The following is a 71054-nucleotide window of genomic DNA, read 5'->3' as shown; positions in this document are numbered from 1 at the left end:
TGAACAAGTTCGTGGGAAGTTATCAAGCCGGCTTCGTTGACGGCCGCTTGACAACGGACCAGATCTTTACTGTACGGCAAATCCTTCAAAAATGCCGTGAATACCAGGTCCCAACGCACCATCTGTTCGTTGATTTCAAGGCGGCATACGACAGTATAGACCGCGTAGAGCTATGGAAAATTATGGACGAGAACAGCTTCCCTGGGAAGCTTACCAGACTGATCAGAGCAACGGTGGATGGTGTGCAAAACTGTGTGAAGATTTCGGGCGAACACTCCAGTTCGTTCGAATCGCGCCGGGGACTTAGACAAGGTGATGGACTTTCGTGCCTGTTGTTCAACATTGCGCTAGAAGGTGTCATACGGAGAGCCGGGTGTAACAGCCGGGGTACGATTTTAAACAGATCCAGTCATTTTTGTTTTTCGCGGATGACATGGACATTGTCGGCCGAACATTTGCAAAGGTGGCAGAACTGTACACCCGCCTGAAACGTGAAGCAACAAAAGTTGGACTGGTGGTGAATGTGTCAAAGACAAAGTACATGCTTGTGGGCGGAACCGAGCGCGACAGGGCCCGCCTTGGAAGCAGTGGTACGATAGACGGGGATACCTTCGAGGTGGTCGAGGAATTCGTCTACCTCGGATCCTTGCTAACGGCTGACAACAACGTTTGTCATAAAATACGAAGGCGCGTCATCTGTGGAAGTCGGGCCTACTACGGGCTCCAGAAGAAATTGCGGTCAAAAAAGATTCGCCACCGCACCAAATGTGTTATGTACAAGACGCTAATAAGACCGGTTGTTCTCTACGGGTATGATGTGTCATCATGAATGTGGCGTCATTCAAATGAAGTAATTGGTCGCTTACCAAGGCGATTTCCAATATATTTCCTTCCAAACTAACAAGCTATTCCTTTTCAGTGCGCTCATGGAGATGCAGAGGATTCCTCGGTCTCTTGTAGCAATGAGTGTCGAACTAATTTTCCTCCCCTTATCCTAATTGACTGTGAGGACGTGGCCGGCATCGTTATTGGTCTCCGAAGCATGTACAATTGTACAGTGAGAATTGCTTTCTAGTTCCGAGAAAACTATTTAATTGGTGAGCTGTGCATTATTTGTTGTTTCTCGGCCAATCACGACTAGCAACTACGATGGGTACAGTCAATCATGCTAAATTAAGCTAAGCAGATCGCTCACTGCAGGTAAACTATCAGAATTCGAAATCCGATAGATTACCTGTAAGAGCAGATGTTCCTCAAATCCGCATACTGGGCCCATATTGTATAACATTTTTACTTCTGACTTACCTGATTTACCACCACTCACCAGGGTGGCAAAAATCTTTGATGCAGATGAACGGGCCTTTCCGCCAAAAGGCGAAACTTTCGTGTCATTTGTAGTAGATTGATTCTGAAGTTGCCTCCCTGGTACAGTACAAATGAACTGCATAGAATTTGTAATATTGAGACATTGCAACAAATGTCCAATAAAATAATTTACAATTTTAGACAAAACTCGTTAAACTATTGTAACTATTAGTTCCCTGTACCCTTAGTTTTAGTTTGTTTAAATTTAGATTGAGTTCAAAACTTTGTAATTCCTTCTTCTTCTTATTGGCATTATATCCCCACACTGGGACAGAGCCGCCTCGCAGCTTAGTGTTCATTAAGCACTTCCACAGTTATTAACTGCGAGATTTCTAAGCCAGGTTTACCATTTTTGCATTTGTATATCATGAGGCTAGCACGATGATACCTTTATGTCCAGGGAAGTCGAGACAATTTCCAATCCGAAAATTGCAAAAAGAAGCAACAAGATTGGTGCTATATTTTTCTGCGATGAGATGAATATATGTTCAGTGAGATGGAAAACGGAATAGTTCCCCAGTTTGGTAATTAGCAAAAAAAAATTAGTAAAAAAAACTTGATAAGATAACCTTCCTTAATTTCTAGGCTACTAGACCATCTTTTGGCAATAACAAACCCATCACAATTTTAATTTCGTGCTGGTTTTCATAGCAATGAGCATTTTTCGATCCAAGAACCCCTCAATTTTTCTTAAATTCTTCGATCTCTCCCTATCTCCATCCCTTCAGTATCAAAATGTGGAGATGCGAATGAAAAATGTAAAAATTGAAATTGGTACTAGAAGTCTCGTAAAAGTGTTTAATTAACAATAAGAAGAACAAGACATGAAAATAGTATTTAATTAAAAAATGGTCGGTCGTCGAACCGAACTGATTTATATGTATATGAAACTTGACTCTTGAAATTTCCTATAAAAAAAGCTTGTTCCACTGAAAGTATAGCCTTGCAATAAAACTTGGTGGAAGGCAGCAATTAACACAGAAACCATAATTATAAGACTAGGGATAAATAGCATCAAAATTAATGAATTTACAAAATTATCTATCCTCAATTACACTGCATTTGGCTTTGAATATTAGATTAATTTATATGAGTGCCATTAATCAGCAAAGTTAAAATGTTACCTCATGAATACACTCCCACCGTGGTCAGAAAACGGCGTCACATTCGCTGACGGGCTGGCGGCAACCGCTTCGTGTCCAATTAACTGGCTGTTCGTTATTTATGTTTGCGGCGTGCTTCCTGTGGGAGCACCGGTACACTGTTATCTCACTGATGAGTGTCGAAATGAAGCATGCACTCGAGTGTGATTATTCGAAGCTATCGAATCAATCACCGGCACACCACATAAATCTCACCCTATCTATCATTACGAAATCACCATCAAGGAAAGCACTTCAATACCACCTCAGTGTGAACTTTTTGTAGCACCGTGTTAATTTAATTTACCGACTCTCCTCCAAGCCACGAATCTACACCATACCGCCTTTCATTGGCATTCACCAGATTGCAGTACTTCCGGTAACAGCAACTTCAAAAAGCACTTCGGTATTCCGCAATATCCCCACAATATCGGCGTGTCAAACTTCTTATGGCTCGGGTTCACCAAAACGGAAAAGTTCTTCTACAACAATTTTCCTCTACTCAAGCATCCACTAAAAACCCTTTCCCGCATCACGAGGTACCGCTTCCTTCGGACCGCTTTGGCTTGGGCCCCGGGTTTGACACTAATAAATGAAGTCCTACAATTTATTCCTTACGACAACCGACTGCGTTGCTGCCAAAGTCACGCTCCTCTTCCAATGGGGCGCGTACGTAGAAGGGGCTTCACTTCGACAACGGCGATGACGACAAGGACTCTGTGGAGTCTGCCTTCAACAACACGGGAAGACGAACCTCATTCCACTAGTCCTCGTTTCAAGTTCATTATGTTGCATTGAATTATCCTGGGTTTTCTTCCTCGCCCATAGTTCCTTCCTGGCGATGTTCGTATCTTTTGTTTTCCAATAAATTTCACCTTTTGATTGCACTTTGGTGTCTTCTTCGACCTAACGTTGCACTATATCCTGATAGAATGCGATCCTATTTGCAAGCTGCAATCTAATTAGTAAACTTTTCGCATCTCAAGGACCACGCTTCCGTCTGCTTTCTCTTTGCTGTTGCAAACTTAATGCAGGTCACTTTTCGAACGGTCTGCTAATTTCCCCCCGCGCAAGTCGAAGCACTCCTAAACACAATTTCCGTTTGATCCACCAAAGCGAGACGCAAATCCACTTCCGGCCGGATTAGTATTCCATTTTCCAGACCGATGAGTTCAGGACACCACCAACAACGGGATTTAGATTGTACCTGGCGGGACAAGAGTAGCTCTGCCCATTCACCCAACAGTCGCGTGGTTCGGAACAAACTGATCCTCTTGAAACGGAACGAAGGACACAGGACACACATCAGCGCCACAGCATCCGCGAAGATTTTTTGCCACGCGCTCCCGCTGTTTGTTTATCTTGGACTGATGGTGGTGCGGTCCGTTCGGTCGTTGCGTGTCCTTACGACAACGACGACGTTCCATTCACGAGTCGTTCCTGCGAGGATCGGCATTAAATCCGTGAGAGGAGTAAACGACAAACCAACGTTGCTGGCAGCAGCCGCAGCAACATCCATCCCGCCACCAGGATTCAGGAGCATGAAGACCACGTGAGAGTATTATAGAGAATTTGCACATTAAGAGATGAGATTTTCCAGCTGGCGCCAGTGGGTGGCATAGGCGTTACTAGGCCACAGTTGGGAGTATTTTGTGCTGTTTTTTGGCAATCGTATTGCTCCTGTTCATAAATTTGAGTTCTGCCCACATATATTTGAAGCACAGCCACCGAATCGCCTAAACAACTGTCTAGTCTTTTAAATAGTATACTTATACTTAAATGATAAACTCCTACGAAATCCAATTAGCCTTAACACGAATCTCATTTATTTTGGTTTTCTCTACTATATTTTTTAAATGATATTGTTATATTATTATTATTAATTTATTTTTATTCTGACCATACGTATTTAACGGGACACTCCTGTTTTTTAGATCTTTTTCTGCTGTCCCGTCGTAATGAAAAAATTCCTCAATTTGTCCCGTTTTTTCATTGATTCTACATTGATCATACATAGAAAGACTTTCTTAGTGTTTTTTTAACGTCTTTATTAGAGAGATTTACAGCCCTCGGCTGGCTCATCTTTCAACAGAGGACTAAACCCATAAAGAAAGTGTGAGATGTTATGTTACTAGTGTTGCTTTTAAAAGAATGCTATTTATGCCGTTTTGTATTTTCCATTCATCGACTTTTCTTAGGGTTTTTAACAGTTAATGATAACAGGTGCTTCCCCGGGAGATTTTTCATACAGTCAATGATTGTTTTTGCTTATTCCCGAGGCATTAAAAATTGGCCTATTTCATCAGTGGATTAAACGAAATTAGTAACTTGGTAGGCAAGTATTTCTTGAAAATCAGGGCACGCATCAACGTCAATAAAATGAAGCGCAGGGACAGACATACTATTTTTCGGATTAAGTTCATTTTCGATTATTCTTTTTGAATCTTTTGGAGGTAATTCATTTTTTGCTTTTCAATCTGCTTTAAAACATATCGCTCAATCATTTGATTCTTTCCAAATCATTCAAAATCTTTCTGAATAATTCTGAAAATTTCGAAATCATTCAACTGAACAAAATCGAGTTGAAGGCAGTTTTAAACCGAGGGAAAATTTGGTCGGATTAAAGGCTAGATTTAATGTCCCCACATAGGGTAAAATGCCCAATAGTGGAACCCCTAGTAGCGGAATTTTGCTCTTCCTGAAGGTGTAGAAATTTTCAACATATTAATTCTGCTTGATAACTAATAACAAGTTCTGCATCTCCTCTTCACGATACATACATAAAACACTCAAATACACGACTTTATTCGTTGAAATTAACATTTTGAAGTCTGACTGAATTCGCCTATAGTAGACCCCCTGGGGTCCATAATAGGAAATTAGTTCCCTATAGTCGACACTTCATATGATTATCATGTTCCATTTCGAGACGTTCTGCTTCCCTATTATGGACCCCCCAAAATATTCCTATAGTGGACACTCTCGTGTTTATTTTTTATAGAATTGTAAAATATCATCTAATTTTACTTTCCATAGCATTTCCAATGCATGTAATCAAATCATAGGACTATAAGGTAGGTTCTCCCGATGGAATTTCATAGCAAAATGTTTGCATTGTGCTGTAATAATGCAAAAATGGCTGGAGGGTCCACTATTGGTTGGGGGTCCACTATTGGGCACTTTACCCTACTTTAAGGCTAGCTCACGCATCAGCAAACGCATCAGTCTGCAAATTCTTCTATTCCATTCTTCTACTTTGTACCTTTCTCTTATTTCTCATATTCTAGCAATCGCTAGAACTGGAAATGTGCTTCTTCTACACCGTTTTCGTTTCTAGACCTCTAAATTGACTATTCTAGCAGTAACTGCTAGAGTTGAAAATGAACAAAAAAAAAAGCTCGTTTCCTACGTCCAATTAGAAATTACATTAATTGCTTTCTCCTATCTATCACATTGGCAGCCCATTAACTAAGAGAAACCTCTGCATATCGAACCTTAACCCAAAAATTTCGTATGAACTCGTGGCAAGTGCAAAACTATATTCGGCTTTTAGCGGGCGAGTGATTAATGATGCAATTCCCCCCCCTTCCATACAATGACTTGCATTCTAACGTGCACGAGTTCACGGTGTATTTTTTCATGAACAACAGTCACGGACTCGGGAATACAGTCACGTTTTCTGGAACGTTCTGGAAAACGTGACTGGTTTTCCCGAATCCATGAAATAAATCACGATGTATTTTTGCTGGTTCACTAATTCGGGAGCGCTTTTTTTTGCGTGTGGCAAGCGCCAGTATGACCTAACAAATGAGATCACCAGTACTTAAACATTGAAGATAACTGCTAGTACCAAGTAAACATCTGTTGGTTCTATGTGCAAGAACTGCGGGCAGTCAATCAAGCTCAAGCTCAGGCTATTATACTGAGGCCCGGAGTAGAAGTTGCAGTACATAAAAGTCTTCTCCATTCAGATCAGACCATGGCTGCACGTCACCAACTAGGCAGTCTACGGAGTGTCTGCAAATCGCCTACCACCTGATCGATCCACCTTGCTCACTGCGCACCTCACCTTTTTGTGCCTGTCGGAACGCTTTCGAGAACCATTTTTATCGAAAATATTGTCTGACATTTTGGTTACGTGCCCGGCCCACCATAGTCGTCTGATTTTCGCGGGGTGAACGATGCGATGATGCTTCTCCCAACAGCTGATACAACTCGTGGTTCATTCACCTATTCCACGTACCATCCCCCATCTGCATCTCACCATAGATGGTATGCAGCTCTTTCCTTTCGAAAACGCTATGTGCTTGTTGGTGCTCCACTAGCATCGTTCAGGTCTCATGTCCGTTGAGGCGTACCGGTCTAATAAGTGGAGCCAGTGCCAGTGGAGAGATATCAGCTTCCACACTGATACTCTTCCCTCCCTCTTCATACAAGAGCTTGGCAGAAGGAAGTTCGTGAGTTTTATACCATCACAAATATTGCCCTTCGCTCGATTTCAAATCGACTTCTATAAAAAAAAACATTGTCCATGCCTGCCGTATCCTAACGGAACTATCAAAACTATACTTTCGCCTCTAATTCTATCATAAACATGTACGTCTAAGTTTGGAAGATGGTATTAGCATTTCTCACTTCTCCTATTCAGCCAAATGTCCTTTTCGGCTAAATGGCCTATTCGGCCAAATGTCCTATTCGGCCAAAGTCCTATTCAGCCAAATGTCCTTTTGGCCAAATGTCCTATTCGGTCAAATATCCTATTCGGCCTAATGGTATATTCAGCCAAATGACTTTCGGTCTAATGGTATATTCGGCCAAACAACTTTGGGCCTAACATCGTCGAACATCTAGAAAGCACCTGTTTGAAATTACAGAGAGAAACGAAAGAAACAATAACATATTTTTTATTGAAATAGAAATACATTTTTTCGAACGTTATTGTCTAGATTTATTAAAGAGGTTTTCAGCCGGAGACTGGTTCGCCTCTTTTGTCTAGATTTAAGAAATATGTAATATGCAAAATCATTATACCTAATTTGATTTGATTAGTTTTATTTCGGTCAATTCAGGCAGCACACAACTTTAATCTATCTTCTTCTTCTATATACATAAAAATGAATTTCTGTCTGTCTGAACCTTGTAGGCTCCGAAACTACTGAACCGATCGTCGTGAAAATTTGTATGCAGAGGTTTTTGGGGCCGGGGAAGGTTCTTAAGATGGTTCGAGACCCCTCCCCCTTTGGAAAGAGGGGCTCCCATACAAATGAGACACTATTTTTTTTTCAAAACTCGAGAATTAATCAGATAATAAATCAGTTTTTGGCGAAACAAAGTTCGTCGGGTCTGCTAGTACACAATAAAAAAAACTTCAACATACAAAGATCTTTCAGTTTGCCCACGCTGCTCCCATTTTCATTCATCTTCACGGTTGATTGATGCGTACTTACAGCAAGCACAAACTGTTGCTGACGGAATGCCGTATACCGGTGGGTAGCTAACAGAGAGAATAGCGAATCGTTACTCCGAGAAAAGGTGCACGAAAATTGGTCAATGTTCTCTCATGTAAACGTAACGCTATTATTGCTTCGTATAAGAGCTCCTTCAATGAGAGATCACAAAAAGGACATGGTTTACGATGCCTCACCACCATATCATGCATGTTGACCTGACATACCTATAGCGTACGGTTGGCGGTTCATCTTCACGAAGTGCTGGTGTACATTGGTGTAACTGTTAGGGGTCAGATCCTTAAAAGGAAATGTAATCATCTACTGCAATTCATTGTGTCATGCCTTGTGGGTAATGAAGAGCTGAAATTCAATATTGTTGTGTTTCGGAATCAGAACTAATTTTATTACGTATTCACCTGTCTTCACTAGACCACGGCTAAATAAATGCAAAGGATTCCAAGTTAGGCTCGGACAACTCGCAGGTTGCTAAGATTAGTAATTACGTTGCTATGGTAACAAATTCAAAAATCAAATAAGCATGGTGTGCTACGATCACACTCAACGAATATAGGGGAACGATTCAGCACTTCATCCCATTGTTCCTATACTGCCGTTATACGCATGCTTGCACCAAATTCAAAAAACGACAAATTAGAAAATGGCATTTAAAATTGAACACTGATTTTCATTGCTGTCGTATAACTTGAATGAAATATAAGATTATTACATCACAGAACCATTCAGAAGACTTAATTGAATTGAAATCATTCTTATTTTTCACTCACAAATAGAATTTGCGATAACGATCGTGGAAATTGTTGGCAGGACAGATATGCCGAGAAATAGAGCACTTGTTTTGTGGTTTCTACGCATATCAGCCTCGTTCAGTGCATGATTTCGTGAATGACTACTGCGATTGGCATATGTCTCCACATGCTTTATCTATGGAAGTGAACCATCCACGTGATTGAGGTGATTATGTCGCTTAGAATGAGTATTGTACAAATTTCCCCCATTAAACCAGTACAACAGGCTAAGATTGCAAGATTTAAATAGAAAATGCTATTACAATGTGTGTTGCTCCATGAAATAACAGAATCCGCCTTAATGATGAATTTAATCACCGCGAGACAATTATGCGTAGAAATTAAGCAATGGGACAAATAGACTTGATGTTGTTTTTAATGATTTTCCGAACAAAGTTCGAAATCTGTTAGAGTTTTCTAAAAGTATACATCAAAATAGACTGCTCTATGGTGAAAAGTCAAAATCTACAAAAACTAACATGGGACAACTATGCGTAGAAGGGCAGTATATTCATCCCATCAAAAACAAAGTATTGAAAAGGAATTTGGTTTTGTGATTTTTTTCACACGTGATCACGCGTGATAGCAAAAAGAAGTGACGAGGTTGATGCTGAATTTCTTTGTTTTGCGATGAGATGAATATGGTTCCCTTAATAGCTGATGCATCTCATGAATCTTCATTGGCGGAGTATTGAATAGTTTCCTGAAATTTAATTATATTCGCCAAAATTGTTCTAGTGATTTCTTCCCAATTTTGATTAATCTGGAAAAACTTCTGAAGGAATTCTTGGAGTAATGTCCCAAAGATTTTTTAAAGAAATCTAGGATAGTTTCGATTTTAATATTAGTAATACTACTTTATACTACTACTTTACTGCCGTTCTACGCATGCTTGTACCAAATTCAAAAAACGACAAATGAGAAAATGGCATTTGAAATTAAACACTAATTTTCATTGCTGGTGTATAACCATAATGCAATTTAAGATTATTACATCACAGAACCATTCAGAAGACTTCATTTCATAGAAATCATTCTTATTTTTCACTCATAAATAGAATATGCGACAACGATCATGAAAATAGTTTGGCGGGACAGTTATGCCGAGAAATAGAGCACTTGTTTTATGGTTTCTACGCATATCAGCCCCGTTCAATGCATGATTTCGTGAATGACTACTGCGATTGACATATGTATCCACATGCTTTATCTGTGGAAGTGAACCTTCCACGTGGTTGAAGTGATTATGTCGCTTAGAATGAGTATGTACAAAATGCCCCCATTAAATCAGTGCAACAGGCTAAGATTGCAAGATCTAAATAGAAAATGCTATTTCAATGTGTGTTGATCCATAAAATAACAGAATCCGCCATAATGCTGAATGTAATCACTGCGAGACAATTATGCGTAGAAATAAAGCAATGGGACAAATAGACTTGATGTTGTTTTCAATGATTTTCCGAACAAAGTTCGAAATCTATTAGAGTTTTCTAAAAGTATACATCAAAATAGACTGCTCTATGGTGAAAAGTCAAAATCCACAAAAACTAACATGGGACAACTATGCATAGAGGGGCAGTTTAAGTAACAGTCTGTGCAACAATTATATGTTGAAGACAGTGGACAAATTAACCCTTTTACCCCCACACAAGATATCCATAAGCCAAAATTGGTCGTACAACTGTTGTGTAAATCCATTTGATATATTTGGGTTTAAGACCCCAAGTTTTACGTCTGCATTGGCAGAAAGCTATACACGCCTTTTTGACTCTGAACTCAATGTTAGATGCCCAGGAGAGCATGGAATCAATAATTAGTTCCCTATAATTTACCTGATCCATTACATTGATTTCAGAGTCGAAAAGATATAATGGGCGAATACCATTACGGTAACGTTTTTTCGTTAAAAGAACAATAGATGTTTTTTTCGGTTTAACCGAAAGGCAATATTGGCGAAACCAACTTTTAACTACCTGAACTAAAGTAGTAGTACACAAACCAACTATCAATATTCATTTCATTTCATTTATTTAGTTAGATGTAAACTGATAAACAGATAACACTGAATCAACAATTTGACGCCACAATACATGGTTCGAGGCCGCATCTCTCCATCATCGAATGCGCCCCACGCTCGCCAAGTCGTTTTGCACCTGGTCTGCCCACCTCGCTCGCTGCGCACCACGCCGTTTCGTACCTGCCGAATCGGAAGCGAACACCATCTTTATAGGGTTGCTGTCCGGCATTCTTGCAACATGCCCTGCCCATCGTACCCTTCTGGCTTTACCCAACTTCTGGATACTGGGTTCGCCGTAGAGCCGCCACACACCGTCTTCTTGCACACCGCCAAAGATGGTCATATGCACCCGTCTCTCGAATACTCCGAGTGCTTACAAGTCCTCCTCGAGCATTGTCCATGTTTCATGTCCGTAGAGGACAACCGGACTTATTAGCGTCTTGTACATGACACATTTGGTGCGGTGGCGAATCTTTTTCGACCGCAGTTTCTTCTGGAGCCCGTAGTAGGCCCGACTTCCACAGATGATGTGCCTTCGTATTCCACGACTAACGTTGTTGTCAGTCGTAAGCAAGGATCCGAGGTAGACGAATTCCTCGACGACCTCGAAGGTCGTCTATCGTAACACTGCTTCCCAGGCGGGCCCTGTCGCGCTCGGTTCCGCCCACAAGCATGTACTTTGTCTTTGACGCATTCACCACCAGTCCAACTTTTGTTGCTTCACGTTTCAGGCGGGTAAATAGTTCTGCTACCTTTGCAAATGTTCGGCAGACAATGTCCATATCATCCGTGAAACAAATAAAGTGCAGGCAAGTGGCTAGCTTTTCCGGGCCCATCTTGATGAGCCTGCTTTATTTGTCTTTAGCTGTTAGATGGCATCCTTACCCAAGTAACCAAAAGTTCCTTTAAGAGTACGTTTTGCGCTTAATCAGCTTCACTGAGCTGCTTAAGCGAAAAACGTACTCTTAAAGGAACTTTTGGTTACTTGGGTAACTTCCCTCAAGTTGGGGGCCGGTTGTCTTCCATCGTCCGCTGAACTGACATTGTCATCTCCTCCGCTGCCTTGACTTTCACTGCCTGTATTCTCAGCGCCATTCAAATGATCCTCGTAGTGCTGCTTCCACCTTTCGATCAACACACGTTCGTCCGTCAAGATGCTCCCATTCTTATCCCGGCACATTTTGGCTTGCGGCACGAAGCCTTTGCGGGATGCGTTGAGCTTCTGATAGAACTTGCGTGTTTCTTGAGAACGGCACAGCTGTTGAAAAGGCGGGTCTGCTGTCTCCGCTTCCATCTATAACGTTTCCCGTTCTGCGCTGCGTTCTTCTCCTCCATAACCTGTCTGCACTCTTCATCGACCCAATCGTGCCGTCGACTTCGTCCCATATACCCGACGTTGGTCTCCGCTGCGTCGTTAATGGCTGCTTTGAATGTATTCCACCCAGTGGTGCGAATTCTCAGTCTCAGTGACTGAAATTTGTTGGATATTGATACCATTTCCTCTTCACACTCACTTCCAAGCAGTGAAAACTGAAAATGATTAGCAGCAACAATCAAAGATAAAGTAAACAAAAGACCTCTCTTCTCATTGCACACGCAGCCCACGGCGTGTTCAGTAGAACAATATTATCACAAAAAAATGAGCATGGCTAAAATTTCAACTACGTGAAAATATAGCTTCTTATCTTTCATTTCCTGGGTATTTTAAAAAAATCTGGGGGGGGTCCCGAACAACTTTTTTTTTTCTTTCCAAGTGGAACCTGCATTCTAATCTAATACCAGCTGCCAGTCATGAGTCCCTCACGAGTTGACTCGTCATTTATTTTTTTTAACTATTTTTCATGAATCAAATGCAAGGAATGAATATTCTTCATGTTCTTTTATTTTGAACCTAATTTAAAAGGCTCAAATATGGAAAAGCATGACGGAGCCAAAATTATTAAGTTCAACATTTGGCTAGCAAACATACTGCTTCGCAAGGGTTGAACCCACTAATATTTTTAACAGTGTTTGTTTAGTTTCAATTTTATACTTTTTGGATTTAAATGAAAATTTGCGAAATTCGTAGAAATTATTCCAGATAATTGAGAAATTTCAAATTGATTGTTTGAGCTCAAAAAACGACAGGATTCCGACATTCAAGACATAACGATTTCTGAAAACCTAATGATTTTTTATAACATTTCCAAGATAATATAAAACTATTTTAACCTACCGAGATAAGCATGCCAAGACTATGCTGCAGGTGGCTGAGTTGTGTTCCCGGTTCGATCTAGGAAATGTTTAGGTTGGACATTTCCTCGGCATTTCTATGTGGGATGGTTTTATAAAGATATTTTTGGTTTTGAAAGTAAGGAATACATTTTATTCTATGGAGTTTTTATAAATATTAACGGGACTTAATAATTAGTAAAGCTTTTCTAAATTACGCTTTTGATCATTGCTGAGCTAGATTTTTTCCACTAGATAGATGAATAAAAGTAAAGCTCATCGATTACTTCAAAGTCTGGTGGTTGTACCAAGAGTCATGAAAATAAGTGTCGTTCTAGAAGAAGATGCATTTGATGCATAGGGCAGGAGATTGATTTTCGTTTACTGGTTAACTTTTCTGAAATCTTAGGCAATTTAGATTTTATTAGAGTCATCCCTTCAGCACGATTTTTGTGTCTAAAAATTCAAACTCTTCTCCAAAAACTTCTAAAACTACCCTGGTTCTGATCGTCCAGGTTTTGTGTCTGCGTTTTATGTTGGTGGTATTCGGCTTGACCAAATAATTGAACGTTATTGAAAGTGATTGCTAAAAGCAAAATAGCAATAATGCGACAACACAATGAAAAGTGGACTAATTTTTAAATTGGTAATGAATTTCGAGTGAAAATAATCGTTTCGAATTGAGTATATCTCCAAGGTCACGCAGTGCAATATCATAGAAAGTTGCATGTTTGCCACAACATTTGTAGTAAAATGAATTTGCTTGTCTGGATGAATCACTCGTTCTCATCAACTATGCATCGCAGCCAAGATCGCAGCGATATGATCTCTAGGCCAAAATACAGTACATATTTTTAAGTTTTTTTTATACCCATGTTACTTTTTGTTGAAATCAGAAGAGATTTTATTTTAAACTAAAAGCTAGATATTTACTTCCATTTTTGCCTTTATTGTGCACTTAGCATGACTCATTTTTGCGATCATCTGTTTACCGTATATCAATTGAAATCTGATTTCTATTTGAATGAGGTATTAAGGATTTCTATGAGCATGTTGGATAGTTTTTAGTGTTAAATTGAAGTTACACAATCAAAAATACGACAGAAAAAAAGTGTAAAAAGTGAATTCCCAACAAACAACGACAAGCTACAAACAAGCATCTAGGTTGAATTATTGTTTATTTGTGATCTTCGTAGCTGAATAAAATGGATGCTGAATAATTCGCTAGACACATTTCATTTCAGCATTTAATCTAACTAATATTCGACATGGCTTATTTATTTGTTTACTACCTTTATTTGAAGTCGAACTGGCGTTTTCGTTTTATCACATATCAGCACATTGGGGAAGTTTAACAATGTGCTGAACTAATGATTTTTAAGGTTCTCTGTTCGACTGCGATGTGATGCTCTGAAAGGGTGGTCGAATTCAGTTTGAATAGTAAGTTAATAAGCAAGCATTAGCCATCCTTCTTAACCTTTGTTCTTCTTAACCATTGAATTCCACATTTATCTGATCTACCGCACAGTGGAAAAAAACATTATGCTTTTTCAGTTTGAGAAAAAAATCTGGATTCTAGATCTGGAAAATTTGGAAAAAAGATTTATTTTCAAGACAAGCTTTTTATATTCGTGATTTATTAAGCTGTCGGAGATTAAAACCAATAAAACAGCTACAATGAAAAAATCATGCATTCATGCGGAACTAAATTTACTTAAAGTTGGGCATAACGCCGTTGAATAACGTCGGAAAATTATTGAATCTTTGATGTGTGGGATCCCAATATTATCGCATGGATGTTGATCTTTATTGCGGCGAAATTGGAATAATCTTGGCATTTGACAATCATACCGCAATCGTTTATCAAGAGATTCTGAGGAAGGCCGAATATACATTGATTTTATTTTCATAAATTCATAAATAGCATTGGGGACGGATTTTATTTTATCGTTTATCGACATTATTTTTACGTATTTTTCCTAGTGTGCGATGGTTATGACTGCCTGAACAATGGTTGAAATACAAATCTTGTACAGTTATTAATAAACTGTAGTTTGACAGATTGACTTATTGAATAAGAGTCCAATTATGATTCATATTCAGCAATAAGATTATTTATGTTATGCATTGAGTGAGCCATATCTAACAAATCAAGGATGGCGCGGATGACAACGTTACCGGCGGATGATCAAATGACAGCAGTTCGAGACCCGATTTAGGAAAATTTTAAAATGATTATATGAAAATAGCAATTCCTTCAAAATACGTTCATTAGAGATCTTGATGATGATGTTACCTTCTATGCGTTATTATTTTCGAAGAATTCACATGTAGCTGAATTGAGGCTTAGTAAAATGCTTATTGAAGGTTTAACGAATCAGTTAATAAAGTTGTTTTTCAAAATGAGATGTTGTAGTTGTATAACTTCGCCAAAATAGTGTGAACAAAGCTTGAATAGAAGTTGTGATAAGAAATAGTACAGACATAATTGAACACAGCGCTGAATTAAATCATCACACTGATGTTAGTTCAACTAGTGAATGTTTGTTGGGTTATGTGTATCTACATTACTTCTCCTTCTTCGTTGCCGCCTCACAGTTGAGTGTTCAATCAGCACTTCCACAGTTATTAACTGCGAGGTTTCTAAGCCAAGTTACAATTTTTTTACCATCAAATTTACCACCAAAGTTTCAATTTTTGTATATATTTGGGAAAGAATTAGGTGTATATGTGCATAAGATGACGAAGCAGAGCATAATCTCCATCCAAGCCTTTCTTAGCTGTTTGCAGGGGATAACATAAATATATCGAGTTCGGCTTCGTCATGCACTTTGACGCTTGAGCTCCAACAAACTATTAATTTAGACTATAACTTGGTAATTTCGGTACCCCTGAGTTTATATACGATTATTGGAATACAAAAATCCGGGAATCTCATTTTAAATGGGACGCGATAAATAATAATCGTTGGTCTTCCAACTACAAAGATCCGTTTCAGGGAGAAAAAAAAGTTGTTCGAGACCCCTTGGTAGATTTTTTTCAAATAGTCACGAAATGAAAGCTTAAGAGCTATATTTTCACGTAGTGAAAGTTTTGGCGATGCTCATTTTTTTGTCATAAAGGTCCCCCGGGTCCCCCATACACACGCCGTGAGGCCGCAGTGACAGTCCATTCAGTTCACTCGCTGCTGCGTGAATGCGACGGCCCTTTATAAATGCATGGGTGAATACTATCACTTGAAAGACAATGACAGGAAATTTGCGCCGCGCACGGAAGCTTGGAAATACCCATTAAGTGAGTTTCATTTACCCATTTTTTGATTAATTACTGATATGTCTCAAAATGGGTATATTTAATAATCAGAAAAAGAGTACTTTAGCCCCATTCCAATATAATTCTTCCCGTAAGAATAATGGGTGAACAGTACTCGGACGTGTTTATTGAAACGCGGCCATTTTTTCCTGCTGGTTAAATAACATTTTTGCGAAGGCAGACAAAAATGTAAATTTAGCCACGAATTGAATATTTTCGTATCTTGGAAGTGCTCAAAAACCACTAAAGGTAAGTTCAGAATAAATTACTTCGGGGAACTACAAGTAGAATCGGTGATGTAATAGTTTTTTCTTTGTTGCAGAAATTTGTATGTGCAATAATTTTTGCATCAACTACATGAGGCGCTGGAGTTTTGGATTCACCGGAACTTGATTAGGAGTATTCAACCTATCATAGCCTAATCTGAGGCTTAATCGGATTTGAGTGATGTCGGTAGTTCCGGATTTTGTATGCTCCAGGATGAAGCAGCTGCAGCCGGAAGATTGGGATGAAAATATGGTTTCACAGAGAAGCATCCTCATAAAAGTATATAAATAAGGATTTCATCTAATGTAAAATGTCGAATGAATAAATATTCTCGTTTAATTTTTCTTTTAAATTGTATGATCTGTTTGTTGAAATCGTTAAAGTCCATTAAAATGCAGAAGAAAAACAAATCGGGGCAACGGGTGATTTTTACTCATTTATTGGTTTTGGCTGACGAGTTAAAAATACCCATTTTGTGAAGTTTCATTCGAATACCCATTAATGGGTAAAAGCGATTTACTCATTAAATGAGTTATGCCGCTTTTCTTCATAATGGGTACGAAAGTACCCATTAATGGGTACTTGCAGACTTCCGTGAATGATCATCAGCTTCAGCCCGCTGTTGGCAAACCGAGTTTGCTAAGCTACTCCTGCTTTGCATTGCTGACTGAAAGGCACCGTCATAGGCAAAGAGGAGCAGAGAAAAATACAAAACAAAAGAATCACACTCAGCAGGCATTGTTGATAAATTGCACCACTGATTCCCCCCTCTTCCGGCAACGCTGCCTCGAGATACTGCGCGTATGCAGTTGCGACATCAGGTTGCTTCAGTCGCTCTAGATCGTACCGCGGCGGTCGTCGGTACCGAACATTGTTGATGACGGATAGCTTTGGGCGCAGTTTTATACCATCACCAGATAGTGGTCAGCGTCGATGTTAGCGCCACGATATGTCCTGACGTCGATGATGTCTGAGAAGTGCCGTCCAACAATCAGAACGTGGTCGATTTGTGATTCTGTCTGCAGTGGTGATCTCCCGGTGTACCGATACGGGAGGCTTTGTTGGAAGTAGGTGCTGCGAATGGTCATATTCTTGGAGGCAGCGAAATCAATTAGTCGTAGGCCGTTTTCGTTCGTCAGCCGGTGGGCGCTAACTTCCCAATAGTCGGTCTAAACTCCTCCTCTTGGCCAACCTGAGCGTTCAAATCTCCTATGATGATTTTGACGTCGTGGCTTGGGCAGCTGTCTTACTCACGTTCCAGCTACGCGTAGAATGCGTTCTTATCATCATCAGTGCTTCCGAAGTGTGGGCTATGGACGTTAATTATGCTGAAGTTGAAGAACCGGCCTTTGATCGTCAACCTGCACATTCTCTCATTAATCGGCCACCACCCGATCACGCGCCTTTGCATATCGCCCATCACTATGAAAGCTCGTGTGTGTAGCCACAGCTCTGGTAGATGATATGATTACCTCTAAACTAATGTGACCAGATAAATTTTGTGTGAGCGCGGGACAAAAAAGTTCATTGTTTAATATGTTTTAGTAATACGCTTGAATATAATCTTTTAATTTTTTATTTGTTACCAAGACTTAGTTTGCTAACTGTTCGATTAACGACAACTTACTTTAGAAGTCAAAGCTTTCTTCGCACGTTGAATGTGCAGCTCAATGTAACTGCCATGGTGTTTCGTATAATTTTAGCGGTTCCCTGTCCGATATCTGCAAAACTGTTGCAACTATCGAATTGTAGTTTAAAAGCGTTGCCACGCTATGTTTAAAGGCAACTATTATGCAAAGTGAATGCACCTCGGATGTTAAGCCGTTAGGTCATAGTTTTTGACCTCTAGTTTAAGGATCCGTGTCGATTGAAATATTTCATCGGTGAAAATTTGACTTTTTTACTATTTAAGGGGATATTTTTAACCTAAAAATCTATTCTGATTTTTTTAAATTTTTTGAAGCAAGTTATATAAAATCCAGGCACCACATTTTTTCCTGACACTTCAAGGAAAATTTTCATATGATGAAAGTAGCAGAAGTTATACTAAAAATACATATATTTCATTTTCCGATAGCAAATTCTTGTGTATTTGCATATCTCATACGTGTTTATTGAAAAAAAAACAGCAACCCTGCACCACTTGTTACCATAGAAACAGAATTTAACGCTTAACAGGTCAAGGAATTATATTTCAATTGTTTTCATAATCATTTTCTGGAAGGAGGAGACTATGACACAATTTTAGACAAAACCCCTCCTCCAGCGCTACATTAGCTGGTGGGATTGATCTACCAAATCTTCGGCCCTGCAGCAAAAAAAAACGATCCAGACAAATCTGAAGTCTGGACATCAGAGGTCAACGCAACCCATCACGCTCAACTTGGTTTCACTGGGCGTTACTGCCAAAGTCTTTTAGTTAAACGGGATGTTTTCAAAGGAAAATAATGCAATAGTTATTACAAGGTATTGGAGAGTCTACCACAGGTAGTTTATTGCTGTTTTAGTGTAACATTGTTGGACTTCTATTCAGACGCCATACGAGCTTTTTGTTACAGTTGGATAGCAGCCGGGCGACCAATCACCGAAAATTTTTTTATTTTGAAATTCCATGCTCTTGATTGAGGGAGAGAGGCCTTACAAAGTATGCGGAGCAAACAACGGAAGCCATCCACAGAAATTCCTGACCTATACTATTTACCAAAACTACAAAATGCCAGATAATCACGAACAGTATGCAAGAAACCTGGTTTCCACGGTGGGAGCATATAACAGTGATCACATAATGCAGACGTCCATTGCATCAAATATTATATATTAACAATATAGTCCACTCTTGGTAAAAACAGGCGAACACGACTCAAGCGCTACAACGGATGGCGGTCGAACTATTTTGTCACAGCAACGCTTGGCAACGCATCGTTGCCTTCATATCGACGCTTTGAGGCGCACCGTTGCTTCCATATCAACGCGTATAAGCTCATCGTTGCTTCCAAAACAATGAAAACAAAATGAAATGCTAAACGTCACATCTTTTCGATTATTGGAATAAATCAAAGTATTAGGTACCTTTATGATAAAATTCTAATTTTACCGTTGTTACTTGGGACCACAAAAAGGTCAACTCTCACTTGCTTCTGGCGAACATTTAACGGATCAAACAATTTTAGAAGTAATCGAACAAACAAGACAATTTATATAGCATGTACAAACATAGAATAAGGATAAATATTTCTTGGTTTTTTAGGGTGTCTTCCAGGGCTTCCAGGGCACAGGGCAAAAAACATTAATCATCGGCTGACGCAAGGGCTGACGTTTACTTCCCAAAAAAAAAAACGTGATCAAATTCATTTTTAATTTATTAATTGAATAAACACATCGTAGATATAAAAATATCACGTTCGGAACAGCATGTATGGGTAACCTCCCGGCTGGTGCCGGATAGCAGGAACTTAATTTAAGGAATGGCTTTAGAAATTGTCTTCCATACGATAATCTTTCCGCTGGAATATACTGGTAGATAATAATAGGTGCTTGCTTATCAAAACCGTCTTCGGGAAGATAACCGTATCTGTGTGCACCGGAAATGTCGTTGGCGTCGTTTACATGATTGAGTCAACCACTGGGTAATAAAGTTGGCAGATACTCCCAATTGTGCAATGCCCAGCCGGAACCTGGTGGCGCAAATTTCACTGGCGCATGGATTCGAGTTTGAATAGCTCTTGGTGGTATCTCCGGCGGTGGGATTCTACTAGTATAACTTTAACTCCCTGATTTACGTATCCTTTTTTAGAAGGTTCTTCTAGGTGCTTAATGCTGTGGAGCCATAAATTTGAACACTCGACCTCGCACTCCGCCTTAGCTGTGGATTGGTGTTGACACAGGGAATGAACACATCACGAGCAGCGATGTGTTGTTGTTTTTCAAATTGAAAATTTATTTGTTTTGACATATGAAAACCAATGAAAAAGCAATGTTACCGTGATCGTTTTTATTAAAATGGTTAGACTTTTTCTCACTAGTTAGCGCTACTGGCAGGAAAAATTATTCGCTAATTACTCGTATGGGATTTGCAAGAGTGGACTATCTTGTACTTTACTATCTTTGATTGCATTGAGGTTCAATCAAGTTTGAATACAGAACATACATAAATACTACTTTGAACTAGTTCGTAGTTTTAATTTTTTTTTATTTGAAGTGTTAAAGAGTGATATTATGTTCTTAATTAATGATACTTCTTCTTATTGGCATTACACCAACCACTCTGACATATGCCGTCTCGGAGCTTAGTGTTCATTTAGCACTTCCATAGTTATTAACTGCGAGGTTTCTAGTCCAAGCTACCATTTTCGCATTCGTATATCATGAGGCTACGATGATATTTTCTGCCCAGAGAAGGTGAGAATATTTCCTAGACAAGACCGGGAATCCACTTTTAGCATGGTCTTGCAGTGTAGCAGTGCATCTTACCGCACGGCTAAGGAAGGCTACCGATCTATTCATAATAAACCGTAAGGACATTTAAGACTGGCAGTAATTTTAATATAACTTCTACTATTTTCATCATATGAAAAATGTTTTTATATGAAATGCTCTTAAAGCATAAGGAAAAAAATAGTGGTTGGATTTTATATAACTTGTTTCAAAAAATTTAAAAAAATCAGGAAAGGTTTTTAGGTTGAAAATATTACCTTAAATAGTAAAAAAGTCGAAATTTCACCGATGAAATATTTTAATCGATGTAGATCCTTAAAGTAGAAGTCAAAAACTATGATCTAACGGCTTAACATCCGAGGTGCATTCACTTTGCATAATAATTGCCTTTAAACATAGCGTGTTGCAGTTAAATGACTTTCAGCTGTTGATCGTCAAGTGTATTGAATTTTGTTAGGAAATATTTTTTTGTAGCGATAGAAGCAATGATATCGAACCTCGAAAATAATTTTCCGAATAACCTAAATAACTCTTTCTAAAATACCTAACAAAAGTAGATACTGTGATTAAGAATTGATTAGATCATATTTTTCTGAAAGTTGGTTGAAGCTTTCGCCCTCAGGAATATTATGACATGGTTTTTGTTCCAATTTATTTCCAAACAGGTGAGACTATTTAGATATCTGCTCAGAAAATCAAAAAACCGTCCCATTCCAGATCGCTTGCGATTCTTCAGGGAGAACATCGTGCTTGAGTTTAACATGCAGAATCGCATCGTACCGGTTATTATTGTCGGCGTAGCACCAAGTTAGAATTCGGAAGTCGGGACTTTCGAACCGAACTTTCTTCCGAAGTTTTATTTGTCAAACTAATTGATGCGTTTTTTTTAACTAATTTTATTTGATAATTATCTAATACATGCATTCATCTCTTAGACTAGGTGTTCCGTGTTTTCTTAACACTATCATCCTTATTTGCTATGTTATATTTTTAGTTATTATTAATACATTTCAATTGCCTCTGGCAGTTAGAATTTTTCCTCTGGTTGAATTGAACCATGTAGAACTTAACTAATCTTAACCTATTTTATACTACACTGAAAATAATCTAGACGCTCGTTCAATGTTCTTTACAACGTAGATTTAACGTGTTCCATCACCCGTTCTTTTCACCAATATTCCACATTAATTTCAATATTGTTTCTCACGTGTATCTAGCGTGTCTTATTATTTTTAATTATGACTAGCGATCCACGTTAAACTTATCGTACATTTAATTGAATCGACACCACTTGTCGATCCTGTTCAATATAACGTGTTTTGAACATGATTTTAAAACAAGAAAAGGAAAACTTTGCTGCGCTGTCATACATCATCAGAATTTGTGGAAATCGTGAAAGTTCAGCGAAAATTAACCAGAGAGGAGCGTCAATGCAAACTATTTTATTAAGAAGGTAAGCTAATTGGCAAACTTTTTCTTGAATTCTCAAAAAAATATTATTAAATTTACAGGTATATAAGTATATCTAAAACGAGTGACCAGCCATTCGTATATACCAGCACGGTCTCGAGGATAATGAAAGTTTTTGTAAATCAAGGATGACATATGTTGTGTGAACGTCCGTGATGTAAACCGTGTCTTGTGAATTAAACAAGTATTTGAAGGTATCCTTCCGCAGCATGTAAAACAAATAAATAAATGTAAAAATGTGTCAACAAACAAAATTTAAAATGTGTTTTATTTTTATTCGTACATTCAATACATTTTGGAGCTGGTAAAAAAAACAAACAGCCCTGTTTCAGCCGTTTCCTGCCAAAAAAAAAATCATAAAGATTTAACGTGTTTTTCATTTCTGTTCTTTATGTTCTTCAAATGCATCGAATGTTCTGTTTCTTGACATTTGGAACTGGAATTACACGTTATTATCTTATGACAAGCAACTAGTGAAAATTCATGTGTGAAACCAGTAGCGTGGGCGTGTATAATATTTTCAGTTAAGGGTACAAGGAGTTAATCGTTGCAATAGAAGATTGCAACGATTTTTGTCTAAAATTGGAAATTATTTTGTTGGACATTTGATGCAATGTCTCAATATTAGAAATTCTATGAAGTTCATTGGTACTATACCACGGAGGCAACTTCAGAATCATTTTCAGAATTTTATTTTGAATCCTCTGGAGTGCCTTCTTTCTGGTATTGCAGCAACTAGTCCATATTGGCACAGCATACAACATGGCAGGTCTAAAAATTTATTTGTAAATCAAAAGTTTGTTCTTAAGACAAAGTTTTGATTTTCTGTTTATAAGTGGATATAGACACTTAATATATTTGTTACATTTGGCTTGAAGGCCTTCAATTTGATTTTTAAAAGTTAATTTTTGATCTAGCAGAAGTCCTAAATATTTAGCTTCGCTAGACCAATTAATTGGAACCCCATTTATAGTGACAATATGTCTGCTAGAAGGTTTCAAATAAGAAGCTCTCGGCTTATGTGGGAAAATTATAAGCTGAGTTTTGGAAGCATTCGGGGAAATTTTCCATTTTTGCAAGTAAGTGGAGAAAATATCCAAACTTTTTTGCAATCTACTACAAATGACACGAAGGCTACGCCCTTTGACTGAGAGACCTGTGTCATCTGCAAACAAAGATTTTTGACACCCTGGTGGTAAATCAGGTAAGTCAGAAGTAAAAATGTTATACAAAATGGGCCCCAGTATGCTGCCTTGGGGAACACCAGCCCTTACAGGTAATCTATCAGATTTAGAATTCTGATAGTTTACCTGCAGTGAGCGATCTGATAAATAATTTTGGATCAGTTTAATAATGTACAGAGGAAAATTAAAATTCATCAATTTTACAATCAAACCTTCATGCCAAACACTGTCAAATGCTTTCTCTGTATCAAGAAGAGCAACTCCAATCGAATATCCTTCAGATTTGTTGAGCCGAATTAAGTTCGTAACTCTTAATAACTGGTGAGTGGTTGAATGCCCATGGCGAAAACCAAATTGCTCATCAGCAAAAATAGAATTGTCATTAATATGAACCATCATTCTATTTAAAATAATCTTTTCAAACAGTTTGCTTATTGAAGAAAGCAAACTGATTGGGCGATAACTAGAAGCCTCAGCTGGATTTTTGTCCGGCTTCAAAATTGGAACAACTTTGGCGTTTTTCCATTTATCTGGAAAGTATGCCAATTGAAAACATTTGTTAAATAAATTAACCAAAAAGGATAAAGAGCTCTCAGGAAAATTTTGATAAGTATGTAGAACATACCATCATCACCCGGGGCTATCTTATTTTTCAATTTTCTAGTAATAGATCTCACTTCATCCAAATTAGTTCCCAACGAAGGGTCAAAAACATTCTCTTGGTTGAGAATGTCTTCGAAGCTTCGTGTAACCTGATCCTCAATTGGACTAGTGAGAGCTAGACTAAAATTATGGGCACCTAAGTTTTTGAGCCTTTTCGCCATTTGTTAATAAAAATTTATTTCCCTCTTTAAGCGCTGGAATTGGCTTTTGAGGTTTTTTAAGAATTTTTGTTAATTTCCAAAAGGGTTTCGAACTGAGATCCAACTTCGAGACATTATTCTCAAAGTTGGTATTTCTCAGAATAGCGAAACGTTTTTTTAATTTCATTTTGCAAATCTCGCCAAATAACTTTCAACGCGGGATCGCGAGTTCTTTGGTATTGTCTTCGCCTCACATTTTTAAGACGGATCAGTAGCTGAAGATCGTCGTCAATAATAATGGATTTGAATTTAATTTCACATTTAGGAATTGCAATGCCTCTGGCTTCGACAATTAAATTTGTCAAAGATACGAGCGCATTGTCAATATCACTTTTGGTATCCAAAGGAATATTAACATCAAAATTCCTATCGATATATGTTTTATATAAATCCTAATCAGCTCTATGATAATAAAAAGTAGAGCTGATTGGATTATAAATGGCTTCTTGTGAGATTTCAAATGTCACAGGAAGGTGATCAGAGTCAAAGTCAGCATGAGTTACCAATTGGCCACACAGCTGACTTGAATCCGTTAAAACTAAATCTATTGTAGAAGGATTTTGACTGGAAGAAAAACAAGTAGGGCCATTGGGATATTGAATAGTATAATATCCCGCAGAACAATCTTCAAATAAAATGTTGCCGTTGGAATTGCTTTGAGCATTATTCCATGAACGGTGTTTGGCATTGAAGTCACCAATTACGAAGAATTTTGATTTGTTGCTAGTCAGAATTTGAAGATCAGCTTTCAACAAATTCTTTTGCTGCCCATTGCATTGAAAAGGCAAATAGGCTGCAATGAAGGAAAATTGACCAAAATTTGTTTCAACAGAAACTCCCAAGGTTTCAAAAACTTTGGTTTCAAACGAAGAAAATAATTTATGTTTGATACGTCTATTAATGACAATGGCGACCCCACCACAGGCGCTGTCAAGACGATCATTTCTGTAGATAAAATAATTTGGATCTCTTTTAATGGAGAGTCCGGGCTTTAAATAAGTTTCTGTTATAATGGCAATATGCACATTATGAACTGTTAGGAAGTTGAATAATTCATCTTCCTTACCCTTTAGAGAGCGGGCATTCCAATTTAGAACTTTCACACAATTATTTGGATCCATTGAAACGGAGTCCGATAACAATTTTTTGTGTGTACTTTATGCCAACCTGAACAGCTTTAGGAATGGTATTTGCTTTGAACATTGCATCAATCATGTGATGCAATTGTTCAGTTAAAAAATCAAAATCGGAAGCAGTCATGCTACCTGAATCGGCAACATGACCGTTATTTTCCGTTGGGACATGGGTATAAACCTCATTTTGAGAAGAGAAATTTTGTCTACCAGCAGCGATGTTTGCATACGTAGGTACATTCGAAAAATTGGAATTTACTGAAGTGCTTGCTACCCGTTGACGAGCGGTAAAATTTGTTTCTGAATTGTGGTGGGTATGAATTGCTCGACCGGTAATTGGTTTCGAAGTTTGAGCGTTTGAAAAATTTCTACCCGTCGAATCTGGGATCCGATTGGAATTTCCCGTCATCAATTTTGCACGGGAATTCAAAACTTTTTTGCGTGAAGGGCATTCCTAGAAATTGGATTTATGATTGCCCCCACAATTTGCACATTTAAATTTATTGCAATCTTCTCTCACAGGACATGCGTCCTTGGCGTGAGAGGTTCCACCACAAATCATGCATTTAGCATCCATGTGACAATGTTTGGTTCCATGACCCCACTTTTGGCACTTACGGCACTGGGTGGGGTTTTGGAAATTTCCCCCAGGCCTGCGGACATGGGACATAATACAGGCCTTTTCCAAACTTTTCATATTATTTAGTTCACTTTTGTTAAAATGAACTAAATAAAATTCTTGAGAAATGCCCCTCTGGGAAGTACCAGAGTGGGATTTCTTTTTCATCTTAATTACTTGGACTGGTGAAAATCCAAGTAATTGAGAAATTTCAATTTTAATCTCATCCAGTGATTTGTCATCACTGGGGAGACCTTTCAAAACGACTTTGAACAATCGCTCAGTTTTGTTGTCGTATGTGAAGACAGTGGCGTAGCCACGGGGGTGGTTTTGGGCATAAACCCCCCCCCAGAGACAAAATTTTTAGAAGAAACTTTTTTTTCGAAAGAAAAAATGTTCGGAAAACCCCCCCCAGACCAATTTTCTGGCTACGCCACTGTGTGAAGAATTTATGGCGCTTCTCAGTTAAATACTGAAGAAGACGTTTGCGATCGTCAAAGGATCCCAGCAAAACGCGACAGTCACCCTTCCTAGCAATCTGAAATGAAACCTTGATCCCCTGAAGGTTATTCAAAATCTCATTCCGGAAGCCAGAAAACTCGGCAACAGATACCACAATTGGCGGAATCCTTTGCTTTTTCGCATGAATCGAATCACCTGGGCTAGAGGTATATTCGATTTGCTCAATTTCATCATTAATCAAATCGAACTAATTGCTCAGTTCGATTGGAGAAGAATTATTTCCGATATTAGAGTTAGAAGGAATATCTGAATTCTCCAGCTTCCTTCTATTTTTTCCGCGCTTAAGCAGGACGGTCTTGAAATCTTGTTTCTTTGGAGGAAGTGGAGAATTCAGAGACTCCCCCTTCCTCTTGTTTTTATTAATGCTCATGGCTGAGCGTGGAGACGTGACCTTCTAAGAGGTTTTTTCCCAGAACGGTGTCCCTGCAGGATTACCACCGCTTGTCGGAATTTTACTTCCGCAAACGGGTCCAACGTAAAACGAAAGCACGGGTCCTTGCAAAGATCGTAACGGGATCAGTGGGTACAAATAGCGCCGCAGCTCTGGTAGATTATATGATTACCTCTAAACGTTCGCACAATCGATCCCTTCCAACAAATCTCCTGCAGCACTACGATGCCGAATCCACGGTCCTTGAGCACATCGGCGAGTATGTCAGTCGGTCGAACAAGCACAATCTCCTTTTTCGTACACAACTCCTGCACGAATCACTCACGAGTATCAATGTGCTTGGAGCGTCTGCTGGTTCTCTCTGTACGCACAAACGTCAAGCACCCTTGGTTATCTTCCATCACTATAGTCGGTTGCTCCTGTTTTCCAGCAAGGCCGTGAAGCAGCTGTTGCAACCAGAGTCTGGCGTTACTTAGGCTCTAGGCGACGATTTTATTGAATGAAAATTTCCCGCCCAAGCTGTTTTACGCACCTTCGCTGTTGTTTGCAAAGGTTTGCCATGGCAAACAGCGCATGAGCTGATCGCATTGAGATGGCTCAATGCGACTCACCAATGTTGATGTGAGGTGCACTGCACAAGCTTCGTGAGACTCGCGTGCGCTAAATTTTATGTGCGGGTAGCAGTCGTTGCTCAATCTGATCATATTTTGTACGCGTGCATGACGCGTTTCACAAAGCGCGATGTGGCACTAAGCAATTTCAGAATCGATTGAATCTAAAAAAAACTGCCTATATTTTTGGAGTGTAATGAACGAAGGCTACACTTCTCCAGACTATAAAACGGATCACTACTTATGTAAACGGTTTCAGTCTCCATTATCATCGAACGACTACTTCATTTTTTTCACTCGAGTTTGGATTTTTTTCATCAAAAAGGTAACATGGGACAATTATGCGTAGAAGAGCTATTAGGTAGCTCATGACAAAAGCACCCTCAATATCTAAGAAAGCACCCAAGCATGATTGCTTTTCTCGATGACGTAGTCAACCTTGTGTAGAAGAGGCACGATGGACTTTCCAGATTGGTAAGCATGTTGATAACTACCGGATCAATATTGTAGATCCAGTTAGAAACCGAACTGAGCTCTCGCGATAATCACATTTTCTCCCATTTCCGAATGTTGCAACTGCATCGGGAGTGGTGCGCATGGTGGCGCACGGCTATGGCATAGATGCGCACTACTCGCAATGCAGTTGCGAGATCCGAAAATGGGAGAAAATGCGATTGTCGCGAGAGCTCAATTCGGTCGTAAAAAAGTGATATATCTAATACAACAAATTCCATTTTCTGGTTTGATAGTCTTACGTCATTTATGTATTTCGTCCAATTCTGAGTAACCTCGGTTCAGTATCTCTTGTTTATAAATAAAGCCTAAGTTACAATTAATCTTACTTCCATATTGGCTGTGCCCGTCCCTGAACGTTGTGAACGTGACTCAATCGTGGCGCGGAGATATTCCATTCATACCAAACCTTGTGGGCAGCAACGCACCGCCAAAAGTTGACCACAATTTCGTCGCCAGCGCGCACCTGTACCGGTTCCGTCAGCGGGAAAAACATGGAGAACCACGAACCCAGTCCCTTGGTGTGCGTAAAGGGATGAATGCTGATATTGATATCGCCGTACAGGACGGAATCGAAGTACCCGGAGAATCCGTGCATTACGCAGTCCAGCTGGGCCTTGAAATGAAGCGTTTTGAAGCGCGAATTATCGATGGCCGGATCCAGATTCGGGTGCACAAATTCGAAAACCGGCTGTGGATTGTCGATGTGATAAACGTTCTTCAGATAGGCAACGTATGTGCCTTCCATGTATCGTGAGGTGACAATGCGGTCCTTAGCGTGTATACTTTTCTCCAACGATTTTATCTGATTGTAAATCTTTGTCGTCATACACGGATTCAGATAAGAGGTCGATTTGCCTGTAATTAGAAATTCAAATTAGTTTGATTTTAAACTAGGTCTTCGTTTTGTTTTCAAACATGACTCATATACAGAACACTCACTTCTAAGAGGTACATAATATATATGTCCATAGAATCTTAAATTTGTTAGGGCTGGGCTTAAATACGTTTGATTAAAACTTCAACTTACATGGAATGCTCACTCCATCCGGTTTGAGATGCCTCTGTGCTCCATCCAAGCATTCCGGCGAAAGCTCATTGTCGCCAAATGAACCCAGCAGTTCGGAAACCAGAATGTCTGCCTTCTCCGGAGGTTCAAAGTCTCGCATATCAGTGGAAATGAGTTCAATATTTTTGTTCTGCCACAGCTCGTTGATCAGGGCACTGAGAGTTACGATTGCGTTCGGATTCTTTTCGATTACATAGATCTTAACTTTCCGTTTGCTTTTTGCGGCAGCATTCAGCGTGGCTCGCACTAAAGGGCCTCGTCCGCCGCCAACCACCATGATGATCGATGTACGTGTTTCCAATTCCTCCGCCGGGACCCGGTCTCTTAGAGCCTGCTCAATTGCATTCTGGTAAAGAATGTACTTTACAGGATCTTTTTCAAATACTTCGTACGTGAAGCTATCGAGATTGTCATACAGCGGCTGCAGTGGAATTTCCAGTAGGTCGTCATATCCGTGCATAACATCCTTCTTATAATTAGTCCGCAAAATATACTTAATATAGTCACTATAGTGAACAAGCCGTTTATCTTCCGGATTGGCCTTTACAATGAAATGGCATCCGAACGTCCTATGAAACAGCACCAACAACTCTTGGTGAGCCTTTGACAAAACTGGATAGTTATTAGCGTTGGTCAGAAATGTGTTTGCCGACAAAACAACCGCATCGACAGGTTCTCCGAGCCAGCGATAGATTTCCTGTTTCGACGGAATGTCTGCCGTAAATTCCAGGGCGATTTTGACGTGGCTGTCAAAATCCATGTATGATCGAAAGTTATTCCACCAGTTCCAAGTATCATCAGGTTCACCATCATGTGAATCGCTACGCCAGGTTGCCTGAGTCGCTTTTGGATTCACCATTGGAACCTCGACTAGCAACACCCCTTTCAGACCGACCGAGGTCAATCTGGCCAAATTCGCACAATTCCCATTCTTCAACCGCAGCAATATATACCCACTTTGCACAAGATGTTCTGCGTAAGAAATCTCCTGACGGATCGTTGACTCCCCTTGCCGCCGCACGTTGTCATCCAGCGAATCGCAATCCACATTGCAGCTCAGCCGACAGATTACCCGATTAAGCCACTGCGTAGAGTTGAGCAGCAAATCGGACCGAGTAAAACGATTGTGATTGGTCTTGAGCGGTTCCACCACAAATTCCCGATCGAAGCGGCGGTGCGCCAACGGCACTGTCACTGAGTTGTAGTTCGACTTGGAGGCGTGATCAATTGCCGTTTCCAAATCATACACCGTGTCCTGGTGCAGCGAGATTGAAACTTTTATCTGCGGTTCGGTCATTGTTCTGGCGGGTTGAATTGAGCAACTGAACTAAAATGCGTTTATTGCACGCTTTTGTGAACTTTGGCAAAATTTCAGCAAGGAACCTCAAACAACGAGGAATCCAATATTCTTCTGTTTGTCCGAACGTTCCGAACCGAACGAATCAAAAGTCGAGCACACAAAGTTGCCAAACTAAAACTGACAGATTCTATAAATTGAATAGGGTTCTGTAATTTCTACTATGTACCAATCAAAACGTTTCTAAATGGCTTGGCCCCCGCAGCTTAGAGCATCATTATCGGTCGCGAGCATTTTAATCACCCGCTCAGCGCTTTCATTTTAGTTTCGTCACTCGTTTCCGTATCGGTCACTATTTTCGGCTCTCAATTTGGTTACTGTATTCCGTACCGGTGACGTTTGACAGTTGAAAGTTCATCAAATAGCAGCGCTCTTATCGCGCTACCAAATTTGGTCACCTGTCAGTCGCGCTACTGTTATAGCAACGCGTTTAGTAGCGACCGGTAAAGTGTCAAGTAATGATACTGCGCTGCCAAACGGCTCAAACTCACCACCGGTAATCTTGCTCTTAGAGCATCATTATCGGTCGCGAGCATTTTAATCACCCGCGCATCGCTTTCATTTAGGGTGAAGCCAGAGTAAACGCGACGTGCGATGCGACGCGACGCGACAGTGCAATTTGACAGCCTGTTGATAATGATTGTTATTCTTTTACGTGAGTCGCGTCGCGTCGCATCGCTCGTCGCGTTTACTCTGGCGGGCACCTTAGTTTCGTCACTCACTTCCCGAGCAACACACATGTTATAAATCAGTTAATAATACTCATATATGACCAAATTTGGTTATATTTGAGTTATTGCAACCGAATCAACGTGAATTGTGCTGCTAGGGTTCCGTATCGGTCACTATTTTCGGCTTTCAATTTGGTTGCTGTATTCCGTACCGGTGATGTTTGACAGTTGCCAGTTCATCAAATAGCAGCGCTCTTATCGCGCTACCAAATTTAATCACCTGTAAGTCGCGCTACTGTTATAGCTGCGCGTTTAGTAGCGACCGGTAAAGTGTCAAGTAAGAGCATCATTACCTGTCGCGAGCATTTTAATCACCCGCGCAGCGCTTTCATTTTAGTTTCGTCACTCGTTTCTGTATCGGTCACTAGAGCAAGATTACCGGTGGTGAGTTAAGCCGTTTGGCAGCGCAGTATCAATACTTGACACTTTACCGGTCGCTACTGAACGCGATGCTATAACAGTAGCGCGACTGACAGGTGACCAAATTTGGTAGCGCGATAAGAGCGCTGCTATTTGTTGAACTGTCAACTGTCAAACGTCACCGGTACGGAATACAGCAACCAAATTGAGAGCCGAAAATAGTAACCGATACGGAAACGAGTGACGAAACTAAAATGAAAGCGCTGCGCGGGTGATTAAAATGCTCGCGACCGGTAATGATGCTCTTAGAGCAAGATTACCAGTGGTGAGTTTAAGCCGTTTGGCAGCGCAGTATCATTACTTGACACTTTACCGGTCGCTACTAAACGCGCTGCTATAACAGTAGCGCGACTGACAGGTGACCAAATTTGGTAGCGCAATAAGAGCGCTGCTATTTGATGAACTGTCAACTGTCAAACGTCACCGGTACGGAATCCAGCAACCAAATTGAGAGTCGAAAATAGTGACCGATACGGAAACGAGTGACGAAACTAAAATGAAAGCGCTGCGCGGGTGATTAAAATGCTCGCGACCGATAATGATGCTCTTAGAGCATAATTTCGGCTCTCAATTTGGTTGCTGTATTCCGTACCGGTGACGTTTGACATATGACAGTACATCAAATAGCAGCGCTCTTATCGCGCTACCAAATTTGGTCACCTGGCAGTCGCGCTACTGTTATAGCAGTGCGTTTAGTAGCGACCGGTAAAGTGTCAAGTAATGATACTGCGCTGCCAAACGGCCTAAACTAACCACTGGTAATCTAGCCACCCTATAACCAGAGACCGGCGGAGTGAAAAACTGTCGAAATGGCAACGTATGAAAATGCATGAAATCGTGAAAATAAGACCGGCATCACTTGAACTTTTTGCTTGCTTCTTATGGATGCAAAAAGTAAACAAGTCGAATTGGAACCGCTTTTGACGGTTCGATTGGAAACAAGATGGCGTCTTCGCCGATCTCTTAAAGTAGTATTTCTACGGTAATCTTGCTCTTAAGCACCAAAAATACCATTCGCGAAAAAATTCGCTTACATTTTTTTTACTCGCACTCAAAATTCAGACTCCAATCGTTTGCATCCGAAAGTCGCTAGATCAAGACGCTTGGTTCAAACAAAAGATATTTTCTCGGATATTTTAGTTACTAGATAAGGATTGTCGCTTCGGTTCCCTTTGTTCTGCTGTCCGGAACATGTTGGGTACCAAGCTGTCAAATCGTATGGATTTTCCTTCTTTGACATTTAGCTCCCCTATCTTTGCCAGCAAAAGATGTTCCGGACAGCGACGACAGCGACAATCTTTATCTGGTAACAAAAATATCTTTTGTCCAAACGCTTGTTTTTATTTTTTGCCACTCTCAAGTGACTAGTCGACCGGCGATGAAGTCTCATGCTCGAATACGGTCGCGATTCGCTAGTTGGGCCACGACCTCAACCCAACTAATGAATTTGGTTTTTTAGTTGGGCCAACTGACAGCCATTTGAGCACGTATATTTCGACTTGAACATCACAAATGATGTCCAGTGACGCCCAATCCCGTTTTCCGTGTTTACATTGAATTTTAACGTACACTGGTAGAAAATACATTTTGATTTTCATAAGTCTTGCCTTATGAAACCCAATGAATTCATTTTATTTTCATCTCATAAGGTACCAATGGGAATCATAAGTTTGAATTATGAAATTCATACGAATTTCTCGTGTAAACTTTTCATAAGGTATTCTTATGAACAGACCTTGTTCATTATAGTGTTCATCCTGATCGTTTTGACAGCTATCCAAAAAAAATGGCTCACTTCTGCTGCATTTTTTCTACGCCATCAATGTGAGTCTGTTTCAACCGAAATAATCACGAATTTTTTATTTGAATTTATTTTCTTCCATTTCAGCAACATTACAACAACTGCCATGTCAGAAAGATGTCCAAAAATATGAAAGCAACTGGCTGTGTCGGTTATTCAGTCGATTCGACCAAGGCACTCTCCCGAAATCTTCCAAATGCGGAAACAACTCCACAAGTCCTTCAGTTTTGCCTCCCTCAACGATTAGTGCCCTCTACTATGCAATATGTGTACACGGTTTGAAGAATGATACTGTTCCTGTGAAATAACATTTTCCGGTTTCCTCCGACTTCGGTATGATCACTGAAATCAGTACGGCCACTGACATCAGTAGCCAAACGGACGAATGATGTGGGAAAGCGACAGGTTTCGGTTAAAACAATCAAGGTAATATTCAGCCACAAGGTTTAGGATTACTTATAGAAAGAACTATATACAACATTTTCATTTTGCAGTACAGGAAGACCACGATGAATTGAATCATCGTCTGAAACAGCAACTCGTGAACTCGTCATTAAGAAGAAAGCTCCGGTATATAAATAGACTCCAAGCTTTGGATTGCAGTATATACGTAATACCTAATACTCATAATCAATGACTGACTGATTTTTCTTATCAATTTCAGGAATTATATGGACAATCTGGAACTGCTTGGCGTAGCTTGACCACCAGCTAAGAACGGCAAAGCTAGTCGCCAAAACATCAAAGTATGCGTACGGCTAGACTAAATGGTGTTACCGATAGCTTTCACGCTGGAAACCAACTATTCGGGCATCTGTAGTAGCCGTTGAGCGTAATGCAGGATATAGTGATCGGTGCAATTCTTTAAGTAGATGCTGAGGAGATTCAGCCAATGCTTCAACTTCAGAACCATACTGGTCAACACTCAACACAAAGTGCCGGTGCCAGTTTTCATGCCGTCACTCATTTTTAACAGCACATCGGTTTCAGCATCTCATGCAGTTTGGACACCATTCAGAAAGCTCTGCTTGGAATAGCTCCTTTTGATAATTATGTAGTGGCGTGTTGATCAACAGTTCGTGAGCTAATGCTAATGTTGGGACCTTTCCTTAGCCATGCGGTGAGATGCGCGGCTACAAAACGAGATCACTGGGTTCAATTTTTTGACCCGTCATAGGAAATTTACATTTCTGACTAAGTTGCAAGGCAGAAGGAAATCGAAGATGGGAAATGTTTTGAAGAAATTGTTCTTGTACGACTTCATGCGATAACCTTCCGAGCAGCATACTAAATTTGTTCTACGCAGGCCAATTTGAACGACACCTTTTCATAGTTTGTCAGCAAGGATTTGAGCTTGGATGTTTCCAACGACAGTTCATGCTTACGACACATCTGTTGCTTGCGCTCGCAGTTTATGGTAATATCGAAGCAGCAACCAAAAAATGTCCTCGGCAATAACTAAGTTTGGATGCTTTCAACTTGGAAATTGCAAGACCTATTTCGTTCGTCATATCGGTGTCGGTATCACTGGACCAAGGCTGCATATTTGACACATTCTTTGATACATTACAGTAGTAATATGTACTAGTTATTTGGTTATAGTGTTGCTACTTAACAGCTGATTAGGGATGCAATTCCTTGTCGGTGTCGGATCGTAATTAGTTTCTCCGGGGCCCTCCTTAGCCGTGCGGTAAGATGCGCGGCTACAAAGCAAGACCATGCTGAGGGTGGCTGGGTTCAATTCCCGGTGCCGGTCTAGGCAATTTTCGGTTTGGAAATTGCCTCGACTTCCCTGGGCATACAAGTATCATCGTGTTAGCCTCATGATATACGAATGCAAAAATGGTAACCTGGCTTAGAAACCTCGCAGTTAATAACTGTGGAAGTGCTTAATGAACACTAAGCTGCGAGGCGGCAATGTCCCAGTGGGGGATGTAATGCCAATGAAGAGAAGAAGAGGAGGCAATTTTTAACGGTTACACATGCTTATTAAATTCATTAATATGTATTCGGATATTGTAGTTCATTGCGTTACCCAAGTTAATTGCATTCACGCCTTAAAACGAAGTTTATCGTTTGCATTGTTATGAGACATATCTTCTTCTTCTTCATCGGCATTCCATCCCCCACTGGCACTTTGACGCCTCGCAGCTTAGTGTTCATTAAGCACTTTCAACTGTTATTAACTGCGCGGTTTCTAAGCCAAGGTACCATTTCTGCATTCGTACATCATGACTCATGAGGCTAACACAATGATACTTTTATGCCCAGGGAAGTCGAGACAATTTCCAACCCGAAAATTTCTAAGACCGGACCGGGAAACGAACCCAGCCACCCTCAGCATGGTTTTGCTTTGTAGCCGCGTATCTTACCGTACGGCTAATGACATAAATCCTGTAGCAATAGAATCTGAATACATATAGTGAGAGTGAATAAATAAATACATAATTATTAAAAAACGTTTTATCGGCTTGGTTTTAATTCATAATTTATTTTAAGTTGAATTAAAAAAATCATACCATCTAAATAAGCACTTCATAACACTGCCTTATGAAATTTCATAAGGTTAATCAATGAAAATTTTAAGGCAAACTTTATGAGGAACATATGTCTCATTATGGGCAAAATTCATCCAAGGTTCATTCTGTTCCATAAGGCAACCTTATGATTTTCAATTGATTTTCTTGTGGCTAAACTTCATAAGGTAAGTTAATGAACTTCGGAAGGTTTTTCCGGCAGTGTACGATTGCTTTTTAGTTGGGCCATGACAAAAGATATTTTAGTTACTAGATAAAGATTGTCGCTGTCGTCGCTGTCCGGAACATCTTTTGCTGGCGAGGATAGGGGAGCTAAATGTCAAAGAAGGAAAATCCATACGATTTGACAGGTATGTACCACACATGTTTCGGACAGCAGAACAAAGGGAACAGTAGCGACAATCTTTATCTAGTAACTAAAATATCTTTTGCCATGACCCAACCAGCTGAGGCCCACGCCCAACTAAAAAGTGACCCAAGTATTAAAATCCCAACCAGTGAATCCCGACTGTAAAATCACAGACATAACTCTTGTCAAATTTCTATCGTTCAATGACTTACAAGTCGATTCAAATAATCATTAGTTGGCCAATGGATCACTCGTGGCGCTCACATCGGATTTGCTCGAGTATGATGTTTGCTCACTACCGCCATCTGGTTCGTGATTTGCCCAACTAACTGAAATCAACAGATGTCGTTAGTGTTTGAATGACGATGAATTTGATGCGTGAATGTTCAATGTGTTATGTCTGTTTGTCTGTGGTAAAATGTTCGGGTTTTGCAAAAGATATTTTAGTTACCAGATAAAGATTGTCGCTGTCGTCGCTGTCCGGAACATCTTTTGCTGACGAAGATAGGGGAGCTAAATGTCAAAGAAAGAAAATCCATACGATTTGACAGCTTGGTACTCAACATGTTCCGGACAGCAGAACAAAGGGAACCGAAGCGACAATCTTTATTTAGTAACTAAAATATCTTTTGGTTTTGCACTGAATGCAACAAGAAATAGGTAAGAGAAAAGATATTTAGCTACCAGATAAGGGAGATCCATAAAGTACGTCACGCAAAAAAGGCGGCTTTCTACACCCCCCCTCCCCCCCTCGTCACGCTTTTTGTAAAAACATTTTAAAATTTTTGTAAATATCGTCACGCTGCTCTGAACTCCCTCTCCCCCTAGAGGCGTAAAGGATCTAAATGTCAATGAAGGAAAAATACATCCCAAGTAACCACCAAGCATTAATTGTTGCATGTAATCAATCACAGATCAGCATATTAAATGCTAATTGCATTAGATCAGTTTTAACGATGTAAAGATGCATTTATTCAACAACTGTCAAGCAACGATACACTAGTTCAGCATATCGAATGCAGCGATGCATTACTTATGCTTTATTTCAACATGTCAAAGTAATGAAGCATTATTTCAGTCGTAAAAGGGCCTGGTTATTAGTTCCTGCCTAAACCACTGTTAGCCTCCACTGTCAGGTAATAGGAAACTATCCTGATTGGTCTGAGCGCGACGCAAGGGTTTAGATTGAGTTCCGACCAGTCCACCACCATAACAAACTCGCAAGCTTATCCTTCGCAAGCGAACGAGTTAAAATTTGGAATTTGAGAGGAGCCCCAAATTTTACAAGAGGGCTGGCGGCAACTGTCACATCTTCAAAGGAAATGCGCACGGGAGCCAACAGCGAAATCGAAAGCGAAATCTGAGAACGACGAAATTTATATCATAAGAGTCTAAATGGTGAAAAAAATCGCAATATACATCATAAGTTAAATCTATGGATTTTTGCCAATAAATATTAGAGTAACCACGGTTTTGTCGAATCTACGTCACTTTGACATAATTCTGGGTAGATCCAGGTTAGCGTGTAGAGCATCAACAAACAAAAACAACTCGCCACCCCACTGCACGAAAACATCTCTTTCTCTTTCGTTCCGTTTACTGGCCTTGTTGTTTTCTAATTTCTTTGGGGCGAGAAAGGGACAAAGCAGTGTTCAGTGCCCTATTGCGTTACGTAGTATTTGAACGGACTTCAATTAAGCATATTTTAAGAGAGAAGTTTCTGAAACATATTCCGGAAAAGCCTCCATATATTTTTCAATGGACCTTTCGTCATCAAAATATCAGAATGACGGCTCTTCTGTTTGTGTTTCTTTGATAATGAGGCTCAGAATCATTACATAAAAGTTTTCAGATGCAATTTTAGTTGGTGAAACAGCATGAACAGTTTGTATTAAACACAAATCTGCAAATGCGTTCCTATCGTAGTCGAACACTCCGGCATCTATTAGACCTGTGGCCTGGCAAGAAGTACCTGGGCATATACCGATTCTTGCCACTGTTCTTCGGGCTTGGAGCAACGTTAGAGTTTTCCATGATTCACTGGCGCGTCGGCGATACGAACTTCTGTAAGTATTCAAGATGTTCCTCAAATGATTGCGGTTGAACTTCATGCGTTTGTAGATAACACGTTTAAAAAACATCAAGCCAAAGACATCGTCGAAGAGCGATTACGGCTGCACCAGTTGGAGCCTATCCGGGAATCAAACTGAATTAAAATGCCGGCCGGGGTTTCAACGAAGGAATATGTGAAATTCATGGCGGCGGCCCTGTTTTCCATGTTTGCTGGTTCGCAGCTCGTTCACACGTACTACAATCCGCTGAAGGATCTAAATTATTACATCGAGAAGGAAATTAGGTCGCGACAGTTACGGGAAGTCCAACAACAAAATGCAGTAAAAGGTGACAATGATGGTGGAATAAAAAAGTAATATAATAGTTTATTTTACGTGTTCCTTATTTGCACGATGTGTGATTATAGTTTAGAACTAGTATTAATAATTTATTGGTTCGGTTCGAGTTCCATTTGAAGATGCTGGTTACGGCGCAGCAGGGCTTCATTTCGCTGGCATTCTGCCGTCAGTTGTTTGACCGTTGCGGCGTATTTACGCTGCTGTTCGACCAGACACAAAAGTTGTGCATTGAGGCCGTCTCGTTTGGCACGTTCGTCATCGCACTTCGTTTTGACCTGGAAGATAAACACACAAGTAATTAGTCAGACTTATAATTGTTTAAGGTTGATGTGTACCTTTGCTTTGGTGGTGCGAATGCCTTCGACTATCGTTTCGAACTGTTGAACGAATTGTTCTCGAGAATTAAACGACTGCATTGCACTGCCATAGTTTTCGTAGATCGAGTTCAGTAAGGACATTTCTTTTTCAAGGTACAGCTTGGTGTCGTCAAGTGTGTTGTACAGCGTGTAGAACTGCTTCGTCTCGCGATGGGTTGCACTTACTAAAAAAAATATTATTTAATAACTGTAAATTCGTAACAGTTTGCACTGACCTTGATTATAAAGCTCAAGAAATCTTCTCTGGTACTGAGCCAGCTCAGTACGGTCAGGAATGTTGTCCAACTGGCGATTGATCGAAACGAAGGCACGGTTCTTCTTAGCTAGCTGCAAACGCAATGATTTTAAACGCTCCAACTCAAAATCTAACTGCTTCTGATTTTCTGCTATGTCTTCATCGGGAGTTGAAGTTTCTGCCTTTCTATAATAAAACCATTTTTTTCAGTTTCCCAGAAGTCATAAAATAACGATTCCGTCTACTACTTACTCAATTTTCTCCTGAAGCTCGACAAGTTCCTTTTTGCACTTTTCCTTAAATTCGGTTTCTTGTTGTTTCATTTTTTCATTCTTCAAAATCAGCTCCTGAACATGTGCCAGGATCTTCTGATTTTCTTCGTTGATCTCCATATTGTCCAGATTATGAATTTCTGCTTCGAGCGAAACCTTCAGGTTTCTCATTTCATCCGAATCAGCTTGTTCTTGCTGCAAAGTGTCCTTCAGTTTACTATTCGATGCTTTGATCCGTTCGAGCTTTTTTTCCAATGCAAGTTTCGTAGCCAAAATAGTTTTAATTTTGTTCTGCTCAGACAGTTGACTGGTATCGATCGACATTTCACGTTTGAGATCTTCGTAATGTTGGTTCAAGGCTTGTCTCTCGGCGTCCGTCAGTTCGACCGAAATGCTTTGCTGTTAAATGAAAAAAAAAAATGGAACATTGATTCAGTTATTGAGATATTTTGAACACATCTTTCTTCTCTATAATTTAAATAACATAACTAGTTAAAAAAAATGATATTTACCTCCTTTGCAACTGATAAATTTTTGAACAAATTATCGAAATCAAGCTAAAAATGATGGTGAGAAATTAAAATATAATAAGCAGCATAACTTTGAATTTTGTGAGTCATACCTCTTGTTCCGTTCTTTGCAGAAAACTCTCAAACACGTCTTCCGATTCCTGAGTATCGTCCAAATCAGGAATGTCCACATTCGTCTTGACGGAAAAATCTCTCGTTCCGTACTCCATCAAAGTTATCCTCACCCGACTCATGACGTCATCCGGACCCTTCTCTGTGCGCTTAAATTGCCGCTTCGGAATATAGCGATCCTCAACCGCCCGGAGATTCTCCAACTGCTTCGAGTGCACTTGTTTGGTTTCCTTATCCGATTGGAGTGTGAAGTAATTTTGGAACTGCGATACTGCTAGCTTTTTGAGCTTCTCGGCTTTCTCGCTGCGATTCTCAGCCGATCGTTTGACCAACCACTCCACTACCGGGAAGATGTTGATGAAATCTAGACCCTGAATCTGATGCGGTTCCAACTGAAAAGGGCATTTCATCTTCGGCAGGACCACAACTATCTTCTCTGTGAGAGTGCTGAAAAGGTTACAAAATGTTCATCATTTGCGATTTTGTCCAACATTAGAATCACCCACATCTTCTGTCCGATGGTGAGATTCTCGTGAAACAGAAGGTCCACATCTACATCGTAATCGCAAGCCTCGATGCACCAAGTCATTCCACCGACAATTTTGTCAAAAATTGACAAACCTTGGATGTGCGCTCGGTAATACCCGGCCCCCACCAGGATATCAATAATTTCCTGCTCTTTGCGCTTTTGTTCCTCATCTTCGCGACGTTCAACCTAGACGAAGTTGCACAAAACAGGATACGATCCTTAATCGCCAATCAGCGGAAGCGGCGTATTTCGGCGACTTACCTGGATCTCATTCCCGTCGGCGTCGAAGCGAGTGGCGAGCTTTACATTTGGCAGGTGCTTTGAAAACAGGTTTCTCGAGGCCATTGTATTACATTATAGGTTTAATTTGCCATTAGTTTTTAGAAAACATAATATTTTTTGTTATCGATGATGTGTATAACAATATGATAACAGAATGCAATTTGCATTGTCAACCTCGCAGCTGACTTTGACATATCAGTTGCAGTTGCATTCAAAACGGCATCATGTCCCGGGATTTTATTTAATCAGATTCGAGCAGTTTTTTGACATATTGTCACTAAAACTTCTGAAGGGCCTCGATTTGTTGCAAAGTTGGCGCGCGAAGCCATCAAAAAAGCATAAACCGGTCGCTGTTTGGTTTTAATTCTGTGATTATCTCGTGAAATTATTATCTAAAATGGCTCTTTGGGTTGACCGTTACCGCCCGCGGGAGCTGTCCAAATTAGACTACCATAAAACGCAAGCTGCGCACCTTACAAATCTGTGTGCTCAGGGTGACTTCCCACATCTGATGTTCTACGGCCCGTCGGGGGCTGGAAAGAAGACTCGTATCATGTGCCTCCTTCGAGAGCTGTACGGTTCTGGAGTAGAACGCCTTCGGAACGAGGTAATGAATTTCACCACGCCTTCGAATCGCAAGGTGGAAATTATGACCGTCAGCAGCAACTACCATATTGAAGTCAACCCGTCGGATGCCGGTATCTATGATAGGGTCGTCATTACGGACATGATTAAGCAGATCGCTCAAACGCAACAAATCGATCCCAGCGGTCAGCGGGAATTCAAGACAATTGTACTCTCTGAAGTGGACGAACTTACCAAAGATGCACAACACGCCCTGAGAAGAACCATGGAAAAATATGTGGCTACCTGTCGGTTGGTACTTTGCGTCAACTCCACTTCACGAGTCATTCCCGCTGTTAAGAGTCGATGTTTGGGTATCAGAGTTTCGGCCCCAACCAACGATGAGATCATCAGTATTCTAAATGTAAAATTCTCACCCCAAATTCTAGAATATCTATTTTAACAATGAATGTCTCCACAGAACATCTGCAAAAAGGAAGGACTGCACATCCCATCGGAACTGGCGAACCGCATCAGCCAGAAATCGGAACGCAATCTCCGCCGGGCGATTCTCATGCTCGAAGCTTGCAAAGTTCAACAGTATCCGTTCACAGTCAACCAAGAAGTGCCGGAAATTGACTGGCAGGTGTTTCTTCGGGAAACCGCTAATCAGATCGTCCAGGAGCAGTCCCCGCAAAAATTGGAAGCCATTCGGGAGCGTTTGTATGAGCTTTTGTCGCAAGGCGTTCCCTCCGATACCATTTTCCGTGGCTTGGTGGAGAATTTGGTCAAAAATTGCGACATGAGCCTGAAGACTCAAACGCTCAACTTTGCCGGAACTTACGAACATCGGATGCAGCAGGGAAGCAAGCACATTTTTCATCTGGAGGCATTCGTGGCACAGTTCATGGCTCTGTACAAAAAGTTTTTGAACCAAGCCACCACGATGGATTTGGATGATTTCTAGATTTATGGACATTTCTTTTTTAAATAAAAATATTTTCGTTTGCTTATCGAAACCTTTATTAAACCTTCAATAATTCTGATAATGTTTTACACGGAACAACGAAACCACTCCTTCTCGACTACCGATGGCCAGATATCCGCCACCCGGAGAAAACTGCACCCGAGTAACGCTTCCCAGGCCAGCTTTGAACATCGGAAAGTTTCGGAATATTGTCCCACTTTTCATGTGCACCAATTTCACCGCATCCGGGATTTCCGCTGAGGCAATTGCCAATAGCTCCGACGTTACGTTGAACGCCATCGAGCCCACAGAGGTGGTCAAGTTGGAAATGGTTTTCTCCGGACTGGGATACTTTTGTTTGAGAACCTTCTCCAACAAATATATGTTGACTATGCCCTGACGACTCCCCGTCGCCAGATAACGGTTGTTGGGACACACTGCTATGAATGACCCATTTACGCAACCATCGTCTATGAATATATTCACGAAACGACGTTTCTCCAAGTGGTAGACCGACACTTCGTTTTCTGTACTGTTCGCTATGAGGTATTTGGAATCGGGAGTAAAACACAACGAAGTGCAGCAATGATTTTGTTGGATGGTGGTCAGAGCATCTTTACTTCTTGCATCCAACAGATGTATCTCGCCGAAGCCGCCAGTAACTGCTAAATATTTTCCACACTTCGACAGTTCAAAATTCTTCATGGTCCAAGCGCCTTCTCCTTTCAATTGCAGCGTATCGCTGCGCCCGGATATCAAATTGTACACATGATAGAATTTTCGGAAACTTCCGAACAGCACTTCATTTCCATCTGGAGTCATCTGACAGCAAGCGATCTTGAACCTTTTCAATCCAATTGTGTGCAGCTTTTCGTTTTTTGTACCATCTACCGCTACAATAGATGCCAATCCATTCATTCCGGTCATTACCGCCACCATCGAAGTCGGATGGAAATTGATCGCAGTAATTGAGCCCTCATTCTTCGTTTCTCGGTTTAGGTTCTTCAGTCGTTTCAACTCGATGTTTCCTTTGGGCAAATCCACGCTGGTTCCTTTCACCACATGACCGACCATTTTTAAGATCTCATCATCCGAATCGATCTCCCGCTCTCGATCCAAGTCAGCCCACTTTGGTTGACCAACGATCTTCTCAAAGTTTTTCCGCCGTCGATGAGTGGTTGCGCGCATTTCGACCTTACCTCCCTTCTGAGGAAAATCATGGTCGTTCTCATCATCGGAATCCTCCCAAGCTACTGATCGTTTGCGCTTCTTATTGTCCTGTTGTTCATCATCTTGGTGCTGTTCATCATGGTCGTCATCATCATCCGATGTTTTCATAAAATTGGACACAAGCTCCGCTCGGCCACCGAAAACCAGGGACATAAGTTGCTTCTCTTTTTTGCTTTTCGGCTTACCGATGGATTGTTCGTCCGGCTCATCAAACATTACATCCACCCGATCTTCGGCATCCCGCTCGTCGTCACTAGACTCATCCTTTTTCGGTGCCTTAACAAAACTACCCACATCTTCATCCTCGGCGTCCTGGTCCTCATTTTTAAATCCCTCTCCAGTCGTGATGTTTTCGTTTCCATCGGAATCTTCGTTGCTGAGTGTCTCTTCCTGAAACGAGTCTTTCTGGTCGGAAGACTTCGGATGCAAACCTAATTCGGCTCTGGATAACTCCAGAATTTGGTTGATGGCTTCATCGTCGCTATCTATTGGCATATTTTAGAGACAAATTGAATATAACTTTTTATTAAACTTTGATATTCGAAAACACGTGAAATTCACGGAGTTAAACAAAACAACACTGCGGGATAATACTGTCAATGTCAAAATAAATAGGTCCGCTGAAAAACAGATGGAAGGAAGCAGGGTGGCCAGATTATATTTTGATAAATCGGTAGCTTGACTGTAGAAAAATCGGTAGTTATCGGTAGGCCGGAATAAAGTATCAAATCCTATAAGTATATTAAGACACACGTTCCTTTTTCAAAATTTGGAAATCTCACAATTGAGAAGTTGATTCTTGTGAGCCATGGTTTATTGTTCATATGTACTTTCACTATTATTTTTCTGGTTGAAATCTGAAACTAAATAAAAGAACAAAGTTCGTTGTCCAGCAGTGTTCTTTTTATATTTAAAATCCATTTTATTGTAATTATTACCTACTAGTTGAGCGTACCTGACCTTTCTCGGGGTGTTTTGTTTTTATTTGAAAGGTTTTCAGCACTAGACTGTCTCACCTCTTAAGAACTGTCAATTGTTGAGTATACTGCAGCGCCGCACTCTAGATCATTTTTCGTGCGATCGCATCTGGTTTCTCCCAACTTGCCCTAATATTGTATTTTGACCATTTTCTAACTTTCCCCGTCAAATTTGCAAACATTTTTATATATGCTGAGCCCAAGACGAATCTGTTAGTGAGGAAATCTTGCAAATAGATCCAACCGTTTGTGAGTTATATTGCCTCAAAGGAAATGCAAACTCAAGGCAAAGCTTCCTTGGACTGTGAACCATTCCACCGATTAGTTTAACTTTTAGTTAAAATTTGACAGTCCGATGGTTATTTCCCTGTGGTTAAAAATAACCCTGCTCCGGAGCATGGTTAGACTTCACAGTTCGATAGTTAAACTTTGTTCGTGACAAAATTGGCGCCAATTCCATTTTGCTCCATATAGCTATCAATCTGTCAAAACTCAAAAGGGGCAGCTTCGGGATAAAATTGTAACCACGATTTGAAAATAACCATCGAACTGTCAAATTTAAACTAAAGGTTAAACGAATCAGTGGAATGGTTCGCAGCCGTTGCTTCCTAAAAGAAATTCTAATTTATGAAAGTTAGTTTAAAGGTACGTAGAAAAATGTCCATGTCATTACTGGTAATTATTGAGCAAATCTATTGAAGAAATTCTAAAGTATTGTGTCGCCAGCACTAAATTGCATTCCGACTTCCGACGCTTTACTTCCGACGTCATGAACGTCAGAACAAAATTTGAAATTGCTACCAACACATTGTCGGAAGAGCGTTCGGAAGTGGAAATCGACTTCCGAACTCCAACTTGGTGCCAGCGACGTTGTCAGCGACAAAACAAGCTCGATTTTGTGACAGATAACACCGTGCAGTGCTGCATATTTAATTTATTTTTCCGTGTGAATCTCGTCGGAAGCTGGGTGGTGCGAATAGAATCGTCTTGGTTGTCAAACTGAAGCCAAACTTTTCTATTGTGATAAAAATAAACTTAGATTGAGTTTTTTATTCTTTGTAACAAATATTTTCACATTATATTTCGAGTGGAAAATTAGTAGGAATGCAATTAAAAAGCACTCGTTACTAATTTTCACGAGAAACAACAGCTGATTGGAGCAGGAATGTATGTAAACCATCGTAAAGTCATGTAGAGTCTCGCGCACTTGTGCGCTCTCATGCAGCGTGGAAAGAGAAATTCGAAGAGCGGGAAATTTTTGACAACCAAGCAACTGCAAAATAATTTTGCTTATGGAATTGATTTCAAAACATTCCTCTACTCGCTTGAGAGTAAAAAAGCGGCTCTATCCGCAGCACCCAGGTCGGAAGTAGGCTCTGGTGCCAGTTCATCAGCGTCATGCAAACAGTTTTGGTCTAAATGCACAATAATAGATGCGGATGATCCTCAAATCATCTTTATCAAAAATACAGCAATATCGCAAGTGACATGAACGGTAATTATTGAACACTCTGATTGAGTCATTAATCTATTTATGTGGATTAGACTATGGATTGCAAAATGTCATCATGACAGCAATTCTGATAATCAGTTGTCTGGGAATCAACTAGATTCATCGTTTATAAGAAAGATTACTATGTTGACCTTGGTTTTATTTGGCGGGTTGGAAATCGGTAGTTCTCGGTAGGAATTTTTAAAAATCTGTAGTTTTCGATCCTTCGTCTGTGAATCGGTAAGCAAGTCAAACATCGGTAGGACTAGAAATACTAGAATAAGAGATCGGCGAAGACGCCATCTTGTTTCCAATCGAACCGTCAAAAGCGGTTCCAATTCGACTTGTTTACTTTTTGCTTCCATAAGAAGCAAGCAAAAGTCCAAGTGTTGCCAGTATAATTTAACCGATTTCATGCATTTTCATACGTTGCCATTTCGTCAGGTTTTCACGCCGCCGGTCTCTGGTTATAGGGTTGCTAGGTAGGACTACCGAGAAATCGGTAGGTCTGGCCACCCTGGAAGGAAGAGTCTTTAGTATTGGGCGTTCTAGTTGCTCACGAAAACATCTTGCTTCACACTTGAAAATAACCCACAAGGAAGAACATGAGCAACATTATCTATAGATATCTTATAAGCATGATAAACCGATCAAACGGATTGGTTATCCGCTAAAAATTGCAGTTGGATACTTTTAAAATAACCCTCGACAATGTTGTTGTATATATGTTAACCCCAAGTTGTTTTGCGAGGAAAAGTAGCGCATTCAGGCTTGTTGCTTTTCGTAATGTTATGCGACTAGACTTTTCCAAATGTTCTGCGACAAATGTGACGTCACCGTGCATCCATCCAAAACAAAACTGCTTCAATGCGTGTGTGCGTGCCATCATGATTCTTGTTGTGTGACAGCGAAAAACCTGAAAGAGCAACATAAATGTATCGACATCGCCCTCACTGGGCTAGTGAATTTCACTAAAATATTGCTAATTAAATCCATTTATCCGTGCCAAAAACAGTGATAACCTATTCCGCAGTATCTGTTTCCCCCATGTGCAGTGCGATTTGTGCAGAAAACTGAAATGCTGGCCAGAAATATGCTTTCCTTCCTGGCAGCATCGTCGAGACTTGCCTTCGTCACGAAAAAATCTGAAGAAAAGATGACCAACAATCACCAAGAGGAAGAAGAGTCTCATCAGCCAAAGGCAGCCGAAACGAATGGAATACAGAAGTGAGGCAGTGTTGAACAAAAACGAGTGGAAAGAAAGGTCGATCAAGGGAAAATCATAAACAACAAAGAGTTCCGACACAAGAATCCCAAAACCGAGACGAAAAAGAGCGAGAGGAATAAAAAGAAGTTAGAAGGTCTGTTTCGAAATTAACGATTTGCACACCGAGACTGATTCCCATTATTGGATTTCAAAAATAGTTCGAGAGATCGAGAGTAAAGCAGTTGCAGAATTTCCTGCAAACTATTGACAAGATGAGTTCCGGTCGACGATTCCATCAGTATTATTTTAGCTATCATTTTATGCTGGCGATGACAGTGACGGCGGCCCTTTTTGGCTGTTTGCAAACGAATGCTTCCTCCGCCTCAAACCATATCTTTGTAAATAACATAGTTCCTTCTATAAGTGGTAATGTAAGTAATAGTAGCAGCGACAGCAGCGCGATAAGCATTGATAGTAACAGCAAAGTGCCTTTGCCTACAACGGCCAGTCCAATACCGGTGTTTCCATTCGTTCCGATGGCACCGGTTATTCAGGCTCAACAATCGGAAAACGACCGAGAATATAGCATACAGGAACTTACGAAAATGTTGGAGATAAAATTAAAGCGGATACGGAATCAGGAGTTGGACGTTCCTGTGGTGCAGGTAAGTAACCTGTCAGGTTTTCAATCTAACAACATATAATGTCTTTAATTTGAATACTAATTTTGATGATATTGTCTTCAAGGAACTTTACGACACGATGGAATTCACTTCGGTGATTCGAAATGACATCGAGGAGCTGGAAAAAATGGCCAAAAAGTTAACGACCAAGTTTGAGCAATCCGCGGCGGCAATCGATCGGCTGAGGGCATTCATTTACGAGTCCGCAACGCGACACAGTGCCAAATACAACACAATCATCCATCCGTGCCCGTACAGTGAGCTGATCAATCCATGGGACGATGAACCGCAGTTCGATTTGCAGAATTTCATACAAAACGCCAAGCTGATAAACTCGTCACATCCTGCGAAGCAATTTTCTGGCGATTCCGGATTTTTGGATTTTTCAGCGTTTCCAGCGAGCCCGGATGATCGACCCAGGATTCGTATCAGTGATCAGACGGTCGACGATAACAATCTAAGCTTACAAAAGCGGTTTTTAGATCAGATTGCGCACCTACAAAGCGGTTTCTACAGTTTAAAGCAATTGTTTTACTTGTCGTCATTTGATCAAGCGAGCGCATTCAAATGCCATTATTTTCCGAAGGATGGACGATTGAAATCCTTGTACTTATCCTCCGTGAGGAGTAAACACTTTATGATTCTTTTGGACATCGGAAACTCGGTGAGCTTTGACCAGCTGGAAGTTGCAAAAGCGATTATCAAATTTATGATCTATCTGCTGAATGAAAATGATCGGATTGCTATCGTGGCAGTTAGTCAGAAGCTAACGACTACCGAAAGCTTACTGGACTGTGCGGATGGTCCATTCGTTAATGCCACTATTGATAATAAAGATCGCTTAGTGGACTTTGTGGACTCGCTCAATAAGACTTCATCTGCAGCAGCACACGTGACAGCATTTCGGTACGCCTTTAAGGCCATTGGCGAAGCTTACGTAGGAGTGGATAAGGAGCTTCCATTTGTGGTTTTGTATCTTGGAAGAGCTCAAGTGTCTCCGATTACGACAGCGGCAAAAACGGTGATGCGAACCATCGCCGAAGGACAATCCAGGCTTCCTTATCCGGTTATTTTGAACACATGCTTAATTCTGCTAGATGAAAGAGAGATCTCTTACGAGAAACAATTTATTGCCGATGTTACAACTCAAAACTTCTCCAAATACAACTTGAGTGCTGTATTCTTTAAACCACGGTCAGGAAAGATGGTCATGATTTCGAAGCACAGCTTTGATGCTCATCGATTCGTAATTGCCTTGATGGAACCCTTTCTAAGCGATGTGAAATTTATCGAAAACGCAGTTCGAGTGCATCTGCCATACCATGAAGTATCCACCCATGACTCCCTGGTAACGCTTTCGCTTCCTGTCGGAACGCACGGATTAATAGGAATTGATCTTTTTTTGAGTGATCTTACAGAGGATATTTCCTATTACAAACAAGACGACGAAAGTTATGCATTCGTGATTGATCTTCAGGGAAATACCATCATGCATCCTTCATTTCCTAGACCGCTGGCGGCTAGAGAGAGCTTCTTTGTCACAAACATTACCCGCCTCGAACGTGGACTCAGCATAGACGATCTTCGGTCTCTTTTAACCGAAGAAAATGGTAACATTACTCTAAATAGACCCGGTCTAAATCGAAGCACAGTTTATCTCTGGAAACGAGCGCGATTCTACATAATGTGTATTGCTCGAACGATCAATTACGATCGAAATCCAAACATCATGCTCAACGGTGCCTATTCCAGATTCAGTCAATCCCAGCAACTTCAGTATTACCATTCAAAATCAAATGCAGACTACAGCTTCATCACCAGCAACGGTGTTACCAGTCGTAACCTTCTGTCCGATCTGATATACCATCGTCTCGACATCTACCCGGCCCATCTGCAAAGGCCTTCGATCAGCTCGTCATCCAACGCCATACCTTTTGATCAAACATCTATCGAATCGCCGAGAGTTTGCCGGCTCATGAAACAGCTAGCCGTAGCTGATGACTCCACCTTATATCTAAGTTCGTCATCGTTCCAGTCCCCATTTGCCCACATCCGTAACAATCGAGAATCCGCCATCGAGGATGACAATGTGCGAGCCATTCAAAACATCATGGCTTATCTCAAAGACACCACATCGCTTTTTGCCAACCCTGGCCTCCTTCCGGAAATTCGCAGCGACGTTCTCGCATTGCTCAAAGTTATTTCGAATTACCGGCGCCGTCACGGGGAAAGTAAACTCAGCAAATATATCATCCGTCGCTACGCGGCAACCATTAACGGTGTCCTCGAAGTCTACCCTGGTGGTCTCCTAGATACGGACATTGAACCCACCAGACGACCGTGGTTCGTGAAGGCCATGGAGTATCCTGGTAAAATCGTTGTAACTAAACCCTACTTAGACGCGGGAGGTGCCGGTTACATCGTCAGCGTCTCGTACACAATCTTCGAAGGCATTGCCGATGCGCTGCATAACCCAGAAAACGATAAACCTATTATGGTGGTTTCCCTGGACTTTTCCCAAGGATTCTTCTATAAACTGCTCACGGAATCGTCGAACATTTGCAATGCCGAGAACATCAAGTGCTTCTTGATGGATGACCGGGGATATTTAATTGCGCACCCCAAACTGATCGAACCGGCCATCAACAACAATCGGCGCATGCTGGAGCACATAACGCACAAGGAGTCCCAGGTGGCGAACGACATTCTCAACCACAAGCAGCTGGTCACGAAGAAGATGTGCTACAACTACGTGAACCGAACGGTGCAGCGTTTCTACCAGTTCAACATGTCCCTATCCGAGGTGGTGACCAACGTGATGTACGGCGAAAAAACGAAGTACCAGATAATGCTGGTCCCGGGGACGAATCTATTTTTGGGCGTAGTAAATTCAACCAACGACGGTGGGGCATTCTGTCCGTGCAGTACGGTGAGTATTTTAGGTTTTACTTCGCTTGTTAAATTGATTTTTTTTGTGGTCATATGTACTTTTGAATTAATGTCGGGTGATCATCTCTTCAACCGTTCCAAAATTGGTATCTGAATTACGTTAGCAATTTTCAATCTATTTGAGGCATTCTGTAAATGGGTTCATCTGACCTTGTCAACCATTGTCAGGATTTATCTATTTGTTTATTTATTTAATAATAATTGTCATCTGTAAAAAATACCCTAGAATCTTATTCAAGAATCAGCAACAAGCAAAGTCTCGTCACGGTGGTTTATATTTCATCCGTCCGTGCCGCGTCGCGCGCTTCTAGTGTTTCGCGATGAAGCGTGAAAACACTTTCCGAATCGATTACTCGCGCTTCCCGGTAAGGCCGTCATTCGAGAAGGTGCATGGACTTTTGCCGAACAGTGCTAGGACTGAAGAAAGAAGACGTGGAGAGACTCCAGAGCCATCGCGGTGAACAATGTGCGCTCATCAATCTTTAGGACCTTGCACAAAAAATCGTGGATGATTACGGTAAAAAATATGAAGTGGATATTGCGAGGAAGAAGCACAAGTCTATGTTGAACTTAATCCTAGAATTTAAAAAACACATTAATAAAGTTAAAAAAAAAAGAAGCACAAGTTGCGAATAACGATGGAAGATAGAAGTGTTGAAGTGAAGGTGCACGATTTGTCGAAAACGGCTCGTATGCTGATAAAACGCAACATCGATTCCTGGGTCACGATCGATGGCCAGCAGGCGTATATCGTCTGCAAGTGGTAGATTTATTCTTGCAAACACTGCAAAGAGGCCCAAGCTGGCACTTCTTGGGTGCAAAACAAGAAACTACTGGTCAAAAAGAGCTACGCCAACGTGACGAAGCAAGCTGGACCACGACAACCGCCGCAGAAGGCAAACTGTGCTAAACCCCGATTGCTAAACCAGTCGGCCAGCGCTCTGTCGCTCCTCCACCAGCATCGCTGCAAGGCTTTCCCTAGCTACCGAAGCTGACGAGTGAGACCGAAAAAAATCAACCAGCAAGTCAGCCAGTTGCAAGCACCGCAAGAACGGTGCACCCAGCCCACGATTGCAAACATAACAGGCACGCAGCTCTTCATCTTCGTCGCTGCGAACAACCACAAAACCACAATGTGCCGCAGAAAGCATGTATGCGCGATTCGGTCGCAAAGCCGAATAGCTGGCAACGAAATAAATGATTCTTTGTCATCGACAAGAAGTTGCCGGAGCCGAGGTCCTCCTCACGGCTAGAAAAAACGATGCGAGGACGGAGACGACGAGCGGGACGAGATTTATTTATTTATTTATTTATTCAGACTAAGGCCGAAGTCGCCTGTGCGGTATATAAGAGTCTTCTCCATTCGGCTCGGTCCATGGCTACACGTCGCCAATCACGCAGTCTACGGAGGGAGCGCTAGTCATCTTCCATTTGATCAATCCACCTTGCCCGCTGCGCACCTCGCCTTCTTGTGCCCGTCGGATCGTTGTTGTCGAGAGCCATTTTCACTGGGTTATTGTCTGACATTCTGGCTACGTGCCCGGCCCACCGCAGTCTTCCATTTTTCGCGGTGTGAATGATGGATAGTTCTCCCAGCAGCTCACGCAAGTCATGGTTCATTCGCCTCCTCCACGTACCGTCTGCACCCCAGCGTAGATGGTACGCAGCACTTTCCTTTCGAAAACTCCAAGTGCGCGTTGGTCCTCCACGAGCATCGTCCAGGTCTCGTTTCCGTAGAGGACTACCGGTCTAATAAGCGTTTTGTAGATAGTCAGTTTGGTACGGCGGCGAACTCTATTCGATCGGAGCGTCTTGCGGAGTCCAAAGTACGTCCAGCCACTATGCGCCTCAGAATTTCTCTGTTGGTATCGTTATCGGCGGTCACCAGTGAGCCCAAGTACACGAATTCTTCTACCACCTCGATTTCGTCACCACCGATGCAAACTCGCGGTGAGTGGCTCACATTGTCTTCTCTTGAACCTCTTCCTATCATGTACTTCGTCTTCGACGTGTTGATGACTAGTCCTATCCGCTTGGCTTCCCTTTTCAGTCTGATGTAGGCTTCCTTTATCTTCACTGACTGGGGTTTAATCACCGTGGAAACTTATTTGTTGTTTTAATTGGCTTTTTTCGGTGACAATTACAAAAAAAAACCTCCATCTTCGCAAAGTTATGTGCCATAAATTGGCTCATAATATCTGTGTCGTCGGCGAAGCCAAATAACTGGACGGACTTATTGAAAATTGTACCACTCGTGTTAATCCCTGCTCTTCGTACTACCCCTTTCAAAGCGATGTTGAATAGCAGACACGAAAGACCATCACCTTGCCGTAACCCTCTGAGGGTTTCGAAGGGACTCGAGAATGCCCCTGAAACTCGAACTACGCACATCACCCGATCCATCGTCGCTTTGATCAACCGTGTCAGTTTATCCGGAAAACCGTGTTCGTGCATTAGCTACCATAGCTGGTCCCGATCGATTGCATCATATGCGGCTTTGAAGTCGATGAATAAATGATGTGTGGGCACGTTGTATTCGCGGCATTTCTGCAATACTTGGCGAATGGCGAACATCTGGTCCGTGGTGGAGCGTTCGCCCATAAAACCCGCCTGGTACTGCCCCACGAACTCCTTTGCAATTGGTGCTAGTCGACGGCATAACATTTGGGAGAGTACCTTGTAGGCGGCGTTCAACAATGTGCGCGGTAGTTGCTACAATCCACCCAGCGCAGCGCTCTAGCCAGTGCCTCACCACCGTGTTTAAAGCTGAAAACATTCATGGTCCATTTTGGATAAGTGCTGTCTCAGTATGCACCGCCTACAAGTTCCGGATTATCTCTGTATGATTCTGAAAAGCTATTTCCCTTCCCCTCGGATATGTTACCTTGCCGCGGTGGGTCGGCTTACGCCATTAGCACCGAGATGGCAACCAAAGGCATATCCTGTCGTGGTGGTATCACATGTTGACTATTTTTGTTTGGTGCCGCGTTACATATCTGGCATTGACGCACTAATTTACGGCATTTGCATGTGATCCAACGGACATCGTGTCTTGGAGCCTTGAATGGTAGTGCAGTCAGGCAGAGGCCTTTTCATCAGTGATAATGATGTGAGTTCTCTTCTTTTCGGCAATACTTTTCTGATGCGTTCCCTGTGACGCTGAGTCGTAGCCACGCTTACATTTAGATAGCTAGGCATTTATTGAAAAACAAAGTATTCAAGATATTCGTAGGGAATCGACTGCTGGATTCACTGAGTAGAAGTTTTTTCAAAACTAGGAACGGGGTGCCAGTTTTATTTTGTTATGCCTCACTTTGAAGAGAAATAATGAAAAAGACCACACATTATAATGGTGGTATATGAACAATCTTATAACGGCTTCATTCTCGATATTTTTACAAATAGATAGCCAATAGGCGTAATGAAACTTTACTTTGCCTCCGAAAAGTGAATCGTATAGCTGACCTTGATTAGAACTTAATAGATAATCATTGTAATTAATAAACGATAAAGCTACTTGTTAGAACCAACCCCGTGAAACAAGCACTAGTTCTTGAAGCCACCGTTTGTTGGTGTGGCGCTAGTGCTGTTCTTGAAATTTAAAGCTCCGTTCATATTGTACCGTATATTTCGCGCGGGTATTTAATTATGTATCGCAAAATGATTTTCGATCGTGAAAATTTAAATTTCAATAACTTAAGTTATATTGTTCTGGTTTCTTCATTTATCCAGCATTTTACGTGCGGTAATAGCTGCCACAATATAATTATCATCAAAATCAGCCGAAATTATCACCGAAAAAAACAATAAATTAATTTCAATAGCCGCCACAATTTAACATGTGCTGGTAAGGTGCAATCTATTTGACTTTTGTCTTGTGTCGTTTGTCATCGCAGCGATCATCATCATCCATCTTTTTAATTTGAACCCCGTTGGTTTGAACATCGTTCAAATTAAAAATGGTTCAAACGTCATTTACCACGTGGAATCGAGAGAAGAAAATGGAACATCGTTGTATGTAACGTAGAATCAAAACAAACTCAATTTTTCGATTTCAAATTTTATTTTGTGATATCACACTTAAAACACAGTATGAGAAAAGTCAAACCCTGTACTGTTTTCCGTTTTGAATCAAACTACTTCTAAACATTCCAAAATAAGCGGCCGTTAGCGCTCGTAAGATGCTGTAGATGACCACAATTATCATTCGATTTTGACAATTTAGGGTCCAACTTGATTTGGACCCCTACATATTTTGGACCCTCCTGTTGACATTTTATTGATATCTGAACTAAATTCAATGCCGCTGCTGCATCCCGCATGGTCTTTATGCAAATAAGATTGCTGCGAATGTGTTTAACTAGTTTCATGTGCGAAAATAACGATATTTGGATGAAATGTTGATGAAATCATTTTTTTCAAGAAGGCAAGCATTACAAAGCGTTACGTTTCAAAGCATACATCATTGAATATCTCAGAAGGAACACAATCACTTCATGTTGAAATTGCAAATTTAAATCGATGCAATCTTCTCATTGATGCATGTCAGTCGAAAAATAAGACTTTGCTTTAGCTCAAATGATCTGTGCAAATTGAAAATTCATTTTTGAACAGACTAAAAGGGGGGTGTCCAAAATGTGTACATTTGGGGGTCCATATAAATATGTTGCACTTTCCAAAACGAAGAATATTTTCATTTCAGATAGTTAAAAATCTAAGCGATTTATAAACATCCGATGTTCATTTCAAACTTCCTTTCCATAAATAAGACTTTCATCTATGAAATTTTGTGATTTTATCCTGTATCACATGACTCATTTGAAAGATATAAGCGGATATAGCACTTCCTCTAGGGATCCAAAATGCAACATTTACCCTAAACTTGAAAGTGCCAGTTCGAAGATTTAAAAAAAATACCCAGTCTTAAAAAAGGCTGATGCACCTCCCAAAACCATTAAAACGTAAATCTATATATATTATACGATAATTATTGAACTGCCTCTATGAGATATGAGACAGCAACTACTTTTCAGTTGACGAACTTAATTCATCTATTTGATCTTGACGCATTAACTCTTTGGTTACAAACTTGAGCTCACTATAATGTGGGCGCCGAAACTAAGATAAATTAATCTAGTTATTGTACGTGTCATCGACAGGTGTTTTATGAAACACTATTGGAACCTTTTTTCTTTACATTTGATCTGATCCAACTAGAAGTGGATGTCACATTTTGGATAAAAAATTTCTTTAAACTGGGCCATTTGTGTGTTGACAGAATAATAGTTTTTTGAAGCATAATTGACTTAGCGTTAAAGTCAAGAGACTAAAAATAATAACTATCGAGCTGTCAATGATCATGCACCAAAAGATATTTTAGTTACCAGATAAAGATTGTTGCTTCGGTTCCCTTTGTTCTCCTGTCCGAAACATGTTGGGTACCTACCTGTCAAATCGTATGTATTTTTCCATTTTGACATTTAGATCCCCTATCCTCGCCAGCAAAAGATGTTCCGGACAGCGACAATGCTTATCTGGTAGCTAAAATATCTTTTCATGCACCGGAAAAAAGTTCTTATAGCTGACGAGAAACCTAACCATACTGCTCATGTCGCAAATGTATAACATTTGAATTTTTATCGATTATGAGTTAATCTTAAGAATCCTAAGAGCAAGATTACCGGTGGTGAGTTTAAGCCGTTTGGCAGCGCAGTATCATTACTTGACACTTTACCGGTCGCTACTAAACGCGCTGCTATAACAGTAGCGCGACTGACAGGTAACCAAATTTGGTAGCGCGATAAGAGCGCTGCTATTTGATGAACTGTCAACTGTCAAACGTCACCGGTACGGAATACAGCATCCAAATTGAGAGCCGAAAATAGTGACTGATACGGAAACGAGTGACGAAACTAATGTCGTTTTCGTTTTTGAGGTGTAGCGTCACCTTTTAGTGCAGCATTTTGCACGGCAAAACAGAACGTTTTGAGTGCAGTTGGGTTTGTTTGTTATGGATATATGATGGACACCATAAAAGTAAAACAATAACAATGGGAGTAACTTGACCTTGACAACAAACTACAGTCCATGTCACACTCTGATTTTTTCTGGTGCTACACTGTTTGTTTCAGTGCAAGAAAAATGCTACACTGGTGTAGCACGAAAATCAAAAACGAACGTTTTCGGTGCAAAAGTATAGCACGAGTGTAGCTACACCGCAAAAACGAAAACGACATAAAGCAGACCCCACACGACGGAAAAAGTTTGACAAACTCTTGATTATTGAAGAAAAAGATTGATGGTGTGAGTGCGAACCCAAAATATTGAAGTAAATATTGAGGGAAATCAGAAAAGTTTGATATTCCTTTCAATATTTCCCCTCATCTCCCCCCGCAGTTTGCCCACAGGAGTCGATGACGGTTGAGTGTGTGCGTGTTTTGTGCGTTATACCGCTATTTGATTCGTATTAGTTCAAGAAAAAATTAAGTTTTTCTTCAGCTACGGCCATGCCGGCTAATCAGTGAAAATATTGAAGAAAAGTTTGATGAAAAGTTTGACGAAAAAAGTATTGTCAATATATGCCTCGTGTGGGGTCTGCTTAAGATGAAAGCGCTGCGCGGGTGATTAAAATGCTCGCGACCGATAATGATGCTCTAAGTAACCCAAGAATAAAAACAGATTAGTAGTGATTCAAATTGTACTGCTGCATTTAATTTTAATATGAATCTGAAACATGCATTCTCCCAGCAGCTGCCTCAGATTAATTTAAGTTCAGATTCAAAAGCTCAAAACTGTTGCACAGCTTTGTTCTATTTTCTGCAGATTGAATCACGAGATTAAAATTTTGTATGTTTTGGCGATTGAACGCGTTATTTTAACTACGGAATTTGGATCAATGCACTTTGCAATTACGCCGCATTTCTGAGCAACAGAATAAATAATTATTTTATTTATTTAAATAAAATTTAAACATGAACAGAAAATTGCTGGAGATACCAGCGTTTTTTTTATTTTGCTTCAGATTCCAACGAGAATAGTGTTCTTAAATTTGGAGGAAAAATAAATCACTGCTGATCAATCAATTAATTGGTTTGCAGTCTTATTTTTTCTACTTGCAAAAATTTGTTTTTTTAACAGAACGATGCATTAGAAATTAAAGGCCCACTCTTTATCACAATGCCAAATATTTGTCAAATTCCTTCAGACATCTATCAAACCGTTAAAGATATCGACATGAGTATCAGGCAGGCTTGACAAATTTGTTCACCAAGTTTAGCACCAAGTTTTCGGCTTCAATCATGTTGTATGCAGATGACAGCCGTTTCAGGGGCTGGTTAGAACAGTTTAAAGCTATAGGCAACCGTGACAAAAAATATATAATGGAACAAAGTCAGTTCTTTAGCAGTTTCCACTTTTACATGATACATCTTACATTGAGTTTGTAGTGTCGACACAGCTTAAAAACATTGATGAAACAATGACTTACTTAGGTAAACAAAGTGATTTGACGAACGCATAACCTACACTCAAAGCAAACAAAGTCAATTAATTTTCATTCTGCATAAATAAAAGTTAAAAATAGAACACTAATTCGCAATATTTTTTATATTTTCAATGTGGTCACAAAAAGCTAAACATTAAATAACTTATAATTGTACTATATGACTAAGTGGCCTTCAAACCACATCAGATGCTTCTAAGGCAAAAAGAAGACATTGCATTTTGAACATTGCTTTTAATAACTAGAAAAACGTTGTACCGTAAAGTACCCTAATTTCGCGCACTTAAGATCTGACAAAGTTAAAACGTTCATTAAAAACATGTAGTGGCCATTTGGAAACATTTGCTACTGCATCACATAGTAGAAGGATTCTAGGTTCTCAAAAAAATGTTACTTGCAAATTTTGCTGCTATTTTTAAAAAAATGGCGTATGAATCCGAGACCGTTGTATGCTCTTTTTTCGCGCAAGAAAATAGGATAGTTCCTAATTTCGCGCAAAAGTGTTCCTAACTTCGCTCATGTTTGGAATTGAATATCGTTATTGGTTTGAAGCATGCATCCATTGTTCAAAATATGCAGATAAAACGGTATCAGACAGTGACCCATTCTTTAGTCGAAATGGTATGTGCCTATATTTCGACCCTGGAGCTTTGCTTAGATTTTACTTCATGCATTTTAGTTGACACAAGTCTTAACTCCTAAAATATTGTTTGCTTCTGAAATATAAACCATATTTTAAGAAAAAAAGACATTGTATGAGCAATGTTTAGCTGGTGTATAAAAAAAGTTTAAATTTTTGAGACGTCATGAAAGAAAGTCTTAAATTCCGCTATCTCTTACATAGGACATCTTCAAATATGTGTTTTATTCAAGACATTTTCAATATTATATACATTATCGAAAAAGCTGCTGTAGTTTTATCTTAAGTTTAGCATCATTTTACACATCGCACATTTTAGCATCATTTTACACATCGGATTTGGTAGCTATTGCAGGCACTGATCTATAAGATTTTTCAAGTCAACATGTCGGTGGTTATCTGCCTGAAAATTAGATAAAAAGCGTATGGGAATGAACTTTTCGGGTTCTATTCAGTGTAAAACTGTCCTGTGTATTATATTGCTTTTGTTTCATTAGAATGTTGCAAATTAAAATACGCAACAATAATAAACGAAATTAGGCATCATAATTACTCTCATATACCTAATTTCGCTCACAAAGCGAAAGTCTAAATAAACACAAAATACATAAAATTTTACACTTTTCAATAGTAATGACGAATAAACATATCCAACAGAGCATAATGGATACAAATATTTCCAAAAAAGTAGCCAGTTTTGTACAGTAAAATCATTTGTTTACTTGGGTCATGTTCTTCGTCGCTGTGCTAAGCACAAGCAAATATGGCGGTCGATGGGAGGTTCAAATTGAAATAATTTTATTTGCTGTACTAAACAAAGTTTGTTTTTCAAATTTTTTCGTGAAAAACATTCAACAACAATGATATTTTGTAATCCTCCAGATTTTTCAATTTTGACTGGTACATTAAAATTGAAAAAAATAAATGATTTTATAATGCGCGAAGTTAAGGCGCGCGCGAAATTAGGGCACATCACGGTACTAGAAATCTTGAAATTATCTTTTTAGCCTTTGATCATTGACTAGTTTGCATTCAATTACATTTTGCATTAGTGTTGAGTCGATTCCAAATCCGAACCTCACTTCACCCCATCCTTAATCCTACCCCATGGCGTTCAAGTGGTCTGCACGGACTCTTCTGCCATTACCCTCTCTATTATCGGCTTTGGATTGACTTGCGCTCTCATTGCCCCACCAAACGCTGCAAAATGAAAATGAAAATGAAAATGATTCTGAAAAGCTATTTCCAGAATAGGATCTTGTTGTATGATACCGATACTAGTTAGCAGTCGATTCAGGTGTCAGCAGGTGTTCCACAGGTATCGGGATCTGGTTCTGTGGAATATCATGTATGACGGAGTATTACGTTTGAATCTCCCGGCCGGCGTTAAAACGCAGCTGGAGGAATGGCACAACTCAAGGAGGTTGGCGTTAGGACATCACAAGACAGAAATCGTGGTGGTGCATAACCGCCATGGGTTGCAGGAAGCTAAGATAAGGGTAGGGACCTGCACAGTCAAGACCGTGAGAGCATTAAAGCATCTGGGCGTGATGATCGACGCTAAGCTCAATTTTACAAGCCACGTCGAACATGTGATGTTTGCATGCCCGCGATTCGATATTGAGCGAAACGACATGCTGCTTGTCAGCGGCATGGATTTGACGCCGGCCAACCTCATTGAAATGATATTCCGGGACGAGGTCAAAGTTGTAACGATGGTGGCGTTTTGAACAAAACCAGTAGCTGCAAATGGTGAGTTGACATCCGGGAAGGGGCGTCTAACATAGCTTTGGTCCTTACAAGTTCCAATACTCACGCTTCCACGGGTCTTCCGATGACAATTGACCGCAAGCTAAGGATTGCGTAGTTAGCTGGTAGTGCAGCCTGGGCACTGTTGTCCTTCTGACATCAGCTATAGTGAGAGGGTGCGTCCTGTGGGGTCTGCCTAGGATGTGGTGGGGTTCGACAGTGGGCTCTGTTGAACTTCTATAAAAAGCTGCATGTGTCCCCAAGCAGGCCCTATCAAAGCGACCGTGTGCCGCTCAAAGCGCACTAGCCTAGTCCTGGTGTTGGGTGGGACTTTAAACAAATTTGACCCGATTGATCGAGCGTCTATCCACCAAAGAGGTGCGGCTCCAACAGCGTCTGTTCTGGCATCCAGCGGCTGAGTATGAAATGCTATTCCCCGGAAGCTATACCTAAGATGGCAGCCCCATCCCGGTGGATAGGGAACCTTGGGCCAACAACCTACTGTTTCCGAAACATCAATTTGTTCGAGAATCCGATAATGAAAGAATACTCTTAGCGCGAAACAACGGACACGAATAGGAACATGGAACGTTTTAACCCTAGCCCAGCAGGGTAAATTGGCACAACTTGCCAATGAGGCACGCCGCATGAAGCTTGAGATCCTGGGACTGAGTGAAGTCCGTTGGCCAAACTTTGGAGAACACAGAACGCCGTCGGGACAAGTTCTGCTATACTCTGGTTTACGAGGTGAACACGCTCCCCGGCATCGCGGAGTTGGCTTCCTACTAAGCGCTCAGGCACACACTGCGCTTATGAAGTGGGAACCTATAAGTGAAAGGATAATCGTTGCCAGATTTAGTACACGGGTCCGAAACCTTACTATAATCCAATGTTATGCGCCAACCGATGCTGCCGATCTGCAAGATAAAGAGAACTTCTACAGTCAACTCAATGCCGTCGTAGATAGAATTCCAAAGGGTGATATCAAGATCTATTTAGGCGACTTCAATGCGAAGATCGGATCCGACAACTCGAACCATGAGCGCATTATGGGACGTCATGGTCTCAGAGAAATGAGTGAAAACGGAAAGCTGTTCGCAGAATTTTGTGGTAATAACAACATGGTGATCGGGGGATCGCTCTTCCCTCATCGACCGGTTCACAAGGTCACGTGGGTCTCCCGTGACGGCTTTACAGAAAATTAAATCGACCACATCTGCATCAGCCGAAAATGGAAACGGAGCCTTCTTGATGTACGGAATAAACGTAGTGCCGATATCGCGTCTGAACATCACCTCCTCATCGGCGAAATACGCCTGCGCATTGCGCGGATTCGTCGGCAGGAGGAAAGAGTTGGACGACGATTCAACACACGCCGACTGGAAGATGCCACGGTGAAACGGTGAAACGTTGAAGAACTGGAGACGCGTGCTGCAGATATTCCGGAAGGTGGCAGCGTGGAAGACCAATGGACCGCCATCAAGAATGCCTTCATCGCCACCAGCGAGAACAATCTGGGCGAACTGCGCACCCAGAGAAAACAATGGATCACCGATGAGACCTGGAGGAAAATAGAGGAGCGAAGAAAAGCCAAAGCCGAGAGAGCGCGATCGAAAACCAGAGGAGCCAAAGTCTTAGCTCGTCAACAATACGCAGCTCTTGAGAAGGAAGTAAAACGCTCATGTTGACGAGACAAGCGAGTGTGGGCAGATTCTCTGGCCGACGAAGGAGAGAGAGAGCCGCCGCAACCGGGAACATTCGCCTCCTCTACGAACCGTCGTGAGGTACGACGCTTAAGCGGGACGAAGATGAATGCAACGATACCTTTGAAAGACGCGAATGATCAGTTATTGATCCACCCAACTGACCAGCTGAAAGGCTGGTTCGAGTACTTCGAACAACTTTTTCAAGTGCCAGTCTGGCCATCACCACCTCGGCATGATCTGCCTAGGATCCGACGTATAACACGCGTCAATACCGAAGCTTCATCACTGCTAGAGATTAGCCATCCAAAACATGAAATCGAATAAAGCCCCAGGGGTCGACCGCATATCAGCCGAGATGCTCAAAGCTGACCCCATAACATTCACTCAACTACTGCATCGTTTATTTCGTAATATCTGAGACACCTCAACTTTCCCGGTCGATTGGATGGAAGGTATCTTAGTGAAGGTGCCCGGAAAGGGTGACCTGACTGTATGCGATAACTGGGGAGGCATTATGTTGCTGTGTATCGTTTTCAAAGTTCTATGCAAAGTTATCCTAGCCTGGATTCAGGAGAAGATCGATACGCCTCTCCGGTAGTATCAAACCGGATTCCGTGCCGGAAGATCCTGTGTGGAGCATATTGTCACGCTCCGCATCATTCTGGAGCAGGTCAACGAATTCCAAGAGTCCCTTTACTTGGTATTCATTCTCAATCACAAGAATATGTGGGGCGCCCTGAGACGCAAGGGGGTTCCTGAGAAAATCATCGGACTCATCGAAGCGGAGTGCTGCACAATGGGGTCCTGTCCGACCCTATCCGGGTCGTAGCTGGTGTGAGGCAAGGATGTATTCTATCACCGTTACCGTTCCTCATCGTAATCGATGAGATTCTGGTAGATGCGATTGACCGTGAACCAAACCGCGGGCTGTTATGGCAGCCTATAACCATGGAGCACCTAAACGACTTCGAATTGGCTGATGACGTTGCACTCCTCGTGCAACGGCGCTCTGATATTCGGAGGAAGCTCAACGACCCTGCCTAGCTGTCCAACTCGGCAGGTTGAGTCCTGAACGCCAACAAAATCTAATCTTTTGATGTAAACACGGTGACTCCTTCCAGTTTCACAGTAGCCGGGCCACCAGTGGAGAATGTTGAAAGCTTCCAATATCTTGGTAGCCAAATGGCGTCAGACGGCGGTACCAAGATCGACATAGGCGCACGGATCAAGAAAGCAAGGGCTGCCTTTGTGAGTTTAAGAAATATCTGGAAAAACAGGCAGATAAGTGAACGCACCAAAATACGAATTTTCAACTCTAACGTGAAATCTGTGCTGTTATACGCTAGCGAAACATGGTGTGTATCAGTGGAGAACACTCAACGGTTTCAGGTGTTCATTAACAGATGCCTGCGGTATATAATTCGGGCCTGGTGGCCTCACAACTGGATCTCAAACAACGAGCTCCATCGTCGTTGTCACCAGAGGCCGATAGCAACAGAAATTCGGGATCGGAAGTGGGGCTGGGTCGGCCACACTCTACATAGAGGGGAGGAAACGAAATCTGTAAACAAGCATTAGACTGGAACCCAGCGGGACATCGCAGCAGAGGCAGACCCAGAGGCTCATGGCGGCGAAGCCTCAATAAAGAAATAAAAGAAGTCGACCGAAATCTAACCTGGCAACAGGTTAAAGCGATAGCCGGGCAACGCTCAGGATGGAGATCTTTCAAGTCGGCCCTTTGCACCACCGGAGGTGTACAGGACTCCTAAGTAAGTAAGTAAAGTAGCTGCAATAAAGACCCCGGCAACCAACATGTCGCTTGCGGGGATCTTAGTATGTGAATTCAGAGGTACTTGAGGTTCATGCGCGATTGTTGTTGCCGGGGAGTTCGCCTCATACGTGAGTTACTGATACAGACCATGTTAGGTTATTGTAATGGCTTGCGATTGACGAGTGGTGAGGTTACCACCTATAAAGTCGATGCGTTTTAATGCCTTGTGCGGTAGCACAAGTGTGAACGTTCTCAATAGTCTTCCTATGAAGTATTGTTTAAATGCGGGTCGCGGGCTCGAAAGAGTTTTGGTTTTAGTGGATCGGGTGTGCTTCTGTACAACACCCATCCCACACTACCTGAGTTAACCTCCTCAGGTGTCTGTTTGCAGATTTCCGTTTAAAAAAGAAAAAGAGTTCTTACGAGCAATTCTACACTACCCTGTTGATTCAGATAGAAGCTGATCTGAATTCTCGGTCGCTGGTATCGTACTCCGATGACCATTGTACAGCCTATTTTTTAATGGTCCCATAGCGGAAGGTGCTCTAGTGGCGATTATTGATTAAGGTATCTTTCCAGTAACCCCTTAGACGGGTTATCATCAATGTTTGTAGGACAATGTTTGTCGTGTCAGCGTCGTTACTGTGAAAACATTTAAGGGGGAATACAAGCGTAGCATAAGTCGTTTAGAGTGATACATATTTGCAGCCATCACCAAGGCATTCGATGGGGTGAGCACTGCTTAACTAAATTAAAAAGAATGCCTTAGAATGCCTATCTTAGAATTTAGATAAATTTCTTCTTCATGTTATACAACTTTCACTGTTTCGTGACAGGAAAAAATACACATTAGCTATACTGCCGTGAATCGCATATCTGTCCCATCTGGGTTTCCTATTCATATGGGACAAATATGCGATTCACGGCAGTATAAAAGCCAGTAGGCAGGCTTCTGCACATCGATCTATGGTTTACTCGAATATTCATGCGAAAGTCGCGAAAGTTGCCATTTTTTGTCAATTGGTTTTCAAATTGAGGAAGTTTTGATTACTGCGTAAGCATTATTCGTTATGCATATGACATTAATTATCTTTTTATCTTATTTAGGTTGGTAACTCATGTCTGAACTGCAACCGAATGGAGCAAACCGAGTGTGAGTGTCCGTGCGAGTGTCCTCTGGATTATTACGAAGACGAACCTCGAGATCCAACGTGCCGTCGTATGGACAGAATTAGCGGCACAGGACGTAAGCCAACGCCGCAAAGCGTGCCACTGTGTTCACCCCTCCCGGAAGATCTAATTTCGATGAATGCTCTCAACTACGAGAGCGAATTCGAACTCAAAAGTTGCACCAACATCAACTGTGAAGATTATACTACACAAAGCGAGTGCCTCGGTATGTTTATCCAACTCCGAAAATTTAGGATATTTCGGTTCATTTGTTATTTTTTTTCTCAGGACTTGTTGGATGCGAGTGGTGCCAAGTGGACATCGATGGAGAAAATACATTGACGACACCCTTCTGCACATCACAATTGACATGCTTCAATGGGATTTTCGGATCGGCCACTCCTTACGGCGATGTTATAAGCAATAACATCATGGAGTCGGTCCTTCCACCCGCCTATAGCGCCATTGGTCCGGTAGCGGGAGCGATACTTGCTCTCTGCTTGGTGGTCGGTTTTGCCATGTACTGCTATCGACAGAATACCGACCAAAGTGGTGCATCCGATCAACTCTACGATGACCTGGTTGCAGATCACTGCAACGGTGTTCCGTTATCCAGGTTCGACATCGAAGACCACAGTCCACCGGATGATGGGGACATTGGTCGCACGAATGCCAAACAAAACCTTCTCATGAATGGACAAAGCAATGCCAACTATATGATCTTCCCGAACGTTGCTTCACCGTACCAAATGTCTTCCAACTACCGACGTCCGAATGCTGGATCTTCGGACCATGGCTATTCCACTATGACTCACCACGAAGAGTCCGAGCATCTTTGCTTATCTAACGCCGAACCGGTGGCACCAAACGCTTCGGGAAAGCGCCTCTCGATGTCGGATTCGGCCTCGATCAATACATCGGTGTCGAGTCCCTACAGCAATCACCAGAACTTCCTGGCTCTGTCCAAACAACAGACTCCTCAACTTGTACCCAGTGACGAGGAACAGCAGCAGAAGTTCATCGATCCATCACAAACCATTCTACCTTCACCGACGTCCGTATCGCGAACGGGCATTTACGGTGGTGGACATCATATCCTCGTCCCGGTTACCGTTCACCGGAATATGGACGTTTCCTAACGAACAGTGCTAAGTTACTTATAAATCTAAGGTGTACGTAGGATTCCGTGCTGACCAACTAGTTTAGTATTGTAGTAGTACTCGTTCGCAGTGTGACTGGGCGAGGAGAAAAACGAACGCGTTGAGGTAAGTAAAAACCGCTTTCCCATTGAATGTACCTTAATTATGAGACCTATCGAGGCTCACGTATCCAGAGATTTCCTAGATATGCAAATGCAACGAATTGTGGACAATTAGATAGCTACCCAATGATACCTGAGATACAGTCAAGATTTTAGCAGTGTGGATTTTCTCATATCGGATGTCTAGAATAGGGTGTGTGCACAGCATACAGTGAATTCTCCTTTAATTAACGTTTACGAAATCTTAAACTACGAATTTGGGTTTGCTATTATCAATGCCATGCGGTACACTTGCTACTTAGTTTGTATAGAGTTTATGGCGTATTCGCGCCTTCAAACTTACCATATTACGATAATCTTGACTGTAACTTGGAATGCTTAACCGTTTGGTTCACCACACAACACTATTTAAAGGAGGAAAAAATCCAATCCCCTCAGCCCCACCCAGCAATTTCTACTAACTGTTGACTGACTGTTGAAATTATTTCTAAGCATTTAATTATACATAGAAACTTTATTAAGTATGGCTTTTGCCAAAACAGTAGATAATACGAAGCGCCATCACTAATGATTTTCCTAAACGTATAAAATTAAAACTGAATGTTGCTATCAATAGCTTCTATATGGAACAACAATAACCATTCAAAGTAGATACGTGTAATGAAATAGCATTTCTTATGAAAATAGTGCAGTAACCAAACCATCATTCTAAATCAGGCTGAATTATAAGTTAAACCTAAACAATTAATCAGCAAATTCATCCTCGAATGGCATCGTGGCAATTTTACACAACGAAATTTTTGAGCTTATACACAGTGTGTAAGTGTATTACACATACTACCAACAAGTTTAACTTAGAAGCTTTTGTTCGTCAATTATATGTATTAAACACGTGATGTTTATTAAAAAAAATGGAGGTTGTTGCTTTCTGAGAAGCATTTTACTGTATAAGAACTGCGCATTTCCTTTTCGCAAATCGCGCACTATCCACAAACTTTGTAATAAGCTTTACTATACATATATTGACACAAACAAGAATCCGTGAACTAATCGGCAACCAGTTTACTGTCGGTGAAATGTTGTGAATTTTAGCATGTTTTTAACGTTAGGCTCTAGTTGAATTTATATACACTTATCAATACTTACCTAAACAAAATAGTAATTAGGTTAACTGCGACAGCTATTTTCTTCCTTTAGGACACTCGTAACAATCGGTGTCCTATTTTTTACTACTGTATCAGATAAATGTATTTTATTTGTAACAAGTGAGAAACACTTACAAAAGTCCTGATTCGGCGGTGAAAACGAATTGCAATGAATGTGAAAAATAAATTATTAACTAATCAAATATTTTGTTATTTTTTCGTATCCGAACATTTTTTTCCATTTAAGCAGGAACAAATTTTATCAAATTCTTCCATCTTCGCCCCTCTTAAAATTTAATGGACAAATATACTGCCGTGAATCGCATATTTGTCCCATATGAATAGGAAACCCAGCAAAGATGGGACAGATATGCGATTCACGGCAGTATAATCATATATGGAAGGATTCCAAATTTCTAACGAAAATATAATAACATTAAGAACTTCCGTAGAAAGTTCTTTGAAAAAAAAAATGAAGAGTTTTTCGATTTACATTTTATCTATCTATTCAATTATTTTTCATTTCCCACCCCCTTTATTTGTAATGGCCATTCGGTCAGTTACAGTTTTGTAAATATTTTGTATAATTTAATAATTGAAATATAGAAAGTAGTTTCATGAATAGTTTTTGTAAATAGTTTCACAAATTTATTAAAGATTAGCAGTCCGCGTTTTAAAAGCTATTTTTACTTCGAATTACTCCCGCGCTCACAGAATGCTAAGAATGTTCTAGACCAACGTGCAGACTATGTGGCGAGCTCGTGTGACTACGTCACCGATTCGGGTGGTGACCAGGGTTGTTAATCGTTAATTTATCGTTATCGCCGATAAAGTTAATTATATTCAACGTTATCGGTTGCTATCACGGTATACCGTGGGTTGCTACTTAACGCTAATTTAACGGAATTTAACTCGATAATTTTGCGGTAATGTGGTTACTAGATTACGCGAATAAAGTTTGTGTACAATTTTGACAGAAATCGAGAATAAATTAATCTTTTGCGAAAATTTTGTCAATGCTGAGCCTGATGGCAGCAAATTGACCAGATATGACGGGACTTTCTAGAAATAATGCTTAGTGCGCTACACTCTACGGAACGAAAAAAGTGAACTGTTCTAAAATTATTTAAAGTACTTTTTAGTAATGCATAGGTGTTCCACGGATTGAGCGCTGGTTGTATGAAATAACGAAGATATTTGTGCTATCCAGACAAACCTTCTCTCAGATGAAGACACATCAACATATCCTTCTACTGACTTTGTATAATGACTTTTCTTTGACAATCTTTATTGGATAAGCAAGAACATGCAGCTGGAATCGGAACATCTTGGGGATTGATATTGGGTTTTAAGTGCTAAATATTATTGCAGTGACTTACATGAAATTTCAAAAGTAGAGGCATTCGTGCTTCTGTATCAATGGAAAACGTTTCATTTGCATGCGATTCCTATTTTGTAGAGACTTTTTTATATACTGGGCTGCTCAGGTGTACGGATTTTGATGCTCCTCGGTATAACCTTTCGACATTCGACAGCCCAATGACCAGTGTTGCTACATTTTTATCTGTACCATGTGCTCAAAAATCTTTTTCATCTGTACAGAAATCTTAAAAATCTGTACCATAATTTGTACCAGGCAGTATGAAAAATGTGTGAGTAAATATCTAAAAACCATAGGACAAATAGTCGGGGTTCAGCCAAATCGCACCAAGCACCAACGAAAAATTATCGATTTTTCTGCTAAAACTTTCGTTTAGCAAATTTAATTGATCGCAAATCGTATCGGATATCCCTCAACCTCATAAGTGAGGATATGCTACAGCAAATGTATGCTTAAAATGATATGAAACTATTTCCGTTGTCCTTGTACGATCAAAATATCATAAATCAGTCGAAAAGCCGCTTGGTGCGGTTTGGCTGAACCCCGACCAAATATGAAATGCAACCCAACATATTATTGAAAAAGTTGTTTTTTTTTAATTTGGGTGATTTTCTATGGGAGCGTAGATAAAAAATATCTGTTAACTTTTGAAAAGTATCTCCAAGAATTTTTTTTTCACAACATCTATAAGTGTACCGTGATGTGCCCTAATTTCGCGCGCCCTAACTTCGCGCATTATAAAATCATTTATTTTTTCAATTTTAGGTACCAGTCAAAATTGAAAAATCTGGAGGATTACAAAATATCATTATTGTAGAATGTTTTTCACGACAAAATTTGAAAAATAAACTTGGTTTAGTACACCAAATAAAATTATTTCAATTTGATCCTCCCATCGACCGCCATATTTGCTTGTGCTTAGCACAGCGACGAAGAACATGACCCAAGTAAACAAATGATTTTACTGTACAAAACTGGCTACTTTTTGGAAATATTTGTATCCATTATGCTCTGTTGGATATGTTTATTCGTCATTACTATTGAAAAGTGTAAAATTTTAAGTATTTCGTGTTTATTTAGAGTTTCGCTTTGTGAGCGAAATTAGGTGTATGAGAGCAATTATGGTGCCTAATTTCGTTTATTGTTGTTGCGCAGTTTCATTTGCAACATTCTAATGAAACAAAAGCAATATAATACACAGGACAGTTTTACACAGAATAGAACCGGAAAAGTTTATTCCCATACGATTTTTATCTAATTTTCAGGCGGATAACCACCGACATCGACTAATGTTGACTTGAAAAATCTTATAGATCAGTGCCTGCAATAGCTACCAAATC

At 40.7% G+C, this 71054-nt stretch overlaps 7 protein-coding genes and 1 long non-coding RNA gene across 9 annotated transcripts; 5 read left to right on the top strand and 3 right to left on the bottom strand.

Moving 5' to 3' along the window:
- Positions 1-28530: 28530 nt before the first annotated feature.
- On the bottom strand, positions 28531-30843 carry LOC134216990 (protein arginine N-methyltransferase 5). Its single transcript, XM_062695746.1, has 2 exons — positions 29341-30843; positions 28531-29168 (listed from the first exon to the last, which is right to left on the bottom strand). Exons 1-2 carry the CDS (start codon positions 30674-30676, stop codon positions 28636-28638), a joined length of 1869 nt encoding a protein of 622 aa, XP_062551730.1. The 5' UTR covers positions 30677-30843; the 3' UTR covers positions 28531-28635.
- A 3116-nt stretch (positions 30844-33959) lies between these two features.
- Positions 33960-36105, top strand: LOC134216989 (uncharacterized). Its single transcript, XR_009980893.1, has 3 exons — positions 33960-34114; positions 34183-34290; positions 34353-36105. It is a non-coding gene; the product is annotated as an uncharacterized LOC134216989 (long non-coding RNA).
- A 2270-nt stretch (positions 36106-38375) lies between these two features.
- LOC134212839 (small integral membrane protein 4) lies at positions 38376-39015 on the top strand. Its single transcript, XM_062691056.1, has 2 exons — positions 38376-38640; positions 38696-39015. Exons 1-2 carry the CDS (start codon positions 38484-38486, stop codon positions 38782-38784), a joined length of 246 nt encoding a protein of 81 aa, XP_062547040.1. The 5' UTR covers positions 38376-38483; the 3' UTR covers positions 38785-39015.
- On the top strand, positions 38791-39015 carry LOC134212840 (uncharacterized). Its single transcript, XM_062691058.1, has one exon. It carries the CDS (start codon positions 38791-38793, stop codon positions 39001-39003), a length of 213 nt encoding a protein of 70 aa, XP_062547042.1. The 3' UTR covers positions 39004-39015.
- LOC134212834 (coiled-coil domain-containing protein 93) lies at positions 38982-41510 on the bottom strand. Its single transcript, XM_062691053.1, has 8 exons — positions 41301-41510; positions 41017-41225; positions 40492-40957; positions 40382-40426; positions 39850-40268; positions 39578-39783; positions 39321-39526; positions 38982-39260 (listed from the first exon to the last, which is right to left on the bottom strand). Exons 1-8 carry the CDS (start codon positions 41382-41384, stop codon positions 39075-39077), a joined length of 1821 nt encoding a protein of 606 aa, XP_062547037.1. The 5' UTR covers positions 41385-41510; the 3' UTR covers positions 38982-39074.
- Positions 41511-41617: 107 nt separating this feature from the next.
- LOC134212838 (replication factor C subunit 3) lies at positions 41618-42904 on the top strand. Its single transcript, XM_062691055.1, has 2 exons — positions 41618-42309; positions 42367-42904. Exons 1-2 carry the CDS (start codon positions 41719-41721, stop codon positions 42850-42852), a joined length of 1077 nt encoding a protein of 358 aa, XP_062547039.1. The 5' UTR covers positions 41618-41718; the 3' UTR covers positions 42853-42904.
- LOC134212837 (U3 small nucleolar RNA-associated protein 18 homolog) lies at positions 42885-44689 on the bottom strand. Its single transcript, XM_062691054.1, has one exon. It carries the CDS (start codon positions 44575-44577, stop codon positions 42919-42921), a length of 1659 nt encoding a protein of 552 aa, XP_062547038.1. The 5' UTR covers positions 44578-44689; the 3' UTR covers positions 42885-42918.
- A 2756-nt stretch (positions 44690-47445) lies between these two features.
- Positions 47446-68536, top strand: LOC134212841 (VWFA and cache domain-containing protein CG16868). 2 transcript variants are annotated; one of them, XM_062691060.1, is made up of 5 exons: positions 47446-47912; positions 47977-48423; positions 48506-51370; positions 65865-66153; positions 66216-68536. In XM_062691060.1, exons 2-5 carry the CDS (start codon positions 48031-48033, stop codon positions 67064-67066), a joined length of 4398 nt encoding a protein of 1465 aa, XP_062547044.1. In that variant the 5' UTR covers positions 47446-47912; positions 47977-48030; the 3' UTR covers positions 67067-68536. The 2 variants fall into 2 exon arrangements, with proteins under 2 accessions (XP_062547044.1, XP_062547043.1); XM_062691059.1 differs by having other exon boundaries at positions 47446-48423.
- Positions 68537-71054: the final 2518 nt, after the last annotated feature.

Source organism: Armigeres subalbatus, chromosome 2 (genome assembly GCF_024139115.2).
Source record: "Armigeres subalbatus isolate Guangzhou_Male chromosome 2, GZ_Asu_2, whole genome shotgun sequence".
Classification (NCBI taxonomy): Eukaryota; Metazoa; Arthropoda; class Insecta; order Diptera; family Culicidae; genus Armigeres; species Armigeres subalbatus.
The sequence above is the reverse complement of the archived record's forward strand: the minus strand, read 5'-3'. Positions and strand labels throughout refer to the sequence as shown.

Bases quoted from the DNA above. Each gene is read 5' to 3' on its own strand.
- LOC134212839 (XM_062691056.1), top strand. From the start codon at position 38,484: ATGCGTTCCTATCGTAGTCGAACACTCCGGCATCTATTAGACCTGTGG. The intron at 38,641-38,695 runs GTAAGTATTCAA...ATGCGTTTGTAG, and splicing joins CGTCGGCGATACGAACTTCT to ATAACACGTTTAAAAAACAT.
- LOC134212841 (XM_062691060.1), top strand. From the start codon at position 48,031: ATGAGTTCCGGTCGACGATTCCATCAGTATTATTTTAGCTATCATTTT. The intron at 48,424-48,505 runs GTAAGTAACCTG...ATTGTCTTCAAG, and splicing joins TGGACGTTCCTGTGGTGCAG to GAACTTTACGACACGATGGA. The intron at 66,154-66,215 runs GTATGTTTATCC...TTTTTTTCTCAG, and splicing joins TACACAAAGCGAGTGCCTCG to GACTTGTTGGATGCGAGTGG.
- LOC134212838 (XM_062691055.1), top strand. From the start codon at position 41,719: ATGGCTCTTTGGGTTGACCGTTACCGCCCGCGGGAGCTGTCCAAATTA. The intron at 42,310-42,366 runs GTAAAATTCTCA...ATGTCTCCACAG, and splicing joins AGATCATCAGTATTCTAAAT to AACATCTGCAAAAAGGAAGG.
- LOC134212840 (XM_062691058.1), top strand. From the start codon at position 38,791: ATGCCGGCCGGGGTTTCAACGAAGGAATATGTGAAATTCATGGCGGCG.
- LOC134212834 (XM_062691053.1), bottom strand. From the start codon at position 41,384: ATGGCCTCGAGAAACCTGTTTTCAAAGCACCTGCCAAATGTAAAGCTC. The intron at 41,226-41,300 runs GTAAGTCGCCGA...AACTTCGTCTAG, and splicing joins CCGACGGGAATGAGATCCAG to GTTGAACGTCGCGAAGATGA. The intron at 39,261-39,320 runs GTACACATCAAC...TTTATCTTCCAG, and splicing joins TTCGCACCACCAAAGCAAAG to GTCAAAACGAAGTGCGATGA.
- LOC134216990 (XM_062695746.1), bottom strand. From the start codon at position 30,676: ATGACCGAACCGCAGATAAAAGTTTCAATCTCGCTGCACCAGGACACG. The intron at 29,169-29,340 runs GTAAGTTGAAGT...TTCTAATTACAG, and splicing joins GGATGGAGTGAGCATTCCAT to GCAAATCGACCTCTTATCTG.
- LOC134212837 (XM_062691054.1), bottom strand. From the start codon at position 44,577: ATGCCAATAGATAGCGACGATGAAGCCATCAACCAAATTCTGGAGTTA.